We start from the raw sequence: 72,089 nt of genomic DNA on the forward strand, positions 1-72,089 counted from the left end.
GCATCACCGACTCAATAGACATGAGTTTGAGTTGGCTCTAGGAGTTGGTGATGAACAGGGAAGCCTGGCGTGCTGCAGTCCATGGGGTCGCAAAGAGTTGGACACAACTGAGCAACTGAACTGAACTGAATATCATGTTTAACTAGTTATTTGCAATGCAAATGCTAACAATACAAAGCTTTTACTCTGGTCACACTAGGCTCTGTAGTATTGCCAGCTGGCACACATTATGCGATGCCTAGGTACTGCATTTTCTCAAGCCATCTCCATGTTCTGGAACGATCTCTCCTCTCCTCCTGCACAAATCCTATCTACCCTAAGAGTCTAGTTCAAGTCCTCCATCTTTATAATCAGAGTAACTCACAATGATGCCTTCTTTCCTGAGTTTAGAAAAACACTATCTCATTTAATCCATGCTTAACTCATGTGACAGTTATGCTATATAGACCACACTTTTAAAGCAGCACTTTAACACTTTTATGAACATGAATAATACCAATTACTACCATAGACCCTTTCCTAATAAAGATTTTGACCCATTTACCTTGGCTTTGAAAAGTCTAAGGGATTTAGAATTAGCTAGTGTGGGATATTTTAGGTTTTCCTTTGAACTTCTTTCTTCTTTTTATTCCACAGATTTTCTATCATTTGTCCAAATGTATATTTGCTCAATATACTGAAAACAAAATTCAAGTTGTCTTCTATACCTCTACCATCCTATGATGCTTTTGTATAGTATGACACACAGCAATACACAATGCAATACACAAAATGCATTTGTTTATTGAACACCAAAATTAGACTTCAATTTTATAAGTGTTTACATCACAAAAACAATATGGGGCTTTATGGGGAAATAAAAATATAAAAATAAATAAATGTGTGGTTTTCTGAAAATACAGGCCTTATGTGAGCTACATCACCTTACACCACATCATTCAGCTCCAGTGTGGTGTCTGGAGATGGGTTTATCACCATGTAGGACAGGGTATTTTGATGATCATTCATTTCATCTAGAAGATAAATAAATGCCAAGTTAGTTATACCACTTACAGAAAATTATGGGAATTATTGCAGAGCATCTTACCTTCAAATCACATAGCTGTCAATAAAAACTTGCTATAGTTTTGCGCACAGTATGACTGTTTATATAACTTTGACTATTTTTAAATTACTGCTATTGGAAATATCTGACAAGTAGTCATTTTTTGTTCCAACAGATGTTAAAAAATAAAGTATCTAATTCTGTTCAAAACAACCACAGTTATAAGCTACCTTGTAAGCTATTATGCTAACACTTTTTGTAAGTCTAAAAAAGTATTTCTATTACAGAAATGGCTGGACAGGATGTTTACTTGATTTGCTATGCTTTAATAATGGCTTCAGCAATACGTGAACCGTGAACTTCCAGATGTTTAAGTTGGTTTTAGAAAAGGCAGAGGAACCAGAGATCAAATTGCCAACATCTGCTGGATCATGGAAAAAGCAAGAGAGTTCCAGAAAAACATCTATTTCTGCTTTCTTGACTATGACAAAGCCTTTGACTGTGTGGATCACAATAAACTGAAAAATTCTGAAAAAGATGGGTATACCAGACCACCTGACCTGCCTCTTGAGAAATCTGTATGCAGGTCAGGAAGCAACAGTTAGAACTGGACATGGAACAACAGACTGGTTCCAAATAGGAAAAGGAGTACGTCAAGGCTGTATATTGTCACTCTGCTTATTTAACTTCTATGCAGAGCACATCATGAGAAACGCTGGGCTGGAAGAAGCACAAGCTGGAATCAAGATTGCCGGGAGAAATATCAGTAACCTCAGATATGCAGATGACACCACTCTTATGGCAAAAAGTGAAGAGGAACTAAAAAGCCTCTTAATGAAAGTGAAAGAGGAGAGTAAAAAAGTTGGCTTAAAGCTCAACATTCAGAAAACTAAGATCATGGCGTGCATCCCATCACTTCATGGGGAATAGATGGGGAAACAGTGGAAACAGTGTCAGACTTTATTATTATTAACTTTACAATATTGTATTGATTTTGCCATACATCAACATGCATATATTTTTGGGCTCCAAAATCACTGCAGATGGTGATTGCAGCCATGAAATTAAAAGATGCTCACTCCTTGGAAAGAAAGTTTTGACCAACCTAGACAGCATATTCAAAAGCAGAGACATTACTTTGCCAACAAAGTTTTGTCTAGTCAAGGCTAGGGTTTTTCCAGTAGTCATGTATGAATGTGAGAGTTGGACTGTGAAAAAAACTGAGCACTGAAGAATTGATGCTTTTGAACTGTGGTGTTGGAGATGACTCTTGAGAGTCCCTTGGACTGCAAGGAGGTCCCACCAGTCCATCCTAAAGACCAGTCTTGGGTGTTCATTGGAAGGACTGATGCTAAAGCTGAAACTCCAAAACTTTGGCCACCTCATGCGAAGAACTGACTCACTGGAAAAGACCCTGATGCTGGGAGAGATTGGAGGCAAGAGAAGAAGGGGACAACAGAAGATGAGATGGCTCGATGGCATCACTGACTCGATGGACATGCATCTGGGTAAACTCCGGGAGTTGGTGATGGACAGGGAGGCCTGGCGTGCTGCGTTTCATGGGGTCACAAAGAGTCGGACACAACTGAGTGACTGAACTGAACTGAATAATTATAAGAAATTGTGGTTATAGATGGTCATCCAGACATTCATATGGAAATACTGTGAAAAAAAATCATCTAATGGCATTGTGTTTTAAAAAACACAACAGATATGCATCTAAATAGCATGAAAACCCTAAGTACATTTGACTTCCTTACATAATACATCTGATATAAAACATGGTAGTATTCTGGAAGAATGCAGAGTCCTGTGGATCAGATCTACCTGTAAGTTTCAAGGGAAGTGTGCCACTGAATCATTTGTTTTTTTATCAAAAACATACATATTCTAAAAATAAACAGCTGTGCCCTTTAAGTTTTGTCAATTCACTCTGAAGACATCATCAGACTTCAAGTTTGGAGAGTTGACGTGGCATTGGAAAGGAAAAGAAAACAGCTTTAGAATTGAGTTTTTTAGTTTCCAAGGCTATGAGAAGGTGTAAATACAGAGGCTTGCGGACACACAGTCAATAAATATTAATCCTCCCAAGGGTAAAGTTTTTAAGCTGGAAGGGCACTGTTTCAAAACCTGCTCTGGAGACATAGTCCTCTCTAGCTATTTCAGTTAAGATTAACTTGACTCCTAAAGTGGTACTAAATTTTCCAGTTTGACCCAAAAATCTAAAACTATGTTTCATACCAATAGAGATACATCAACATGAAAATAACTTAATAAAATTAAATATAATTTTAGGCCAATACAGATGATTCTAATAATTTTCTACACTGGAAAATATATTATTTTTGTAAAATAGTATCTACCACAATGTGCTTCTAACTAGAAACCTGTCACTGGACTGTGAAAGATAGTACTTTCAGTTACGGTCTTTCAAGTTGATATGCAGATGTGACATTTTTAAGTCTATAAATAAAAATCATTATCTTACAAAGCAATTAAACTGCAGTATAATTGAAGCTTCCAGTAAGTTTTCCAGTAAAATTATTATAAGATTATCAAGTTAATATTCAAATAAAGGCATATACTCAGTTGCATAACCCCAGGGCAGACACAAGGAATTGTATCCTGCCATGGGGATAAGGTTGCCAGGCAAAATAGAGAATGCCCTGTGAAATCTGAAATTCAGACTAAAAATGAACAAGTTTAAGCATATTTATATACCATATATTGAATGTAACATGCTTGTACTAAAAATCATTTGTTGTTTATTTGAAATTCAAATTTAACTAGGCATCCTATAATTCTTTTTGCTAAATCTGCCAATAGTACTAGGGGTGTGTAATTATGACTAATTCAGAAAACTGGAGCTTGGAATTCCAATGAGTATATAAAAAGCTTACTCCAAATAAGGTGCGATTTCACCTCAAGGCATATTGTACTGGCAGGAGATCACCAGAATCCTATTTTTATACAGAAAGCAATTTTGACGTATGTAGAAGGAAATGGCAACCCACTCCAGTATTCTTGCGTGGAGAATCCTAGGGACAGAGGAGCCTGGTGGGTTGCCATCTATGGGGTCGCACAGAGTCGGACATGACTGAAGTGACTTAGCAGCAGCAGCATTGTTCTTGAAAAATTTCTCCATTGTATGAATTTCCACATAGGCTAAACAAAATCACAGCAGTTGATACTGCATCCTGGAGACTGAAGCATGATGCCCTGAAACGTAACAGGTCATTAGAAAATCTCCATCTCATTTGGCTCTCAAATACCATCTAGTTGATAACATGAAAAAGTAAAATAAATACATTTCTGTACAAATTCCAAAAGATTTTGAAAAGACCTTATTTATGTATTTTCATTTTAATAGTTGAATTTACTACTTTAAGAGCTTCCCAGGTGGTTCAGTGGTAAGGAACCCGTCTGTCCACGCAGGAGACAGTCGGGAAATCCCGTAGAGGAGGGAATGGCAACCCACTCCAGTAGTCTTGTTTGGGAAATCCCATGGACAGAGGAGCCTGGCGGACTACAGTCCAGTCCATGGGGTCACAAAGAGTCAGACATGACTTAGCAACTGAGAACGCATACTACTTTAAGCTTAAAGGTATTTCACCTGAAGTAATATCTGAGATTGAAGAAAAATGTATTGAAAATATTATCTGATTTAAAAATAAGTATGGTTTTCAATTTTGTTGCCATCTTTTAGTACCCCCAAATGACTTACAGGAGGCATTTTTATCATTAGTTGATAATCATAATTTATGACATGATTTTTGTTATTTTTTTCTCCAGTTTGGTCATTTAATAATGTTAACTAGGCATGACTGTGCTTCCCTGGTGGCTCAGATGGTAAAGAATCTGCCTGCAATGTGGGAAACTTGGGTTCAGTCCCTGGGTTGGGAAGAAGCCCTGGAGAAGGGAATAGCTACCCACTCCACTATTCTTGCCTGGAGAATTCCATGGACAGAGGAGGTTGGCGGGCAACAGTCCATGAGGTCGCAAAGAGACATGACTGAGAGACTTTCACTTTCAGGTATGATTAGTCACAAATAATCCTAAATCTGGAGACAACAATGAACAGGACAGGCCAAGTCTACAGATTCACCTATAACAAGTTAGCTGTAAACATTCTATATGATTTTAGCATGTTATTTATCTTAGAATATTCATTAATATTCTGTTGAAATTCACTAATTCCAAATGCACATGCAATCAGTTTTGACACTACATAACATAGTGCAACCTCTACCATAATTATGACATACAATATTTCTATAATGACAAAAAGTACCCTCCTGGCCTTTTGCAGTTTATTCCTTCCTCTCATGCCCCATCCTTAGAATCACTGATTTCTAGAACCATTCACTCAGCTAGGATCTTATAGTGTGTGTGTGATTTTTTTTAAAACTTTTTATTTTGAAATGATTGCATGTTAACATGTAGGAAATAATACAAAATGATGATGTGATGATGTGTTACTCCATTGGTAAAACTTGTAATAGTATGATATCAAAACCAAGCTATTGATATTGATAAAACCCACCAGTCTTACTCAAATTTCCCAAGTTTTACTTACATTCATTTTATGTGTGTTTTATATCTATAGTTCTTTACAGTTTATTTTATTTTTTAACTTTACAATATTGTATTGGTTTTGCCATATATAAACTTAAATCTGCCACAGGTATACACGTGTTCCCCATCCTGAACCCTCCTCCCTCCTCCCTCCGCATACCATCCCTCTGGGTCGTCTCAGTGCACCAGCCCCAAGCATCCAGTATCGTGCATTGAACCTGGACTGGCGACTCGTTTCATATATGATGTTATACATGTTTCAATGCCATTTTCCCAAAGCATCCCACCCTCTCCCTCTCCCACAGAGTCCAAAAGACTGTTCTATACATCTGTGTCTCTTTTGCTGTCTCGTATACAGGGTTATTGTTACCATCTTTCTAAATTCCATATGTATGTGTTATTATACTGTATTGGTGTTTTTCTTTCTGGCTTACTTCACTCTATATAATAGGCTCCAGTTTCATCCACCTCATTAGAACTGATTCAAATGTATTCTTTTAAATGGCTGAGTAATACTCCATTGTGTATATGTACCACAGCTTTCTTATCCATTCATCTGCTGATGGACATCTAGGTTGCTTCCATGTCCTGGCTATTATAAATAGTGCTGAAATGAACATTTGGGTACTCCCATTGCTGGGCATACACACCGAGGAAACCAGAATTGAAAGAGACACATGTACCCCAATGTTCATTACAGTGTGTTTTTTTTAAGGCTTTTATCCCCTTCGTGAAATCTTTTTGTTGAGTATCCAAGTTGTTGCCTGGATCTACTTTAATATTAATACAGTCATTCAAGTTTTCTTTAGAATTGTGATTACATACAATTTAATTATATCCTTTTGCTTTTAATCTATTTCTTTCTTTACATTTTAAGTGTTACTTTTAGACAACATAAAGCTGGGTATTGCTTCTTTTAATCCCATCTGATGACTTCTGCCTCTTAATTGAAATGTTTAATTCATTTATATGTAATATAAATATTAATATTGTTGCTGTTGTGTCCAATTCTCTGATACTCCGTGGACTGCAGCACGACAGGCTCCCCTGGTATCAAGTACCAATACTGCTACTGCTAAGTCACTTCAGTAGTGTCCGACTCTGTGCGACCCCATAGACTGCAGCCCACCAGGCTCCCCCGTCCCTGGGGTTCTCCAGGCAAGAACACTGGAGTGGGTTGCCATTTCCTTCTCCAATGCATTAAAGTGAAAAGTGAAAGTGAAGTTGCTCAGTCGTGTCCGACCCTCAGCGACCCCATGGACTGCAGCCTTCCAGGCTCCTCCATCCATGGGATTTTCCAGGTAAGAATACTGGAGTGGGGTGCCATTGCCTTCTCCGCAAGTATCAATACAATAGGATTTAAATCTACCATCTTGCAGTTATATTTCACTTGTTCCAGATGTTCTCTGCACCTCTCTTTTTTCTCTGCCTTCTTTGGATTAATTGAGGATTTATACAGTTATTCTTATAATCATTCCATTTTATTTGCAATATTGGTTATTAGTTATATGTCTTTGATTTTCTTTTTTTTTTTTTTTATAGCTTCTCTAGGTCATTGGTTGGCAATTGTTTTTTGAAGAACTAAACAGTTAATATTTCAGACTTTTCAGGCCATATGAGCTCTGCTGCTCCTGCTACTAAGTCGCTTCAGTCATGTCTTACTCTGTGAGACCCCACAGATGGCAGCCCACCAGGCTCCCCGTCCCTGGGATTCTCCAGGCAAGAACACTGGAGTGGGTTGCCATTTCCTTCTCCAATGCATGAAAGGGAAAAGTGAAAGTGAACTTGCTCAGTCGTGTCCGACTCTTAGCGACCCCATGGACTGCAGCCTACCAGGCTCCTCCGTCCATGGGATTTTCCAGGCAAGAATACTGGAGTGGGTTGCCATTGCCTTTTCCCATATGAACTCTGCTGTACTTACTAAACTTTTTCAACTGGAAAGTGGAAGCAGCCATAGAAAATGCAAAAATCACTAAGAATGATTGCTTTTATTTTATCCCAAAACTGGCATGCTACCATTTGCTGTCCCTTACTCTAGGGTTTAAAATATACAGCTTTCATTTTTCAGTGTCTACTCTTAAATAGCACATCACTTTGCATGTAATTTAACAAACTTTCGTGTGTGCTAAGTCACTTCAGTCATATTTTATTCTTTGAAACCCTATAAACTGTGCCTTCGGGCTCCTCTGTCCACGTGATTCTCCAAGCAAGTATACTGGAGTGAGTTGCATGTGCTCCTCCAGGGGATCTTCCCCAACCAGGGACTGAACTCACATCTCATGTCTCCTGCATTGGCACACAGGTTCTTTACCAATAGTACCACTGGGAAGCCCTTAACAAACTTACTATATTCTATTGAGATAGAATTATGTATTATATATTATTATTAATATATAATATTATCAACAATACATCAATATAAATATTATATTAATATATAATATTATATATTATTATTCTTCCTTAATTATGTATTACTGCCATACTTTTCTGCTTCTATATATTATAAACCTTACAATGTTTGTCATAAATGGCAAATTATTTTTGAACAAAATTTTTAAATAGAAATGTAACTTTTACATTTGCCCATATGCTTACTTATTTTGTTTAGACCTAAAGTTCCACCTGGCATTATTTTTCTTCTATCTTAAGAATTTCCTTTAACAATTTCTTTCATACTGCAGAGCTGTTGTTGACAAATTTTCTCAGCTTTTGTTTTTTAAACCTCGTGCTTATTTGCTTTTAGTTCAGAAAGATAGTTTTACTATGTATAGTGTATTAGGTAGACTATTTTATTTGTTATATTTATATTCCTTGAGCTTCACTGAGCTTCTGAGATTCTGAATAGAGTTCCCACCAAATTTGGACAAAAAAATGTTGATCATTATTTCTTCAAATATCCATTCTCTTCCTCCTGTTTCTCCAATTATGAAATTACTCAATATTATCTCACAAGTAGCTTGCACCAAATTTTCAAGGCTTTTACTTTTTCTTTTCTTCTTTATTCTGCATATTGGATAGTCTATTTCTGGGACTTTATGTTCATTGATGTTTTGATTCTGCAGCAGCTATTTTTATGTAAATCCCATGCAACATATATATTTTTTCCCCAAGTAAAATATGGAATAGTAAAGTATTACAAATTCTAACCTATATGAGCTTCATGTCTTCAAATTTTCTCCTTATCATTCTATTTTCTTCTACCATCTTGAACATATGGATCATATTGTATTATATAACTACTGTAATATTATTTTTTTTAATCTGTTTCTGTTGATTGAATTGTTTCTACTGGTACTGGTCATATTTTCTTGTTTGGGGTCCACTTACATGACTTCCAGCCTGTAAAAGGCCTAAATCACTTGTTAAACTTTTCTTGGGTAACAAAGTTATGTGCTGATTTTTTCCAACACCTGTACACGATTGGTTTATGTTTTTTCTAGTTATTTAAATTGAGACTATAGACAATCATCATAATTGGTAACTTCTTGTTGTTGTTTCAGTGCATTTGGAAAGCTCATTTTTGCTTTCATTGACTATTTAAACAAATTCATAATAAAATGTTGAACTCATAAAATGTTCATTCAACTAATGAAATTTTTTCTCAATGACAAAAATATTTTATTTTACTCAAATGTCCACATTTTTCTTAGACATATGCCAAAACACAGTATTTGATTTCCAGGTGTAAAGATAAAATACATAGATTATTAAGTGCAATTAAGTTAATGGTAGAGTTAAATTATGTAAAAATTTGACATAATGGAGAAATTAATGAAACAAAGCTTTATAGTTTTACTTTAGGGAGACACAGAAAATTCATTGCAGAAATAATTGCATTTACCATAAATCATTAGCAGCTCAGCAAATATCTCTCTTAAAAGCTTCATTACTTTATCTATTAAGGAAACTGATGAATTGTTTCTATTAACATTCCATATACAGAATGAGGTTAACATAAAATCCATGGATTTATCCTCCTGTGTCTGCCTCCTTGTGAGAATGGGTTAGTTCTGGAAATGCAGAATAACATAAAATCACCTATTTTCTGAAATTCTATACTGGCAGTATACTGATTGTACATATCAATACTATTTTACTCATACTGGGAAATGGAAAATGATACATTTCAAAAAACAGTAAAAATTCAGTATCAGTTTCTTTTGAAATACTAAATTATTATTGAAGTCATTACAGTGATCTCAGATACTTATATTATTCCTCCCATGTGCTAAATGTTGTAAAATATTTCCGAAAAATATCTAACTTTGGTGCCTTTCCCTCTTTGGTAATATGTTTCAGGACAAATTTATAACCTTTTACTAGAAAATGTACTTGACCTATTGATTAGAATTTGGGGGAATTTTAAATTAAAACTTACATGAAAATAATCAATGATTTATAAAAGAGTCTGAAAATAGAAGTTGATGATATTACTATTGCTATTACTGCTACCACCACCACAATATATATCATAAGTTTGGGTGGGAGTAACAATCCTTTCTTATTAATTTTGGTTGTTTCTATCCCATAAAAAAGAGAATGACTAAGAATTAAGTCGCCATGTTAACTATAAAACCAGGTCTTGGTTAATCTGTTGATTATTTCAGGCAAATTACAAACTTATTTAACAAAGAAACTAAGACTTCCTGATAGATGTAATGAAAGCCATGTCTAATTAGTAAGTAGTTACCTCTGTCACTTAAAAGGATGTCTTTTTTTCCCCCATTGATGTTCCCTTTCTTACTAACACTATGAAACAAAGGGATCCATGTCAAAATCAGAACTTGCAGCACTGGTCATACCAGGAACGCTTACTTGCCAATTTATAATGGCAAATATATTTATATAATATATAAAATATATAATTATACATATGTAATATATAATTATATATATATGATGTATAATATAAATATCAAATATTTAAAATGTGTGTCATACTAATAGTTAAGAATACATATGTCAATAGTTATTAAGAATAATTTTAGTGAGTATGAGAGCCAAATAAATTGTTGAAGAATGATGCCAGGTATTAACACAAACTAATGATTGTATATGTATATCTACAGTACAGCTTATAGATTGAAGAATCTTTTGTCCCTTGTGTTCTATTATTTTATATCCGATCTCTTTGGGAAAACCTGATTACCTCATTTGTTGGTTAAAAAACATGATGCTCAGGGAGACAGTGACTTATCCAAGGACACATGGCCAGTTAGTATATAATGCCATGAAGTTTGAGGTAAGTTTTTAAAATTATATTGAAGATATTTTCCAAAAAAATTAAATAAAAGACAAGCAGAATTTGTAGGTCATCACATTAGTTAATTTCTCAAGACATGCAGGTTCTCATTCTGTCTCCCAAACCCTTGAGGCCAGATGTGCTCCACTAGTAAATTTTTTAGATTTAGAAAGTAATATAAGGCACATAATGTATTTGATGTAATATTCTCAGTTGGGTCTGAAGCAGCAATGTTCATATTTCTGCAGCAAACATATGAATATTTACAATAAATTTGATCAAATATCCAAATAGTTTCAAGCAATTTGGATCAACTTCTGTGTTTAAACAAGTTTTGGTGTCAAACCTACTTAAAAACTCAGTCTCCAGAAATTTTGGATTTTAAAAGTACAAGTGAAAGATTATATACCTGTAATCTCACTAATGTCCCTTGAAGGATAGGTATATGTTTATCTTAGACAACAACATGCACAAGCATTTACATTATTTCAACCTAACATGTAGAAACAGGCTGTATCAGGAAATATTAAAAATTTATCCTCTGGTTTTAAAGAATTATCTTTCTTTTGGAATTGAATATGATTTAAAAAAAATAAGTGAGAGGTAACCTTTAGGGAGTTACTTGTCAAAAATTAACAATTTAGTGACCTTTTAGATGTTAAGCATTTCTCAGTGTTTATGATTTTTTATTATTTGAGATATAATTAAGTTTTTCTTTAAACAGTACAAAAATAACTTTTCTAATATATCATTTATAATGCAGCATTGTTCTGCAGGTTTCGTAATTTTTCAGAAAGAGAAAGAAGATCTGGGAAAGGATACTGCTGAAGACAGATGAAGGAAAGTAAGAATCCTTTCTATCTGGTAGTGTCTCAGCAAAGGGGTAGAGAAGAAGTGAACTGAGAGCAAACATGAGGTGATGATGCAAAGACATGGAATGTAATTAGTAGATAAAAGAAAACACAGGAGACAAATTGAGGAGTAAGGAGTGTGTGTGCACATATGTGGACTTGTGTTTGTTTTAGGATTAAGGGAAGAGGCCTGATTTCCTTAGAAGAGGAACTAAGAAAAAAAAGGGAGAAATATGACATATTAGGAGAGGGGGGTTAGAAAATAGAATTTGGATTTGAAAGAACTAGGCAGAAGGACTAAAAGTAGAAGGAAATAATCCTTTCATCTGAAACAAACAAGTTAATTATAAAATTAATTCAGAAGAAGAAATATCTAAATATAGTTAGGCAAATACTGACAAAGAAGAGTGAAATGTCCCTAGCCTTATCAGATATTAAAATATAGAATAAAGACTGCAATTAAAACAGTGGGTGATTTTTGTCAGAACAGGCAGACAAAAATCTGCCTGTTGTCTCTATTGTAACACAAGAGAAAGTCTAGAAATAGACACCAATAACATGTATGAATTTAAAATCTGCTAAAAGCAGGATCTAAAAATCGATGGAATGGGGTGTGCATTTTAGTAAATGGTATCACATAACTAAGGGCGTCTCTGGTGGCTCAGGTGGTAAAGAATTCGCCAGCAATTTGGGAGACCTGGGTTTGATCCCTGAGTCAAGAAGATCTGCTGGAGGCGGGCATGGCAACCCACTCCAGTATTCTTGCCTGGAGAATCCCCATGGACAGAGGAGCCTGGTGTGCTACAGCCCATGAGGTCACAAAGAGTCAGACACAACTGAGCTACTAAGCACAGCACAGCACATTATATAACTCAATGTAGAAAACTATCTTCAGTTCAGTTCAGTCGCTCAGTCGTGTCCGACTCTTTGCGACCCCATGAATCGCGGCACGCCAGGCCTCCCTGTGCATCACCAACTCCCAGAGTTCACTCAGACTCACGTCCATCGAGTCAGTGATGCCATTCAGCCATCTCATCTTCTGTTGTCCCCTTCTCCTCCTGCCCCCAATCCCTTCCAGCATCAGAGTCTTTTCCAATGAGTCAACTCTTCGCATGAAAATTATCTTAGAAAATACAAAAATGTGTTCCCTTGCCTACCAAATATACCAGGGTAATTTCCAAATAAATCATATATTTGAATACAAAAGGTGAAACCAAATAAGTAATGAAAAATGTGGAAGAATTCCCCTCTAAACTGGAAGAAAGACAGCCAAAGCCACCATGATATCTCATCTGGATTACCATAATAGTCTCCTAATTCACTGATGTGTGTCTGCCCATGCTCTCTTATTCTTAAATTCTACAACTAGACTGATTCTTTTGAAGTCTAAATTAAACTATACAACTCCTCTCCTCAAAATCCTGTAATATGTCTGTATTCAACAAAAGGTAAAGTCAAAAGAGTTGGACATCTTAGTGACTAAACAACAAGAAAAGGAGAAAACATCTGTATGATGGTCTACAAAGCCTCATATAATCTGATCACCTTGTTACTTCCCTAATTCCATTTCCTCTTTCTCAGTCATTGTTCACAAGTTCACAACTCAACAAGTTCACAAGTTCAACAAGCTCACAACTTGTTACACTAGCCTCTTGCCTGATTTTGAAATACGCTAGGGCTTTAGCATTAGTTATAAAGCCAAATCCAGTCTCTGTACCCTGACACTAAATTAAATCTCAGAGACAGAGTTTGGACTTGGGTTCTGTTTTGGGTTCTGAGGGTGGGGTGTCTAGGACTTTGTGGGCTTACTCTTTATTGGTGACTTTAAAGCTTAAGGCTGGGTAAGGAACAGGGTAACCCTTAAAGGGACATTACCCTTAATGAGGGTAAGGAACAGGAAAAGCTGCTGGTTATCTAGATTATCCAGGACTTTTTTTTTTTTTTTTTTAATTGAAATACAGTATAGTTGACTTGCAATTCTGATTTATATATACATATATAGCCACTCTTTTTTAGATTCTTTTTCATGTAGGTCATTACAGAATAACGAGTTCCCTGTGCTATACAGTTGGTTCTTATAAGTAATGTATTTTATATATAGTAGAGTGTATATGTCAGTCCCAATCTCCCAACGTATCTTTTCCCTCCTCCGCTTGCTTCCCCCTTGGTAACTGTAAGTTGGTTTTTCGCATCTGTGACTCTTTCTGTTTTGTTAATAAGTTCATTTGTACCATATTTTTTAGATTCCACATATAAGTGATATTATATGGCATTTGTCTTCCTTTGTCCGATTTACTTCACTCATCATGGTTATCTCTAGGTCCAGGGCATTTTTTAAAGGGACTTTCTTGGGTGGCACAGCCTGGCTCCTTATCTAAGGGTTCTGCCAGTAGCTATGTCATGCAGTTGGCTATATGATTATTCAAAATAGATGCCATGAAAATGGATGCCTTGGCAATCAAAAACTTAACTGCAAGTTACAATTAAATGGTTAATGCTAGGCACTTATACCACGTTGCCAATAACATGATTCAATTTTTAAACAAAAATTAGCACTTTGGAAAACTTGTATCAGCATTCTAGTTTTACTGAAAAAACTGATGAAACTGATTGTGACTTTTTATACTGTAGAATGAAATAGGTCAGTATCAGACATAATCACCACCTTCTTAATGGTCAATACATGAAGGTGCAAAATCATGCATATGTGAGAGACCAATTCAAAGTGAATGGATCACCAGTGGGCTTTAACATAAGAGAAAATAATGAATCCACTGACATAGTTACAGCTTCTACTTTGTAAGCAAACTTTACAAAATTAATAGTTATTTAGTTTTTGTGTCATACCTGAGAAACATATCCATCATCATCTGAAAAGATGGTTAAAACATTCTTTTCTTCCAACTGGACTACAGAATGAAGTGAGCAAATCTTCATTTTCTTCAAGGAAAATAATATATTTCAATAGACTGAATAAAGAACCTCATAAATAAAGTGGCATTGTTTCATATTTTTGAAAATCTATTTTTTGCATATCTCACTGATGTGGAAAGTACAGGTCTTTATATAAAAAATATGCTAACCCATAATAGGTTACTTATTTGCACTTTTAACTAAACACATTCATTCTATCATTTTTAGAATAAATAAATATTTATTCTGTAAGTCAGTGTCAGACTTTATTTTTTGGGGCTCCAAAATCACTGCAGATGATGACTGCAGCCATGAAATTAAAAGACATTTGTTTCTTGGAAGAAAAGGTATGACCAACATAGACATCATATTAAAGAGCAGAGGCATTACTTTGCCAACAAAGGTCCATCTAGTCAAGGCTATGGTTTTTCCAGTGGTCATGTATGGATGTGAGAGTTGGACCATAAAGAAAGCTGAGCACCGAAGAATTGATGCTTTTGAATTGTGGTGTTGGAGAAGACTCTTGAGAGTCCCTTGGACTGCAAGGAGATCCAACCAGTCCATCCTAAAGGAAATCAGTCCTGAATATTCATTGGAAGGACTGATGCTGAAGCTGAAACTCCAATACTTTGGGCACCTGATGCAAAGAACTCACTCATTTGAAAAGACCCTGATGCTGGGAAAGAGCGAAGGCAGGAGAAGGAGATGACAGAGGATGAGATGTTTGGATGACATTACTGACTCAACGGACATGAGGTTGAGTAAACTCTGGGAGTTAGTGATACACAGGGAGACCTGGCGTGCTTGCAGTCCAAGAGGTTGCAAAGAGTCAGACACTACTGAGCGACTGACCTGAATGAGTATTGACTTTTGTAGCTATTCTTTGTTCAGTTTCTGAACAAAAATAATATTCCCAAGATAAATTTTTATCTTGACCTCAAAAAAATTATGCTTAATACATCCATATGTGGGAGGAAACATTTTGTCAAATTCTGAAAAGCTGCTAATGTGAGGCAATAATCATTTTTCTTATTGAAAATAAATAAGTTTTCTGGTTTCATATGGAGTTTATGTCTGTAACAGCTGCCTCTGGACTCATGAATCATGAAAGGTAAAAACAAGAGAACATATGGTGGCTTTTGTATATTTTCTCCAGAGAGTTCATTTTGAAGTTTTTCAGAATTTGTCTTAAAATCTGACAGTATTATTAATCTAATTTCCATGGAGAAAGAAAAACATCCTCTTTTATACTTCTTTTTAGAAATTAGAGAGGAAAATTGCAAGTAAATTTTGGTGTTGTATATATGTATACATCAGTTCACTTCAGTTCAGTCGCTCAGTTGCGTCTGACTCTTAGCGACCCCATGGACCACAGCCTACCAGGCTCCTCCGTCCATGGGATCCTCCAGGCAAGAGTACTTGAGTGGGGTGCCATTGCCTTCTTCTAAGAGGAAAGCAAGCATGGAGTAAGTGTGTAAGGGGCTTCCCAAGTGGCTCAGTGGTAAAGAATCTGCCTGCCGATGCAGGAGATGTGGGTTCCATCCATCTGGAAGACCACTGGGTGAAGGAAATTCCAACCACTCTAGTATTCTTTCCTGGGGAATCCCATGGACAGAGGGCTACAAGAAGATATGACTTAGAGACTAAAAGTCAGATATGACTTAGAGACTAAATGAAACTAAATGACATCACAAGTGGATAAGAACACTATTTTCTGTTGGGTAGCCTACAAAGGCCTTTCTGCTCAGGTATCTTCTTTCACCTATTTATGGACTTATCACATACTTGTCACACAGTATTTATGGTTAATATTTCTTTATACAACCTACAGAGTTCCAGCTCTTCCGTGGATTGCCTGTACCTGTTCACACACATCTGCAATGTTTCCTTCCATAGAGAGGAAACAGCACTGCTGGGTTCTCTTTATTCCAGCTTAGGATAATTATCCTGCTTAAGGCATATATTCAGCTTAGGATAATTATCCTGCTTAAGCTTAGCTCAGGGCTTCCTGGCTCAGCTATTAAAGAATCTTCCTGCAATGCAGGAGACCCCAGTTTGATTCCTGAGTTAGGAAGATTCCCTGGAGAATCCATAGTATACTCACTCAAGTATTCATGAGCTTCCCTGGTGGCCCAGATGGTAACAAATCCTTCTGCAATGAATGCAGGAGACCTCAGTTAGATCCCTGGATTGGGAAGATCCCCTGGAGGAGGGCGTGGCACCCATTCCAGTATTCTTGCCTGGAAAATCCCCACAGCCAGAGGAGTTTAGCAGGCTACATTCCATGGGATCACAAAGAGTCAGACAGGATTGTGCCACTAAGCATACCACAACACAAGCTTAGCTCTGTTCTTTCCTCCCCTCTTTTTCTTGGGAGCCAGCTTCCAAAGGAGCCGGGGAGGTAGAAAGGCTCTAAACTGTTACTGAGTGACTCGGTCCATATCTAGGATCTGTTACTGGGAAGACCATCAGCCCACATATAGAAGCCACAGAAACGTTGACTTCCTCATTAAAAATGCAATATTTTATTCCCATTTGCTTAACTCACTTCTTTTATTTATTTATTTGAAATCCAATGAGGAAAAGGGAGGTTATTTGAAGCACCATATTTAAGAATTATGAAGAAAGGATAGGGGAAAAAAATTATCTAGAAGAAGACACAGAGATGAATGAGGAAACCATCAAGGAATTTAAACAGCAGTAGCTCATTTGACAAAAGGAGAATCAACCATTGAATTAAACATCTCTGAAATACCGAGTAAAGTGAGGAGATTAAAACTACATACCTGTGGAGCGGCCAACACAGAGTTCCTTTGTAACAGTGGAAGAAATGGTTTTAGTGGATGTGAGAAGCACAAGTGGCTGGTACGAGATGAGGAGTGAAAGGCTGTGAAGCCTGTGCTGATGGCACGTGAGGACAACTGCCCCGTAACCACGCAAACACGGAAAGCGTCTGTGAAAAGAAAGTGTAAGGGCGCAGGCGCGAGGCTGTTATCGCGAGACCATTGGCGTTGGGGTTAAAGGTCGGGAGACTGTTAGCCTGGTATTTAACGGTCTTCCTGCTCTGCTGATGATCAGCCTAACGGTGGTCCTCTTGGCAGAGTGCAGCAAGACGTGGACCTAGGTCTTATTCTGTGGCCCTCCAGGCCCTTTGGCCTCAGGACCATCGGGTGAGCTGGAGACCCAGAACAGGCTGAGAGGACTGTCTCACAGAACTCTGGAGCCCCCATAAATGCCGGAGCCCCCCTCACCACCACCCACCACCCAGGTCCAGACCTGGAAGCAGCCGGGAACCTCACCCCCATCCCTGCTCTGGTTCTGGGAGTCCTCAGCAGCTGGAGGATATCACAGGACCATTAAGGTAAGAGCTTCAACCAACTTCTGTGTCTCCATCCAAGTTTCCAAACTTGGTCCAGCTTTCATCAGTTGGCCACCCCCAGGAGATAGCCAGAGGTCAAGGTTCAGGTGCAAGGACCTTGTACATCATTACTTCAGACCCACCTCTATGGTTGGGACCTCTCTCAAAGAAGGGTGAGTGTTGTGAGATGGAGATTAACCTGATTGCTATTTGCTGCAAATGATACTCTCCAGTTTAAATGAAAAGCCGAAGGACCAGCCAGCTATGAAGCTCCTCTCTGTCTAATATCTTAAAAAAATGTGTGTAAGACCCTTTGCTGAAAACAGGGAAACAAACCTAAAAGAGCAAACCAGAAAAACAGAGTAGAATCACTGGGTGTGGATCAGGACCTATTTGAATTTCCTGTTATTTCGCTGTAATACTCCTCATCTCTGTAGTTTTTGCCAAGGATTCTTCTTAACTCAATGACCTGTCTTCCTGGACTCACATCCTCCATGAATTATCCTCCGCTTCTCGCTAGTTTTACATTTTGCCCTTCATTGTTGTTGTTCAGTTGCTAAGTTGTGTCCAACTGTTTGCAACCCAATGGACTGCAGCATGCCAGGTTCCCCTGTCCTTCACTGTTTCCCCAAGTTTGCTCAAATTCACATCCATGGAGTCAGTGATGCTATCTAACCATCATCCTCTGTCACCCCCTTCTTCTCCTGCCCTCAGTCTTTCCCAGCATCAAGGTTTTTTTTTTTTTTTTTTAATAAGTCGGCTCTTGGCATCAGGTGGCTAAAGTATTGGAGCTTCAGCTTTAGCATAGTTCTTCCAATGAATATTCAGGGTTGATTTACTTTAGGATGGACTGGTTTGATCTCCTTGCTGTCTGAGGGACTCTCAAGATTCTTTTCCAGCACCACAATTTAGGAAGCATCAATTCTTTGGTGCTCAGCCTCCTTTTTAACTTCTCCTTTATCCAGCCCTTCCTTAGAGAAACAGCCTTACTACCAATGACACCATTTAATTAGCTACTATATGTGAAAATATTTAGCAGTGTTCCTGACAATCAATTGCTTAATTCTAGTTAAATATTGGGTTGTTTTTCTTTTTTCCTAGAGACAGTTGAGTATACAGTTCATATGAAGGACAGCATCCTTCATACTAATGAAGGACAAATTCTTCAGTAAGTGCTGTGATGCTTTTTAGATATTATACAGAGAGACAGCTGCTAATGATTTATATAGAAATCTATTTAGACTGACATCTGCCATATTCCCAATAAAAGCAAAGCACTTACCTAAACCTATGCAATGTTTTAGTAAATGCTTTCTTTGAAATTCTAGAGTACTAAATCAGAAGCCTTTTGCTAAATTAATAACAAGTTGTTGAATCAAAGTAGGACTAACTCAATAATAAATAAGAGAAGAATTTTATTGATTACCACTTAAAAAAGTAAAATTACACTCCAGTTGGCATAAATTTTGTAGCTGCTCAGTGAGCACATTTCTTCTCCTGCACATGGCCACGCATTCTGGAGACTGGATGTGATGGAAATGATCCATGCCACTTCTGCATTCCATTAGTAATTCCTGAATTGCTCCTTCATGATCATTCCCCCCTCAACAAGCTGGAGGAAGACAAGCAGGACTAGCCTGGAATTCACATGTTGAAAATAATGATTTTCAACGTAATTTAAGTATGTTAAAACAATTAACTTATATTTGAACATTATCTGTTAATCTAGAATAAGAAGCAAGCTAAAAAGGAAAGAAGTTACTTGATTTGTACTTGTATGTGTTCAGATTTATTCACTGATTACTCTTTCCTTTGCACAACAAAGTGAGCAAAATACTGTTTGCAAACATGGCAAATCAAAGTATCCAAATGAAAACATTTACTCCAAAGGGAATGGTTTTGCCTTACAGACAAATTAAAAACCAGCTGTTCCAGCCTTCATGGAAAACATTATACAGCAACCAGTTTGTCCACAAATGAGTCATTTCAACGAATGTAATACATAATACTGCTGGTGGCATTATTTTGATGGGCTAGGTTTATTAAGGTCATTGAGTTAAAAAAAATAAAACATTATGTGTACAATAATTGCAAATTGCTCTACAAAGTATCTTTTAAGTTCAAAAGGAAGGGTTCTTCCTACACTAAGTTGAGTTTCTTGCATTTGCTATTGTAACACAGACATAACACATAGACAATACAGAATAGGCATATTAATTTAGGTAAGAGTTTTATAGTTCAAAGCAGAAAATCCAACAGGAGTGCTATTGGCAACAAGCTACCATTATATAAGATAAATTAATGGAAATATAGCCATGTACTCAACAGTTCTGAGTGAACTCCAGGAATGAATAAAGCAGTGTCCAGACTGCTAAAACTTCAGTACTGAATAATTCATTGCTTCATAGAGCTAACCATCTAATAAAGAAGAACAGGTACTAAACAACAAATTATGTTACTGACACTCAGTCCTAATTTTAATAATTTAATTCTGTATTTCCTAAGGTGACTTAAATTACTTCATTTTAATTTGATTCAATTTAAAAGTATGCATTTTTAATTGTGTCATACATGACTATAGTAGTTGGGAATGTAACAGTAAACTGAAAAAAAAGTAAATCTCTGCTCTAATAAAGTTTCAGTTTTCATGAGAGGCTGAGAATCCTAAAATTTCAGGTTACATAGACTATTACTAGGTGACTCTCCATGGTTCACAGCTTTGTCATGGTGAGGGGTTTTGCATAGCTGAATGAAGCTATGAGCCAGGCCATGCAGGGTCACTGGTGATTAGTGCTATGAAAGAAAAGAAATGAACTTAGGAGAATGAGAGTGTTATGATATTCAAGAGCAGAATTAGGTAATTATTTACTGATATGAGTCAAATATTGAAGGAGCTGCAGGATGTAGAAAATGGGAAGATACTTGGAATGTATTTCCAGACAGACGAAACAAGAAGTATTAAAGTTCATGAGGCAGAAGTGTGTTCAGTGAAAAGCAAGTTCAGTAGGGTGAAGAAAGGTATCAGGGGAAGATGAATAGAAGATAGGGAGATAAAGTGTTATGGACTGAATGTGTCCCCACAAATTGATATATTAAACTCCTAACTCCCAATATGATGATACTTAGATATGGGACTTTGAGGAAGTAATTAGGGTTCAGTTCAGTTCAGTTGCTCAGTTGTGTCCTGTAGTCTCTGTGACCCCAAGCACATACCAGACTTCCCTGCCAGTCACCATCTGACACTATATAAGTAAGATGAAGGAAGCAGATGTGATGTAAATTACTGTAGAAAACCCTAACGATGACAAACTCTAAAAAACATGATTTTAAAAACAGAATCTGAAGATAATAAATTGGGACGTGTTGCTAATGCAGTCAAGAACAAGACCAAGAAGATGAATGAGAGGATTTCAAGAGCAAAGAAATGTTTACTTCCTTTTTTAAACCCAAAGTTGGGAACAGAAAGTCTATTTGCAAAATGTACAATGCCCATACATTTCAAAAGAACGATTTTTGACCCATTTTCTATACCTAGAAAAGCATCATTATGTTTTTTTTTTTCTTTTTAAAGGACACTCTTAGAAAAACTGGAAAAATCAAGGTATGGTGTTTTGTATTAAATTCTGCTTAAAGTCAGTTTTAAGCAGTTTGCTATTATATAGTAATTTATTTAATTTCTTTCCATTCAGTTCAGTCACTCAGTAATGTCTGACTCTGCAACCCCATGGACTGTAGCACTCCAAGGCTTCCCTGTTCATCACCAACTCCTGGAACTTGCTCAAACCCATGTCCATTGAGTCAGTGATGCCCTCCAAGCATCTCATCCTCTGTCATCCTCTGCTCTCCTGCCTTTAGTCTTTCAGAATCAGGGTCTTTTCTAATGAGTCACTTCTTCACATCAGGTAGCCACAGTATTGGAGGTTCAGCTTCAGCATCAGTCCTTCCAATGAATATTCAGGAATGATTTCCTTTAGGATTGACTGGGTTGATCTCCTTACTGTCCAAGGGACTCTCAAGGGTCTTCTCCAACACTGTAGTTCAATAGCATCAATTCTTTGGTGCTCAGCTTTAAAGTCCAACTCTCGCATCCATACATGCCTACTGGAAGGACCATAGCTTTGACTATACAGTCCCTTGTCAGCAAAGTAATGTCTCAGCTTTTTAATTTGCTGTCTAGGTCTGTCTGACTAATTAGAGTTAGATGATGTCATTAGTCACTCAGTTGTGTCCAACTCTTTGTGACCCTGTGGCCTGTAACCTCTGTCCATGGAAATCTCCAGGCAAGGATATTGGAGTGGGTAGCCTCTCCCTTCAGGGGGTATTCCTGACCCAGGGATCGAACCCGGGTCTTCCGCATTGTAGACAGACACTTTACTGTCTGAGCCACAAGGGAAGTCCTATATAAGATTGCAGTACTCACCAAATTTGTCTAAAGATTGAACACAGTCTCTATCAGAGGCCCAACTGGTTCCACTGCAGAAATTGACAAACACAGTCTAAAATTCATGTAGAGTGGCAGGGGACTTAAAAAGCCAAAACAGCCTTAAAAAATAAAAGTTGTTAGACTCATAGCTCCCAGTTTCAGATCTTATTACAAACCATAGTATTCAAAACAGTGTGGTACTTGCATAAAGATAGACACATAGACCAGTGGAATAGGACTGAGAGTCTGGAAATAAAACTTTATATCTGTAGTCAATTGGTTTTTAGCAAAGGAATCAACACTGTTCAACTGGGAAAGAATAGTCTTTTCAACAACTGATGCTGGGACAACTGGATAGCCACATGCAATATAATAAAATTGGACTCTTACCTCATGCTATTACACAATCTATCTAGAAGTAGATGTAACATGTAAAAATAAAAACAAACTACAAAACTTTTAGAAGAAAACACAGGGATAAATTTCTGTGACCTCAGATTTCACAGATAATTCTTAGATATGATACCAAAAGTATAAGCAACAAAATAAAAATTTTTTATTAGATTTCATCAAAAATAAAAACACTTCTGCTTCATGAGAAACTATCAAGGGAAGTGAAAAGATAAAAAGAAATTATTTGAAAATTAAATTTATGATAAGGTACTTTCTTTCTAGGATATGCGGAAACATTACAGTTCAATTAGAAGAAGACAACCCAATTAAAGAATGAGTGAGGAACCTGAATAGATATTTCTATAAAGAAGTTATATGAATGACCAATAAGCACATGAAAAGATGCTCAGCATCATTAACTACCTGGGAAATCCAGACTGAAACCACAATGAGTTTTCTTTCACCTTATACTCACTAATATGGCTATAATCAAAAAGTCAGATTATAAGTGTTAGCAAGGATGTGAGAGTTGGACTGTGAAGAAAGCTGAACACCAAAGAATTGATGCTTTTGAACTGTGGTGTTGGAGAAGACTCTTGAGAGTCCCTTGGACTGCAAGGAGATCCAACCTGTCCATTCTAAAGGAAATCAGTCCTGGGTGTTCATTGGAAGGACTGATGCTAAAGCTGAAACTCCCAATACTTTGGCCACTTCATGCCAAAGTTGGAAAAGACTCTGATGTTGGGAGGGATTGGGGGCAGGAGGAGAAGGGAACGACAGAGGATGAGGTGGCTGGATGGCATCACTGGCTTGATGGACATGAGTTTGAGTGAACTGCAGGAGTTGGTGATGGACAGGGAGGCCTGGAGTGCTGCAATTCATGGGGTCGCAAAGAGTCGAACACGACTGTGCGACTGAACTGGACTGAACTGAAGGATGAGAAGTATCAAACTCCTTATAGACTGCTGGTGGGAATATAAAATGGTATAGCCATACTTGAAAACAATCTGGTGATTTGTGAAACTTTTCCATATGTTACCTTTTTATCCATAAATTCCACACCCTAGTAGATACCTCAGAGAAACTAAAATGCATGTCCACACAGAAATTAGTAGAAAAATATTTATACCAACCTTATTAATAATAGCCAAAAGATGGAAATAACCTGAATTCTATCAGCTTACAAATGGATAAATGAAATGTAGTATATCCACACACTGGAATATCATTTAGTCATAAAAAGTGATGGGTTAGTGATACATGCTACAATATTTATGAATTTTGAAACCATGATGTTAAGTGAAAGCAGCTAGTCACAGAATGCCACATAGTATGTGAATTGTCCAGAATGGGTAAATCTATAGAGACAAGAGGGGTTTCCCTGGTGGCTCAGTGGTAAAGAATTCACCTGTAATGCAGGAGACCCAGTTTCGATCCCTGAGTCAGGAAGATCCCCTGGAGAAGAGGACATTGCAACCCACTCCAATATTATTGCCTGGCAAATCCCATGGACAGAAGAGCCTGGCAGCTTTAGTCCATAAGGTCACAAAGAGTCAGGGAAGCCAAAATGACTAAGCAGAGACATATTCATAGAGACAGAAAGCAGGTTAAGGGTTACTTAGGTTTGAGTTGAGGGCTTAATGTGAATATAAGATGGTAATACCTAAAGAGTTCATGGTTTCTTTTTATGGAGACTATAAAATTGAGAATAATGATGGTTGTATATTTCTGCCTATATAGTAAAACAGTGAGTTATACCCACTCGGTAAACTGTATGTTATGAGAATTATATTTAAATAAAACCACTATAAAGAAAAATAAAACATTTGGTGAAGAATTGAAGATAGGAAAAATTTTTTTTGAGAAGTTCTATAATAAAAAGGAATTTAATGGGGCCAGAATTAGATGAAATAACATGGTCAGGGGAAGTTTTGGGTTTTTTTATTTATTTTTTAAATAAGGAAGCACAACGTGGAGAAAAAGGAGCAAGAAATTTATGGAGGATGTTTAGGTGCTGAAAAGAGCATGTGAGACAATTTAACAAAGACAATGGCTTTATGACAAATATTCTATTAGAAAACTTAGTTACTTCTAATTAAATAAACATTGATTTTGACCCTAAATAACTTGAGCTAATCAAGCCAAGTTTACTACCACTTATTTATGAAACTGGATTTTTTATCTTTTTAGTCCTAAAATCAGTTCCCATTCTATTCCATAATCTGAGATTTGGATAATGCTATTTAGATTATTTTTACAAATTCTGATCACTCTTCTGGGTCCCCAATTTCAAATATATATATATATATATATATATATATATATATGTATATTTGGGAGAAGGCAATGGCACCCCACTCCAGTGCTCGTGCCTGGAAAATCCCATGGACAGAGGAGCCTGTTAGGCTGCAATCCTTGGGGTCGCTGGGAGTTGGACTCGACTGAGCGACTTCACTTTCACTTTTCACTTTCATGCATTGGAGAAGGAAATGGCAACCCACTCCGGTGTTCTTGCCTGGAGAATCCCAGAGACAGGGGAGCCTGGTGGGCTGCCGTCTGTGGGGTCGCACAGAGTCAGACACGACTGAAGTGACTTAGCATAGCATAGCATATATACATATTTATAAATATATAAATATATATATTTATATATATAGTGTTATATATAGATATATAAAACACTCTAGAGTGTTATAAACTCTATATATGTGTGTGTGTGTGTGCATATATGTATGTACATATATATTCTTTATATCATACAACTCTGTTGTGACTGTGTTTGTTGTTTTGGTTATAATTATTTCAGTTAGCTATAGCATAGGTTTAGGCTTTAAATAATAACTCCAGGTTTTCTGCTGCTATCATCTTATTTACTTCATTAATCTCAGTCTCATTTTTCATACCAATATTTAATTATAATCATACTAACCTGTATCTTGATTGTCTGTAATGATATTAAAATGATACATAGAAAGAACCTCTGCCCTTTGCCCACTGTTCAATATGCTTTACAATTTTGATCACTTTTGTCACATTTTGTGCTTAATATCACATGAAAAATTTTTCTTAGCATGTGTCTACTCAGTAATTTCAGTCAAAATCAATAATTATCTGATAAAAATACACTAAGGTAGATATGGTAACCCTCATTTTAAATCAAAATATAGCTTTGAACTTATCAGTGGAGAAAAATAAAAGAACTCATTATCAGTTCCATAAGTCATTCAGTATCTTTACATATTACTTTTGGTTGAGAAAGAAAACTTTAAGTAGTTTGTCATTCCCTGAGAGGTGTAATTATTTAACTCATTAGCAGGAGTCAAACTGACTGCTAAATTTTGGTGAGTCATATCAAATAAGCAAAATCTGAATGTTTTTCTAGTAATTTCTTTCATAATGTCAACTTTGAAAACCAAGAAATAATACAAAACAATGTTTGTAACACTAATGAATGTTCTTCTTGATGCAAAAAGGGTAACCTAAAACACTTCTTATTAAAAAAATTCAGTTCACCCCAGCAGGCTTGAAAACCTGGTGCAATCTGAGTTTTACAAAAACAGTAATATTAAAGTTGTTATTAATCTCTCATCTAGATGACAGAAATTCAGAAGTCCTTGAAATGTTTTCACCTTTAAAAGTGCTACTTTTAAAGCTACTCCTTTTTTTTTCTTCAAAATGTACTTCATGTTTCCAAAATCAAATGAAAACCTCAGTTCACTTTTTTCAAGTCTAAAGGCTAATTAAAGGTATGTCAAATATATATTAATACTCAATATTGAGTGCAATTTTGGACATAAAGAATCAGTTAATAATAAATACTTATGTTTGCACTTACAGGAATATGTAAGTTGTTAATATTTACTTTAACTCTTCCTTTTAGTTTCTGAGAATATACACTATACATACATACACATATACATTCATTTGTACACTGAATGTATTATATCATTTTGATTGACCATAAGACACATAATTTCCCACATTATCTCCTTTCTGATATTTTAATGCTTTAGTAGTAAAGAACCCACCTTGCAGGGAGCGAGCTCCGCCCCTGGCAAAGGTCATGAGGAAGGAGGCTTGGCATACGCAAAGGCGGGATCAAGCCTCAGGAGTCTCCCTGGAAATTCTCGAGCAATCTATCCCCAAAACCAGAGTCTGCCTACTTTCTGCTTTGTGCTTTCACCTACACCTCTGACTTTACGGGGGGCTGTCCCCCACTACCTCTCTCTGAAAAAAGAGTTAGCTTACAGCTCCAGTTAATAATTCCTGGGTGTGACAGTGTTTCAACCTACAAACTCCTTTGGAAGTCCTCTAGCCTGCCTGAATAGGTTTTTTCCGGCAACATGTGATTGTTCAGAGCCTCCCAACTGTGAGAGGCAGGAAATGTTCTAAACTGTCTAAACACAGATTCCTTTGAGTAGTTAAAAGATTGATTAGAAATTGTATTGGTGAAGGGTTTTTCACTTGTTGGGCCAATGTTTGCTGCTAAGTCTCCATATCCCTTACCTACTGTGTCCTTGGCGGTGTATTGATTGATATAATGGGTGTATAGAAATGTAAGCAGTTGCCTCAATGTTTGTAACCTTGGACCCTTGAGTTAATTCTTTTCTTGATTGAGCCCACCTCACCTTTGCCCTATAGGAATGCAACTTTCTCCAATGCTTTTTGGAGGCTGGCGCCTGACTTTAGAATAATCACCTTTAGAGAAAAATAAGTTTCTTAAAATGTTAACAGGCTTCCTGGCCAGAAGATGATGTAAATCACCTAAACTTTTGCATATGATATGTTTGAAAGCCTGGCTATAAGGATCAGGAACTGCTGTCTTTGCATGACTCTACCCCCTTCCCCCATTATCCTCTATGCACAACTTAAGGTATAAAACTACTTTGGAAAATAAAGTATGCCCTTTTGTTCACCGAAATTTGGTCTCCCCATGTCGTTCTTTCTTTCACCTTCTAGCTGAACTTTTCCTCTGAGGCAGGGAAGCTCGTCAAGCCTACTAATTTTGCCTGGGCTTCTAAGATCTGACCGGGGAGGCCTTAGTGTCTCCTCTCCTTCGGGAGAACGGGAGGATGCCTGCGACCTTCGTAGGTGACGTAAATTCCCTGCTTTGGAATTTTATTCAGCCTCTTTTCTTCACTGAATTTCTTCGCTGAGCTATCCTTATTTCACCACTCTTTATATCCTTAATAAACGTTTAATTAAGCAGTTGTTTCCTGATCCTCGCCGACGCCGTCCCCGCTTCGAATTCCCTGTATCAGCCGGGGCTGGTCCCCGGCACCACCTGCCAATGCAGGAGACATAGGTTCAATCCTTAGGTTGAGGAGATCCCCTGGAGGAGGGCGTGGCAACCACTACAGTATTCTTGGCTGGAGAATCCCATGGACAGAGGAGCCTGGTGGGCTACGGTCCATGGGGTTGCAAAGAATCGGACACGACTAAAGTGACTTTGCATGCACACATGCATCATTGATGGAGTCTTACATTGCTGGTGGATAGTTAGGCAGTAATAATAATGCACAATAGTTGTCATTGCTTGGCATTTGGCTTATATTTTCTTCTTTGTATACATACCACAGTGATATAAATATTTAATAATGCTGTGTTATAAAACAATATTGTATTATAGTTTCAAGGTATTTTTTTTTTCTTTTTTGTTGATACATAAGATAATGGTGGAGAAGGCAATGGCACCCCACTCCAGTACTCTTGCCTGGAAAATCCCACAGATGGAGGAGCCTGGTAGGCTGTAGTCCATGGGATCGCTAAGAGTCAGTCATGACTGAGCGAGTTCACTTTCACTTTTCACTTTCCTGCATTGGAGAAGGAAATGGCAACCCACTCCAGTGTTCTTGCCTGGAGAATCCCAGGGATGGGGGAGCCTGGTGGGCTGCTGTCTATGGTGTCGCACAGAGTCGGACACGACTGAAGCGACTTAGCAGCAAGATAATGGTGACTTAGATTCAAACAGTGATACCTTAGGTTTGATAATATACACAATAAATACATGTACACATTGACTTGAATTCATTTCCAAGCATATCTCCCTTCAACCCAATATTGTTGAAAAGCAGTTTGTACTCATTCTATTTCCTCCCTGCCTGTCCACTGTTTAATTTATTGTTTGACTTTTGTTCTCATCACTGAATAACCCTTTCTGGAAAAACGTAATCGATGACTTCTGAATATTTAGTTATCACCCTTGGCATCCTTGCTGAAATTCACATCTTTGACTGATTTTTTTTTTTTCTTGAAATATTTTTCTCCCTTATCCCTTTGGGATTTTCCTTAATTTTATACAGTATTAGTTGCCATTATTTCTTAGTCTTATACATTGGGATTTCTTCCTTAAGACACTTAAGTCTTGCTATTTCCAACAGTTTTATGTTCAGTTTTCTTCTCACTCAAGAAATGGTATTAACTTCATTTTAATTTTATCTAAGAATATGGTTTCAAACATTGTGTTTGCCAATAATTCCCAAATCAATACAGTTTTCCCAGACATCTCTTTGAGAGTCAAAATGTATCCAACATTTTATTATGTTCCCTTGATGATTTCATACTCATATCAAACTCCAAATATCCAATAATGAATTATAACTATTTACATGTTATTTAAAATTTTTATCTAGGAAATATTCTTTGATCTTCATATTTAAACTGTATCTCATCCTGGTTTCTATACGTTTATCTACACCATAATCTGCATTGTTTCTTGCATTAAGAATCAGGAACACAAGCAGGAACACAACACTTTATTTCTTTATATCTTCACATTAAATTAACAAAAATCCCTTCTACCAATCAGAATGGCCATCATCAAAAAGTCCTCAAGCAATGAATGCTGGAGAGGGTGTGGTGAGAAAGGACTCCTTCTACACTCTTGGTGGGAATGTAAATTGGTACAGCCACTATGCAGAAGAGTAAGGAGGTTCTTTTAAAAACTAAAAATAGAGTTACCACGTGATCCAGCAATCTCACTTCTTGGCATATATCCAGAGAAAAACATGGTCTGAAAGGATACATGCACCCCAATATTCATTGGAGCACTATTTACAGTAGCCAAGACATGGAAGCAACCTAAATGTCCATAAACAGAGGCATGGATAAAGAAGATGTGATACATATATACAATGGAATATTACTCAGATATTAAAAAGAATGAAATAATGCCTTTTGCATCATGGATGGACCTAGAGATTGTCTTACTGACTGAAGTAAGTTAGAGAAGTAGAAATATCATATGATATCCCTTATATGTAGAATCTTAAATGATACAGATGAACTAATTTACAAAGCAGATACAGACTCACAGACTTACAGAAAGAATTTATGGTTGCCAGGGAGGGAAGGATGGGGGAAAGGTATAGTCAGGGAGTTTGGAATTGACACATGCACACTACTATATTTAAAATGAGTAAGCTGCAAGGACCTACTGTATAACACAATGAATTCTACCCAATGCTCTGTAATAACCTATAGAGGAAAACACTGACAAAGAATAAATGTATGTATAACTGAATCACTGCTGTACACCTGAAACTAACACAACATTGTTCATCAGCTATACTCCAAAGTAAAATAAAATTTTAAAAAGCTATGTTTAGGATCAGCAAATTCTGCCTTCTAAATACATCTCTGAACCTCTCGCCTTTCATTCCTTCTGCTACTTTATTAATTTAGGTCTCTTCCAAAATAGTTCACTATTAGAAAGACCCCTGTCATAGTGTTCCTTCTGAAATTTATTCTTTAATCCTTCCTTAATATTGCTTCAAAAGTGATCATTTGGAGGAAAAATAAATCCTGATTATTTTTCTCTCTTAATGAAACCCCCTTAATAGCTCCCTCTTCCCTTCCAGAACAAGTCTAAACAACCTAGCATGTTTCTTGATAAGTTTGATGATTATAATACAATATTGTTGCCTCTATTCACCATATTATGCATGACATCTCTAGGACTTATTTACTACTCATTGCAAGTTTGTATCCTTAAACAACATTTGTCCTATCCCCACCAACGCCATCCCCTAGTAACCATCATTTTACTCTCTTTTTATTTTCCACATATAAGTGGTATCATACATCATTTGTCTTTCTCTATCTGAGTAGGTCTTAATTATTCCAGCCACTAAAAACAAATGAAAATTTTATGACATGATAAAGAAGCTAATTATTGCTATGTTGTCAATCATAGTAAATATGTATCAAATCAATGTGTTTTACAGCTTGAATTTACGTAATGTTATATGTCAAATACATTTCAGTTTTAAACAATAAATGAACATCCTAACATGCTATAACCTGGCCTTGATTACATCACCAGGGTTATCTCCAGCTATACCTTACATTCAGATTGAATTATTCAACAGTTCTAATCTTTTCTAACTGCCAGCTGCTCTCTCCTATCCTTTTCTAATGGTCATTACCTTTTATTTCCTTCCTAGAAAATTCCCATTTATCTTTAAAATGTAGGTCATAAATGACAAAAGATGTTCTCTGACGCTCTTACTGTTGTACTAAAGAAATTGTACTGTTTGTTTGTGTATCTGTCTTTGCAGCTAGCCTGTGGGTGTCTACAAATGTTTCCTCATTCATCTCTATGTCTGCATTTCTGTGCACAAGTCCCAGAACTTAATTGGAGCTTCATCCATGTTTACTAAATGACTAGTGAGAAAACAGTGAATAAATATACAAATAAACTAAAAACTGAATAGATAAACAGCTTTTCAAAATTAAAATTAAGAATAATTCTATTCCTTGTAAGCCTGACTTTGTTATGTAATGGATAAGATACATCCTAGGTGTTAGCGTCACTGATGTTTTCAGCCTGTAAAACGTACCTTTATCTGTCTCTTTCCTGTTCTGTGCTAAGTTGTACTGTTATTAGAGAAACATGATTGAAAGTATCAAAAAGAGGAGGACATTAGAAAGCAAGTTAAGGGTGCTCCCTGGCTGTCCAGTGATTAAGACTTTGCCTTCTAATACAAGGAGTGCAGGTTTGATCCCTGGTTGGGGAGCTAATATCCACATGCCTGGAGGCCAAAAAACCAAAACATAAAACAGAAGTAATGTTGTTACAAATTCAATAAAGACTTAAAAAAAAAAGTTAAATGTTCTGAAACAGAAGATTTTAAGGTAAAGTTTGTAGTTGCCTAGAAAGATTTATTAATGAATGAGATTTAGAGGGGTCTGTGGACTTTCTGAAATTGTACACAGAAGGTGAACTGCATGTGAAAGGAAAGAATCCAAAGACAAAATAAGGAATTGTTTGACAAATGATGCTTGCTTATAAGTATGGCTCTAGAAATTCTGCTACTAAAATGAATCAATACACTAAAACAGAAAACTTCACCAAAATCTGCTCTAATTATTTGATACTACAGAGGCAAACACTCCAAAACTTACTTTCATATAATTGATTTTCGCGTTGCTGTGTGAATTAATAGGACTCCCGTGGACATCTCTTGCCTTGAGGCCTTAATGCAGTTGCCATTCAACACTGGAAGGTTAGAATCTGTTGAATCCTCACCTGGTCTGCTCATCCAGTGAGAATTATTCCCGTTGCTAGGACACTGGAAGATCAGCTGTTGATCATTGCATCAAAGAGAGGAGGACATTACTGCATGATGACTGGGTTAAGAATATGATAAAAGCACCCCATGTGCAAATGTCTCAGGACAGGATACAGAAGTTGCCAATCCAGTCAAGGATACACCTGAAATAAGCAAAGCATCCTTCTCCACTCTATTCTATTTATCAAGGCAGTCACAGGACCCTCCTAATGGTTGTTGTTGTTGTTTTAAATAAGAAGACAGCTTCTTATCTCTTGATCGAGGAGGGGCAACATCACATTGCAGAGCTGTACATTATATAGTATATTCAATGTGTATACTATACATTCTCTAAGGTGGTCCTGTTTCATTGTTCTTACATAATTTATCCTGTTTAATTATTACAAATATTCACCAACTTTTATAAACAGTTGTTGAATCAACTATAGGAAAATTTTTTTAAAAATCCAATATGTTGCTTGGTCAAAGGAATGCTAATGTACTTGGCAAATTGGAGCTATATTAAAACTCAGTTAATTCTTCACCATTAAAATCATTAATAGGGCATAGCAAATGTAATCAAAAATTCTTTTAATGTTCTTTAACATTAATTGAAAGTGTCCCTCTTTTCTCAGCAAACAACCACAAGTTCATTTGGTGAATAAACACATCGTAAATGATGTCTGTTAAAATGACTTAATCATTGATGTACCATCATCATCACTTCCAAAATGTTCTAAGGTTTTTGAGACATAAATTACCACATGTGCTTTAAAAAATACTGTGTTCCTTTTATGACTGTATCAGGATATTTCTACTCTATATCATTTCTGGGGGGAAATTTCTATCATCCTAAAAAAATAATTAGTCCATCTTGACATACATCTTTAGAAATATTCAGAATTGTTCAATAGAAAAGTTTGTCTTGAAACACCTGTAGTTGTTTTCCTATTAAAATATTTTAAAGGAATATTTAGCCCTTAATAAGAATATTAGTCATAATATCCTTCCCTCTTTTTCCTTCTCACAGCCAAAATAGCAAAAATATTTAAATCAGTGATGCTTTTAAAAATAAAATAAATGTCTTCATGATATAAGGAAAAGTAACTGTAATAAAAAGACAGTGATGGGACTTCCTTTGTGGCCCAGGGGTTCAAATCTGCCTACCAGTGCAGGGGCCATGGGTCTCATCCCTGGTCTGGGAAGATCCCACATGCTGGAGAGCAACTAGCCTGTGCACCACAGCTACTGACCCAAGCTCTAGAGCCTGCGAGTTACAGCTACTGAAGCCTGTGGGCCTAGAGCCTGTGCTCCACAACAAGAGAACAGTTCCCACTCAGGACAGCTAGAGAGAATCGAGCACAGCAATGAAGACCCAGCTCAGACAAAAATAAATAACAACAACAAAAAACTTAGTGACAAATTGAAAACATGCTTGCAGCACACGACAAAAACATTCATTTTTGTGAGCAGAATTTACAGGGCTCCAAATAAAAAGTAAAAGTGGATACATTAGGTATGAAACTTAATTTTGTTTATAAGATTAAATCTTAGGCTCTGTTTCTTCTAGGTAAGTCTGGGGACTCGCAAAGAGTAGAAATGGGTGGAGGAGACGGTACTAGGGGTGGGGTGGGTGCACAATCAATATTGTAAGACCTTTAGCGGAACCCTTAGACTAGGGTTAGAGGTCATGTTCCACCAACAGGAAACCTGTCAGCAGTCCTCGCCAGAGTGTGGTGAGTCCGGGACAGAGGCCTTCTCCATGCGCTATCCAGGCCCTCAGGGCAGGTGCGTGAGATGGGGGCCCAGGACAGTTTGGGGACAGTGTCCAACAGAGCCACAGAGCCCTCGCCACGGCTGACAGGCCAGATCCAGGCCACAAAGCAGTAGAAGTGAAAGTGAAAGTCTCAGTCGTGTCCAACTCTTTGTGATCCCATGGACTGTACAGTCCATGGTGTTCTCCAGGCCAGAATGCTAGATTGGGTAGCCTTTCCCTTCTCCAGGGGATCTTTCCAACACAAAACCATGAACCTCTCCCCAGTCCCTGCCTCCATGACCTATAAGCTGCAGAGGACGATACGAGCATGGTCCCCGGAGCCCTGGGCATCTGGAGGATATGACCCTGGCTACTAAGGGAAGAGTTTCCCAGCTCCCGTCTCTCTGTTCATGTTTCCACACTTGGTCCAGCATTGATCGGTTGTCCACCCCGAGGAGGTGGCACGAGGTTAGGTTGGTGTGCAAGAATCTTAAAATGTCATTTCAGGCTCGCCTCTGTGGTTGGGACCTCTCTCAAAGAGCGTGATTATTGTGAACCAGGGATTAACCCGATTGGAAATTGCTACAAGTGTGTCTCTGCAGCTTAAATGAACAGCCTGAGGCCTGCCTGGGTCCTGGGCACCAGGCACCCAGAGAGAAGAAAGTTGGATGGGGTCTGGGACCCGGCTCTGAGGTGCTCCCAGCTGAGACCTGCACTGTCAGCCAGGGCAGGGCACTGGATGGAGGACCCCGTCTGGGTGCCAGATACCCTGCCCCGCCGAGGACCCCCTCCTCCTGGCCTGGGCCTGGACCCCAGAGGTAGAGGGTGGTGCCTGGGACCTGATGCTTTCTTGTCAGAACTGAGAGTAGCGTTTGTTTTGGGGGGAGGTTTACAGCAACATTGGGGCTTCCCTCATAGCTCTACTGGTAAAGAACCTGTCTGCAGTGCAGGGGACCTGGGTTTGATCCTTGGCTTAGGCAGGTCCCCTGGAGAAGGAAATGGCAACCCACTCCAGTACTCTTGCCTGGAGAATCCCATGAACAGAGGATCCCGGCAGGCTACAGTCCATGGGGCCACAAAAGTCGGACTTGACTTAGTGACTAAACCACCACCACCACCACAAGAACATCATGACCTGACCATGACCTGACCTCAAGAACAAAGACTCTGACCCCAGAAGTAAGCAGGCCACTCCCTCAGCTTTCCTAGAAAAGTGCTTTGCTGAAAGTTTTCTGAGTGCTCAGCTTTGTTTGTTTGTTTGTCTTTTCTCCTTGTGTGGCCCTGCAGGAAGGCTTTCTCTGCTCCAGGCTCCTGATTCTTGGTGTTGTTTGGCCTCACTGTGTGTTAGGAGCACAGACTTGTGATCAGTACCAAGATGATATTCTAATCAAGAATAGAATCTCTTTTTATTCTCAATGTGTTAGATTTGTCCCTCCTCAGCCCGAAATGTTCACTCTCAACTATATTTGGGGACAGAACATTCTCACTCATATAAATTATTTTCTTAATCAGAGAGGAATGTGTGAGCCTGAGATTCAATCTTTGAAATAAAATGTTTACTCTGAAAAGCCAAATGTGTGCATAGAATCACAGTAGCAGTTGGACAGTTGCAGTTGGACTCATCCTGTGCAGAGTCCAGTTAATTCTGAAGGTTCTGTGATGTGTGGTCACCACAGTAATGTGGTGATACACATTACGAATTCTGAACCCAGTGCCAGTTGGTTCATGTATGGTGGCAAAGGAGAAATGGATAACTTGAACTGTTGTTTTGGAGGTAGGTTCCCACTGATCCTCTGAAGGCTGTTCCTTCAAATAGGCTGGTTAACTTTACTGATGAATTTTCCTCATCTTTTAAAAAATTTTTTTTTTCCATCACTCTAATTTATCTACAGAGTTATAAATGTGTTTTATAGTCTTGTTTTATTCCTTAAATTATATTTGGATTCTCCTGTCAGCTGGCTGCCTTAAACATCTTCCTAAATTTCCAATTTCCCAATGCTAGTTTTGTATACATTCTTACCAGAGAACAGATGTAAAGAACTAACAGAGGAGAACCATGATGTCTCCCCAACATCGGACATTATAGCAAAAGGGAATTACATCTCAACTCTTGTCAAATGTTGCTGCCCAAATCTACAAACACTAGCAGTGTAAATCGTGAGACTTAAAAAGGAAAGAAACTGGGATTTACTGGTGGGATTCTCAAGGGCTGATGTGGGCTGGATCATTGTTTGGCTGTTGCCAAGGAGTTTAGTGAGATGGCATAGCGCTGTCGGGTTAGTAGGATGAACATTTGGTCACTGAGGGAAGGAGTCTGTCTGTTGATCCTCAAGGAGAATCTAGGGTTACAGTCTCCAGGCTGTGAGGATGGAGATGATTTTCAAAAAGAATATGGGGCTCTGTTGTCTTCCACTACAGGGTCTAGAGCATGACAAGAAGTTGATAGAGTCAGAATTTTAGTGGGGGAAGATTGAACTCCTGCTCATTCTTAGCTAGCACTTGGTCCAGACTGCTCAAATAAGAGTTCAATTCAGCTGTGAGACTGAGCATCTGAGACTTAATTAAGCCACCAAAGCCCAGCTCAGATGTCCACCTCCCCAGTTAACTCACATTAACTGCTCATCCAGACTTGGTCAAGTTAAAGGGAAGCTAATTCTTGGTAGAGCCATCATGTGACCTTTGGTTTAGAAGGTTCTGGGCTCTGAGCCAACTTGTTGGCCAAACAGCCGACTGGTCACTTAGCAAGGTGAACTGGGCTTTGGGAAGGCTGCTCGTGAGATGGTTGAGTGTGTGAAGAAGCTTTGGAGGATGGACAGAGTTGGAATCCTGTGGTCTTTCTGAGGGGCTTCGCTCAGAGGAAACATATTTTGGATCAGGAACTGAAATATAGAGACGAGTGGTAGGAAGATTTGAGCTCTTTTTTAAGGCTGAGGCATTTTCTCCAGGGCATCAGCTCTCATCCACAGAAAACCAGGGGCAGGATAATTTGAGTTGGGGGTAGGGTTGAGGTCCTGATTAAGGGGGTTTAGCGCAGGTCTCAGGGGTGCAGGCATCTGTGTCTTCAGGTAACCATCTACAATCCTGTCCCAGATCCACTATATATCATTGTTTGACCCTTGGAAAGTCTCTTCACCCTCTAAATTTCAACACCTTCTAATGTAACATATGGATTACAGCCCCAACTTTGTCTGCCTTCCTCTTGAACAGGGCTGGATGTCAGAAGAGGTGATAATAGATACTCTCCATGAGCTATAAAACCTTGTTTGTGTGAAAAAGCTGAAGAATAAGCTTCCATCCCCCCTATTGGAGCCATCAAAATGCCCTCTCTGCTTTCAACTGCTACTGAAGGTCCACCTTATTCTTATTATCATTCAAGGTTGAACACTTACAGAGATATTAAGAAGCACCAGTCCTTTACTTCTCTATTTATTTATTTGTATATCTATCATTTATTTATTTGGCAGTATCGGGTCCTAGTTGTGGCACATGGGATCTTCATCACATCGTGCAGATCTTTTGTTGCAGGGTACTGACTCTCTAGTTGTGGTGCTTGAACTCAGTAGTTGCAACATGTGGGACTGGAGTTTGCCGAACAGAAATCAAATCCCATCCCCTTCTTTGCGAGACAGATTCTTACCCAATGGACTGCTGAGGAAGTCCCTCCTTTATTTTTCTAATATTTTGCCTATATTTAATCATTCCTGGCTTCATAATACTAAAAATAGGCCATGTTAACATTTCTCTCACTCAGGACAGGGAACTGAGGCAAAGAGGGATCCATATATCTTTCCCCAGTACCTGCTTCTCCTAAACGGGATTTGAATCCAGTCCATCAGGCATGGTCACCATGCTCTGCTGAGTTTCTAGCTATCAGTTTAATAGAGATATTTGCACACACAGCCAGTCTGTTGGGTGTTTTCAGTGCACATCAAACTGCAGATCTTCCTAAGTCCACCTTGGATTCAGGAGGCCCTGCTAGGCATCTGGTAAGGAAGGGGACCAGAAGATTGAATTGTGGATCAATTATTATTAGTTCCTGGGTGATCCTGTGCCGGCAAGGTGTTGACACCTCTCACCATTATAATGCATTTCACAGGAGGTTTCATCCAGAAGGCGAGAAGAAACATCCCTCAGATGCAAAGAACATCAAGAACTAGCTGGATAAAGACACTTTGTTGTTGCCCAATTAATAGGGTGAATCCTATAACTGACTCAACTGAAGGTACTGTGGAAATTTTCCCATTAGGTTCACTCAGGAATAATTATTGTAGTATGTTCAGTGCCTCTTATTTAAGAAAAAAACAAATATTAAGCAATGTTCTTCTTTTATTTCATGTGTTCAAATTGCAACTATATCAGTTGGTACTGCTTTAACTATGAAAGGAAAGATGCATTCTAAATTCAACATTTGGTTCATGCTTAAAAGTGAAGATGGTCTCTAGCTATGGTTTGAAGATTAGCTAATTTTTTAACACTAGCTGTGATGTGTTCCCCCCTGAAGTCATGTTTCAGGATTTCTTTAAATTATTAGACTTTATTTAAAGCAGGGTTACGTTGCCATAAAAGTTGTACGGATTATACAGAAAATTCCTGTATCATATCACTTCAGTTTCAGCTATCAAATTCTACTCACAGATAACATATGTGTGGTACATTTTTTACAATTAGTAAGAAAATATATTTTTAGTAATTCAAAGTCTAACATTGTTAGTTCACCTAGTATTCACACTTTGTGTTGTTATATTCTGTGATATTTTAAATATGCACATTTAAATTATAGTACCATACAGAAATCTGCACACTAATGTTCACAGTGTATTATTAGTACTTAAATACTAGAAACAACCCAAAGACCATCATGTGATGAATGGATAAATGAAATGTGATATGTACTCAGAATGGAATACTATCCCACCATAAAATGAATTAAGGATTGAAATATGCTGTAAAATGGATGGACGATTAATACAAACATTTATTATAGTTAGTGAAATAAGGCAGGCACAGAAAGACAAATATGGTATGCTTCCACTGGTTTAAGGTACACTGACTAGGCTAACTCATGGAAGCTGGAAATAGAAATCACCAAAGCGAGGAGGCAACGGAGAAGGTGGATAATGACTTAATGGGTACAGAGGTTATATTGGATCTGATGAAAAAGATGTAGATGGTGTTGATAGATACACTAAATTGTGAATATAGAAAAATCAAGATTGCTGGGAGAAATATCAATAACCTCAGATATGCAGATGAGACCACCCTTATGGCAGAAACTGAAGAAGAACTAAAGAGCCTCTTGATGAAAGTGAAAGAGGAGAGTGAAGAACTTTGCTTAAGGCTCAACATTCAGAAAACTAAAATCATGGCATCCGGTCCTAGCACTTCATGGCAAATACATGGGGAAACAGTGGAAACAGTGGCTGACTTTATTTTTCTAAGCTCCAAAATCACTGCAGATGGTGATTGCAGCCATGAAATTAAAAGACGCTTACTCCTTGGAAGGAAAGTTATGACCAACCTAGACAGCATATTAAAAAGCAAAGGCATTACTTTGTCAACAAAGTTCCCTCTATTCGAGGCTATGGTTTTTCCAGTAGTCATGTATGGATGTGATCGTTGGACTATAAAGAAAGCTGAGCGCTGAAGAATTGATGCTTTTGAACTGTGGTGTTGGAGAAGACTCTGGAGAGTCTCTTGGACTGCAAGGAGATCCAACCAGTCCAACCTAAAGATCAGTCCTGGGTGGTCATTGGAAGGACTGATGTTGAAGCTGAAACTCTAATACTTTGGCCACCTGATGCGAAGAAATTACTCATGTGAAAAGACCCTGATGCTGGGAAAGATTGAGGGCAGGAGGAGAAGGGGATGACAGAAGATGAGATGGTTGGATGGCATCACCGACTCAGTGGACATGGGTTTGGGTGGAATCCAGGAGTTGGTGACGGACAGGGACACCTAGCGGGCTGCAGTTCATGGGGTCAAAAAGAGTCGGACACGGTTGAGCGACTAAACTGAACTGATGGAACTTTTTAATTCTTAAAAATTATGAAAAGAATAAATACAATGTATTTTTGATCACAGTGCTCAATCGCCAAGTTATGTCTGTGAGCCCATGGACAGCAGCAGGCCAGGCTTCCCTGTCTTTCACTATCTTCTGGAATTTGCTCAAATTCATGTCCATTGAGTCGATAATGCTATCCAGACATCTCATCCTCTGTTGCCCCTTCTTTTCTTCCTGCCCTCAGTCTTTTCCAGCATCAGGGACTTTTCGAGTGAGTCTGTTCTTTACATCAGGTGGCCAAAGTATTGAAGTTTCAGCATCAGTCCTTCGAATGAATATTCATGGTTGATTGCCTTTATGATTAACTAGTTTGATCTCCTTGCTGTCCAAGGAACTCTCAAGAGCTCTTCAGCACTGCTGTTCTAAAGCATTAATTCTTTGGCACTCAGCCTTCTTTATGGTCAACGTCTCGCAACTGTACATGACTACTGAAGCATAGTATGATTTTTAGTGCTTCCCTCTGTCAGACTGAGAGTTTCAAGTCTATCAGGTTCCCCTTAGCTAGAAAGCTAAGGCTCTCTGACTCATTTCTGAAACGTTCATCTCCTTTGCCTTCCTCCACCCATAAGAAAGGTTGTCCAACAGATTTCAGCCCACACTTATTAACCACCCACATCCACACACTCCCCCCCATGTGTCCACATTAACAAAGTCTTCCCGATCAGCATCACAGATGTCCTGACAATTCCTCTATGTCCTCCTAGAGCTCCCTGAGGACCAGCTTGAGGAGCTATCCATTTCAACGTTGGAGGAAGAGGCTCTGCCCAAATCCATAGTAAGTGCCTCCTATTCATTTGAGATAAAAGTGTTGCTTCATGACTTTATTTTCTAGCTGAGTTCAGATAAAGGTTCAAAATATTCAATACAGTTCATATAAACAGTTTTTAATTTAATGGATGCATTTTTCCCAGCAGATAACTTATTCAAAAGGATATTTTCCAAAAATGACAACATAAATTAAAAACTGGAATCGGGAGCAGTTTCCTCAGCAGAAACTGTTCCTTCTTGAAATGAAAGTTTTAACTACTGGTGAAAATGAGCTGGAGAGATCTTCCAGGAGGAGCTCCAGCCTTTCCCACAGGTGTCCTCTATGTGTTCTTTTGGGGCTACAGACTCAACAACACATTCCCATTTGGTTTTCTGAAAAGAAAAAGAGAACAAAGGACCTGAATGCACAGTACTCTAGATGCTGACACCCTCACACTCTTTTCTTCTTTCTAATTGCAGGCATGTGAACAAGCCAGTGAACACGGTAAATATTCAGGGATCATCCCTCTGATGAAAATAATCTAGTTGATCAAGGTGACAATCTCTTGCCAGCTCTGTTTGGAGAGTCTCCCTGATGCTGGATTCCTAAAGGGGGTGAAGACAGGGGGTACTGATAAGAGACGGATCTCACAGGAAAGAAAAATGTCCGTGCTCTATGGTACCTGGAAACAACTACATCATTTAGATGCATGGGTTTGGGTCCCATGTGTGAGCCCATGCAGTGTGATTCTAAAGCTGTCTGTGTGTGTTTCCTCAGGATATGTTTCCCTCTTATAAAGCACAAGTCAACTGTGAACTTTCTAAACACTTCTCATCACACTGTGCACTGGCTATAAATTACCTAATTCTTTCCTCATCTCAGTCATTCCTCAAGTTCGGTTAATATTCATTTTGCTCGAATGGAGATGGTGCTGAGATAAATGGACCAAGCTATTGACCTCCTAAGTGGAAAAGAATAAACTGAGCACCTCGGGGTGGTCCCACTGTGTCTGCTCTGGACCCCTGACCTGCACTTATCACTCAACCATAGGATCCTCAGTCATGGAGCAAGGGGGGTCCCTGCATCTACATTTATGCCTGGAGGTACTAGAACTCCAGAGGTCCGAGCTGTGTCCCTCATTGTAAGATGGGCTCAGTGGTCATGGAACCCAGGACAAACATAGGTGGATTATTGCCAACTTTGGCACAGTCATTATTGTGAAAAGCACATTGGCATTCTCATCCTCCTGGTCAATTCACAGATCTGAAAGTTGCATTCCCTTGTTTAGACAGTACAGGCCATATCTGTTGGTGCTAGTGTCATTGCTTAACCAAGGACAAAAGCAGATTGTCATCAGGGAGATATTTCATTGTACTGGGTGACATTACCATAAGCCTTACATTGGTTAAAGCCTTTAGCACACTCTCAAGGGAAGGTGTCAAATAGATCTCAAAGTGGAACTTGACACTCGGCTTGGGACCTTGACTCTTGTTGTAAACTTCCTGCACACCTGGATCCAAGAAGGTCAACGTTTACCCCATGCTTTCTCTCCATGCTGAACTGTCCCACGAAATGTATGGCTTCAATTAGTGTGAACAGACACTGACTCAGTGAACGTGCAAATATTGTTTGGAAAATGAAGACTAGGAAGAAACATCACATGCTTGATAAAAGCTATTTGGCAAGGTAGGGTTGAATTCAGTCCTCTAACAGAGATTGCTTTTAATCAAGAACAAAATCTCACAGAAAACTTAGTAAGTGCATCAGCTGAAACTGAATCCTGGGGAGGCAGTGATCAAGGAAGAAATCCTTCTGGATAGGGGTGGTTTTGCAGAAGATATAAACAGGCAGGAGTTTCATGAGTCTTTGTCATCGAAAGGTGGCATGCATTTCAGTGTTTCTTTTTTCCCGAACTGTTATGTTATCACTAGTTTAAATACAGAAGTTTAGTTTCATTATTTCCAGCTCCTCTGATTTGCTCTTATTTATACAACAAAGAGGATGATTCAATAGCAACTCAGTCCATAGTTACTAATGCCTTATGCATACACTCCACCCCATACTCCTCCAATAAAAAGGCTCCTCAGAGGTTAGTGAGCACCTCACCTGTGTCCCTGTGCTGTTTGTTCTGTGTCCCTCCAGCTCCCCAGGAGGACATGGTGGTGGATCTGCCCCAAGGCTGGGCTGCGGACGAGCCTCTCAGAACTGCGGACGTAAGTGCACCTTTAATCGGGGCAACGCTGCTGCTTCACTTCTTTATTTTCCTTTCAGTCGAATACAGTTGTAGTAATCTGACAATTTACGTTACCACTGAGGCATGCGAATCCTTGGCTTGGAAAGTAGAGAGGATAAATCTATTATCAACACAGTCCTGATTCAAAAGGACATCTAAATAAGACAGCATCATTTATGACTGTAGGTACTTTGCTCAGCTGAAAGTTTTATTTCTTGAAAAACAGTTTGTAAATGTTGGTCAAATTAAAACTGAGAGATCTTATGTGAAGGAGACCAGTCTTTCCAACAGGAGACTGTCTGTTTTATTTTGGAGCCACTGAAGTAAAGAGTGCTAGTTACCTGAGGACAAAAACCAAATAACAGAAGACTTAGTGCATAAAATTCAAGATGCTGACACACACTCTCTGTTTTCTTCTCTGCAATCACAGCAATCCGGGAAAGCCTATGAACACGGTAAATATTCAGGGATCATCATTCTGCTGAGGGACAATCCAACTGATAAAGGTGGGGTTCTCTGAATGGCTCTGGTTGGAGAGTGGCCCTGATGCTAGATTCCTACTTGGGGTGTGGGCTGTAGGTGAAGAGAAGAGACTGATCTCCCAGGAAAGAACAGTGTCTTTGTTCTATGGTACCTGGGAGCAACTACATCATTTAGATGTTGTGGGTTTGTGTGAATCATGGTTGGGGGCCTATGTGTGAGCCCAAGTGTTGTGATTCTGAAGCTCTGTGTCTGTGTGTGTTTCCTCTGGAGAAGTTTCCTTGTTACACAGCACTAGTCAACTGTGAACTTTCTAAACACTTCTCATCACCACTGCACATTGACTATACATTACCTGATTCTTTGCTCAACTCAGTCTTTCCTCAAAAATGAAAGTGAAAGTTATGCAGTTTGTATTCAAATCTTTGCAGCCCCATGTGCTATAGTCCATGGAATTCTCCAGGCCAGAATACTAGAGTGGGTAGCCTTTCCCTTCTCCAGGGGATCTTCCAGAGCCAGAGATCGAACACAGGTCTCCAGCATTGCAGGTGGACTCTTTAAGAACTGAGCTATCAGGGAATCCATTCCCCCAAATAGCTTAGTATTAATTGCCCTAAGATGAAGATGGCAATTGGACAAATGGCCCAAAATCTTAACCTCCTAATGGAAAAGCCAAACTTAGTACCTAGGGTTGATCCCAATTTGGCTCCTCTGGATGAGTAACCTGCTCCTACCAGTCAGCCACGTGATCCTCAATTATGTGGAAAGGGGGTCCCTGCATCTATATCCATCCCTGGAGGTACTAGCAGGCCCAGGGGTCCAGATCCTGCCCATCATTATAAGGTGGGCATAGTGGTCAAAGAACCCAGGGTAACTATAGGTGGATTAACGCCAACTTTGGCACAGTCATTATTGGGAAAAGTATCTCAGGACTCACATCCTCCTGGTAAACTCACAGATTCTGAGTGTTGTGTAGCCTTTTGTAGAGTGTAAGTCATATGTGTTGGTGTTCCTGTCTTTGTTTACACCAGGACAAAAGCATGTTATCAAAAGAGATGTATTTCATTGTACTGGGTAACATTACCATAACCTCACATTGATTAAACCCTGTAGTACACACTCAAGGGAAATTGTCAAATAAAGCTCACAGTGGGACATGATAATCTAGTGACCATGACTCTTGTAAATCTCATGCATAGCTGGGTCAGCAACACTCACGTTCACTCCATGCTTCCTCTCCATAGTGAACTGTCCCACTAAAAGCGTGACTTCTGTGAGTGTGAACCGCCACTGACTCAGTGGACGTGCAAACATTGTTTGGAAAATCAAGCCTGGGAAATAACACCACGTGATTGATAATAGCTATTTGGAAAGGTAGTCTTGAATTTAGTCCTCTAACAAGAGTTTACTTTTAATCGAGAATAAAGTCTCACAGACTTGGTAAGTACAATGGCTGAAACAGCACATCCTGAGGATGCAGTGATCCAGGAAGAAATCCAGAAGATAGGTGTGATTTACCAGAAGCTCTAAACAGGCAGGAGGGTCATGGGTCTCTGTCTTTGAAAACTGGCGTGCATTGTATTGTTTCACTTTTCCCCATTGGTTTGGTTATCACCAGTTAAATGCAGGCACTCTCTTTCATTGCCTTCCTGCTTGTCCCCTTTCTTGTACTTCATCCAGCAAAGAGGAGGATTCAAGAGCAGCTGAGTCCATAGTTACTAACCTCTCTCATGTACACATTCCACCCCATGTCCCATCAAACAAACAAACAAAAACCCTGAGATTTTTGTAAGCAGCCTCTCCTCTGTCCTGATGGCCTTCTGTTTCCCTCCAGCTCCCCAGGAGGACCTGGTGTTGGAACTGCCCCAGGCCAGGGCTGAGGAACCGCCTCTCCGACCCCTGGAGGTAAGCTCAACTGTCTGTGTCTCACATAGATGCTGTTTCGCTTCTTTCTGTTTCATTCAGTTATAGTAATCTGACAATGCATTTTAACACTTATGTATGCAATTCCTTGCTGGTGAAATATTGAGGTTAAATCTGTTATCAACACAGACCTGATTCAAAAGGAGACTAAAAAATACCGTCAACTACTACTGTAGGACTTTCATCAACAGAACTTTTTCCTCCTGGAAACTGAAATATCTTAAGTGAAAGAGCCCAGCCTTTTCAACAGGAGTCCTCTCTGTTTTTTGGGAGATGGGGGAGCATTGACCAAAGAGTTTTAGTTATCTGAGGACCAAATTCAGATTACAAAGACTTACTGAAGAGAAGCTGACACCCTCACAGTGTTTTCTTCTCTCTAATTACAGGAATCCAGAGCAGCCTATGAACACGGTAAATATTCAGGGATCATCTCTCTGCCGAGAAACAGTCTAATTAATGAAGACGGGGCTATCTTGCTTGCTCTGGTTGGAGAGGCGCCCTGATGCTGGATTCCTTCCTACAGGGAGTGTGGGCTTGGCATGCAGAGAGGAGACTGATCTCCCAGGAAAGAACAATGTCTGTGTTCTATGGTCTCTGGAAACAGCTACATCATTTAGATGCTGTAGGTTTGTGTGAGGAGAAGGCAATGGCACCCCACTCCAGTACTCTTGCCTGGAAAATCCCATGGATGGAGGAGCCTGGTAGGCTGCAGTCCATTGGGTCGCTAGGAGTCGGACACGACTGAGTGACTTCACTTTCACTTTTCACTTTCATGCATTGGAGACGGAAATGGCAACCCACTCCAGTGTTCTTGCCTGGAGAATCCAAGGGACAGGGGAGCCTGGTGGGCTGCCGTCTATGGGGTCGCACAGAGTCGGACACGACTGAAGCGACTTAGCAGCAGCAGCAGCAGGTTTATGTGAATCAGGTTTGGGGGACCAGGTGTGGGCCCATGTGGTGTGATTCTGAGGCTCTGTGTGTTTCTGTGTGTCTGTGTGTTTCCTCAGATGTTTCCCTCTTACACAGCAGTTGACTATAAGCTTCCTAAACACTTCACATCACCACTGCACATTGATGATACACTACCTGATTCTTTCGTCAGCTCAGCCATTCCTTAAGTTTGCTTAATATTCATTTTCCTCAGATGGAGATGGTGCTGAGAAAAATGGCCCCAGCCCTTGACCTCCTAAGTGGACAAGCCAAACAGGGAACCTAGGGGTGGTCCCAGAGTGACTACTCTGGACCCCTGACCTGCACTTACCACTCAGCCTTGAAATCCTAGTCATGGAACAAGGAGGTCCCTGCATCTATGTTTATGCCTGGAGGTACTAGCTTCTAGAAGTCCAGACCATGCCAATCATTATAAGGTGGGCTCAGTGATCACAGAACCCAGTGCAAGCAAAGGTGGATTAGTAGACAACTTAATTAGCACAGTCATTAGTGTGAAAGGTACCTCAGGACTCACATCCTCCTGGTCAGCTCACAGATTCTGAGAGTTGCATGGCCTTGTGTAAACACTGTAGGTCATATCTTTTAGTGAGTGTCATTGGTTAAAGATGGAAAAAATCGGATTATCATCAGGGTGAAATTTCATTGCACTGGGTGACATTACCATAAGCCTTACAGTAACTAAACCCTGTAGAACACACTCAAGGAAAGGTTTCAAATAGATCTCACAGTGGAACTTGATAGTTAGCCTACTCACTGTGACTCTTGTTGTAAATCTCCTGCAGAGCTGGGTCAGAGAGTGTCAGTGTTCACCCCATGCTTCCTCACCATAATGAAATGTCCCAGTAAATGTATGACTTCTGTGAGTGTGGACAGCCACTAACTGAGTTGATGTGCAAGCATTCTTTGGAAAATGAAGATTGGAAAAAATATCACATGATTGACAATAGATATTTGGAAACATAGGATTGAATTCAGTCCTAACAGCTTGCTTTTAATAAAAAACATAGTCTCATAGAACACTTGGTAAGTACAGTAGCTGCAACTGTGGATCCTGGGGAGCCTTTGATCTAGGAAGAAATTCAGAAGACAGGGGTGATTTACCAGAAGCTCTAAATAGGCAGGAGTGTCATGGGTCTCTGTCATTGAAAGCTAGCATGTACTTTAGTGTTTTTTCCCCCCATTGGTTAGGATATCACTAGTTAAATGCAGAATTCTCTCCTTCATCCAGCAAAGAGGATAATTCAACCACGTCTCAGTCCACAGCTACTAACTGCCCTCATGCATACACTCCACCCCATGTTCCTATCAAACAAAAAAATGAAACGCTGAGTGATTAGTGAGCAGCCTCACCTGTGTCCTGATGTCTCTTCTGTATCCCTCTAGCTCTCCAGGAGGACCTGGTGGTGAAATCGCGTGAGGCCTGGGCTAAGAAGCAGCCTCGGAGGACCCTGAAGGTAAGCTCACCTGGCTTTATCTGGGATAAGATTATTGCTTCATTTCTTTATTTTTTATTCAGTTGAATATAGTTATAGTAATCTGACAACATTCATTACCACTGATGTATGCAAGTCTTTGGCTGGGGAAATATTGAGGATGATTCTATTATCAACACAGACTTGATTCAAAAGGACATTAAAAAAAGACAGCATCAGTTACTAGTCTAGGTACTTTCCTCATTCCAAAAATAAATTTGTAATTGCTGTTCAAATTAAACTGAGACATCTTATGTGAAATACTCCAGGCTTCTGGGTCATCCCAGTGCACCAGCCCCAAGCTTGGGCAAAACCAAAAAAATATTGTAAAGTAAAAGTAAATAAATAAACAAAATAAAAATAAAAGAAGAGATTATAAGAAAAAAAGAATACTACAGGCTTTTCAACAGGGATCCTCTCTGTTCTTTTTTTTTTTTTTTTGCAGGGGGTTGGTGCATTGACTTAAAGAGTTTTAGTTATCTGAGGACCAGAGTCAGAAAACAAGAGACTTACTGCAGAGAAAACATGATGCTGACACCTTCACAGTGTTTTCTTCTCTCTAATCACAGGCATATGGAGCAGCCTATGAACACGGTAAATATTCAGGGATCATCCCTCTTCTGAGAAAAAACCTAGTTGATCAAGGTGGGGCTCTCTTGCTGGCTCTGGTTGGAGAGGTACCCTGATGCTGGATTCCTACAGGGAGTGTGGGCTTGGGGTGCAGAGAAGAGACTGATCTCCCAGGAAAGAACGATGTCTGTGTTCTATGGTACTTGGAAACAGCTACATCATTTAGATACTGTGGGTTTCTGTGAATCAGGTTTGGGGGCCCATGTGTGGGCCCATGTGTTGTGATTCTGAAGCTCTATATGTGTGTGTTTCCTCAGGCTATGTTTCCCTCTTACACAGCGCAAGTCAACTGTGAACTGTCTCATCACTTCTCATCACCACTGGACATTGTCTATATATTACCTGACTCTTTCCTCAACTCAACCATTCCTCAAGTTTGGTTAATAATTATTTTCCTCAAATAGAGATGGTGCTGAGAAAAACAGCCCAAGCTCTTGACCTCCTAAGTGGACAAGCCAAACTGGGAACCTATGGGTGGTCCCAGTGTGTCTGCTCTGGACCCCTGACCTGCACTTATTGCTCAGCCATGGTCCTCAGTCATGGAGCAAGGGGGTCCCTGCATCTGTGTCCACGCCTAGAGGTACTAGCAGCTCCAGAGTTCTAGATTCATTTTAAGGTGGGCTCACTTGTGATGAAACCCACAGCAACCAAAGGTGGATTAACAGCCAACTTTGGCACAGTCATTAGGGTAAAAGGCACCATGTGGTCGTATCTTCCTGGTCAGCTCTCAGATCTTGAGAGTTGTGTGGCCTTGTGTAGACAATGTTGGTCGTATGTGTTGATGCTAGTGTCATTGCTTAAACAAGAACAAGAGCAGATTCTATCAGGGAAACATTTCATTGTACTGGGTGACATTACCATAAACCTTACATTAATTAGACCCTGTAGCACCCAGTCAATGGAAAGTGTCAAATAGATCTCACAGTGGAACTTGGTAGTTAGTCTAATGACCATTACTTTTGTTGTAATCTCCTGAACAGCTGGGTTAGACAAAGTCAGTGTTCAGCCTATGTTTCCTCTCTGTAATGAACTGTCCCATTAAGTGTATTACTTCTGTGAGTGTGAACAGCCACTGATTCAGTGGACATACAAACATTGTTCGGAAAATGAAGACTGGGAAAAAATATCACATGATTAATAGTAGCTATTTGGAAATGTAAGATTGAATTCAGTCCTCTAATGGAGTTTGCTTTTAATCAAGAACAAAATCTGACAGAAAGCATAATAAATTGAGTAGCTACAAATGTGGATCCTGGGGAGGCGATGATCTGAGAAAAAGTCCAGAAGACAGGGACCATTTAACAGATGCTCTAAACAGGCAGGAGGGTCATGAGTCTCTGTCATTGAACGTTGCCATGCATTTTAGTGTTACTTTTCCCCCCATTATTTAGGTTATCCCTAGTCAAAATGCAAAAACTCTGTTTAATTTCCTTCCTTCTCCTCTCCTTTGCTCTCCTTCATCCAGCAAAAAGGATGATTCAACAGCAGCTTGGTCCATAGCTACTAACCTCCCTCATGCATACACTCGACCCTATGTCCCTGTCAAATATAAGGAAAAAAAAAAAAAAGAAGAAAGAAACACTGAGTGATTGATAAGCATCCTCACCCATGTCCTGACTGCAACTCTGTGTTCATCTAGCTCCCCAGGAAGACCTGGTGGAGGAACTGTGCTTTCTATAATCAACTTTCCCACTGTACATATTGCCCTTGTGAAGGTGGACAGGAACTGACTCAGTGGACATGCGCACTATAGAAAACAAATATGGATAGAAAAATATGATATCATTCATAGTGGCTCTTATTAAATGGCAGGAATTCAGTATTGCCAAATATTGTATATTTGATTTCATTTAGGAAAATTGATTTGTGAATTAAGAGAATAGCATATTTTGCCCAATATTGAATTCAGTTCTCTAACAGAGATCACTTTTAATCAAGTACAAATCTCATAAAAAACATGATGATTAGAATATTGGCAACTGTAGATCCTGGAGAAGAGTGATCTAGGAAAAATCAAGGGACGGTGGTAATTTAGCAGGAGCTCACAATAAGCAGGAGGAGTCATGGGTCTCTTTCATTGAACAATACACACATTTTAGAGCTTTCCTTTTTTTAGATTGAATATTTCGTGTTGATTAGGTTCCTCTTGCTAGAAAGCCAAAGTTCTATTTTCATTTCCTTCTTCCTCTCCTTTACTTTCCTTCCTCTCCTTTACTTTCCTTCCTCCTCCAAAGAAGATAGATGAACACAAGTTCACTTCATGCTTATTAACCTCCCACATCCGTACACACCACCCCATGTCCACACAAAGAGAAAACCTCCTGCATGATTCCTGAACAGCCTCACCAGTGTTCTAAAAGCTACTCTGTGTCCCTCTAGACTTCACTGAGGACCTGCCAGTCAACCCACCATGTGACAACACAGAAGACATTGAGTATTTCTCCAAGGCAAGCTGTTTTTGTTTTTTTCTGGTCTGAGATAGAAATATTGTTCCATTTCTCTTTCAGTAGAATTAAGTTGTGAGTCTGAACATTTTTGTTTCAGATAGAGACAATTCCCTTGGTTGGGATAATGTAGACGAGAGTCTTATTACCAACTCATGATTCCTCAGTCCACAAGACACTAAAATTGTTAGCATCCATTACACTCTGTAGAATACAGATTTATCTCTCCTGCAGCAACATTTCTTCTAGGAAAAGAATTGTGCAATTTCCAGCCTAAATGGACTTGGAATTCCATCCTCCAGGCACAGGTCTTGCCTTTCATCCTGAGTATGTGTGGGCTGACCTTGCTGGGTTCCCTGGGCTCCACCACTGCTCCTCATCAGGTTTTCTACTGTCCCCAAGTGAACCAAAGACTGTGCATCTATGTGATCTTATCCTCATTGCATCTTCTCTTCTGTACTTTCAGGTGGCCCTTTCAGGATGTGAAACTGGTATGTTTTCCAGAATCATTCCCTTTGGGAGAAAAAACTTTGTAGATGAGAAAGTTGGGGCTTTCTCGCTGGTTTTAGTGTAGAGGCCAAACTGATTCCAAATTCCTGCTGGGAATGAGTATAGGGGCCCTGGTGATAGAAAGTAATTTACAAGAGACCTATGTGGATGATTACTGTACTTCCAGGAAGAAGCTGTATTATGGTTAATAGTGTAGGTTTGTGTTCATGGGACTGGGTGTGTTTTTATGTATAATGAATAGTGTGATTCTTTGTGTGTTTGAATTTTTGGGTTGTGTTTTCCTCAATGTCTGTCACCTGAACATCACTGTTAGTGGTGTCAGCCCCAAAATATTTCCCATCACAATGTACCATGAATGTTTATGTGTATAAAAAGAAAACACAGTATATACATTCACTGTATCCATTGATTTTATACCAAGTGAACATCCTTTTCCCAGAAAGACAAATCCCATCACTACCGAGGAAGATATTTACAGGATTCTTTTTAATTTTTATTAAAATTTTTATTGGCTGTTCTTGGCCTTCGTTGCTGCCCAGGCTTCTTTCTACTTATGTAGAGCAAGGGCAACTCTCTAGTTGTGGTGTGTAGGCCTCTCACTCTAGTGGCTTGTTTGTTGCAGAGCATGGCTTCCAGGGCTCTTGGGCTTCCATAGTTTGGCACATGGGCTCAATAGTTGTGGTACATGGTTTAGTTGCTCCACAGCGTGTGGAATCTTTTTAGACCAGGGGTTGAACTCCTGTATCCTGCATTGTCAGGTAGATTCTTAACCACTGAGCCACCATGGAAGTCCTATAAGATTCTTAATGAGCAAAACTGTGTTTCAGAATCCCCTTTACTGGGTCAACCACACCTTCATTTAATAGGAAATCTCATCACTTAGTAGGTCTTGTAGGATTTTCATTGCTCATGATTCACCACTCTGCCACTTCCCTCATTCAAACTCTTTCTATTGGAGCCTGAGAATGAATCTCTCCCCCTCATCCAAGGCCCCCAGTACTGGGGAGGCTCCTTCTTTCTGCAGGGAGCCGCTGGTACCCAAAAGCAACACCCAGTTTCAGAGGAATCTGAGAAAGGAGGAGGCTCCAGGCATAAATGGAGGAAGTTCATTCCAGCTTTGCCTCTTACCCTTTGAAGTGTCCAGTCTGTCCTGTTAACTCAATGCACCATGTTGTTTAGCACGTCTCTAGAACTTTTCCATCCTGCCACTAAAATCCTGTAACCATTGATAGACACTCCCTGTGTCAACCTCTTCCCAGGTCTTGGATCCACCCTTTTATTCTCTGCTTCCCTGAACTTTCCTTTCGATACGGCAGGTAAATGGAATTGTTCAGTATTTGTCCTCCTGCGACTAGCTTATTTCAACCTTACCAATAGCTTCCCACTTTGCTTCAAATGACAGAATTGTCTTCATTTTTAAAGACTCAATCACATTCCAGTGTATGTATGCACCACATTTTCTTTCTTGATTTATCTGCCCTTGGACACTGAGCAGTTTTTCTATCTTGATTGTTGTGTACGATGCAACAATGGATATGAGATTATAGACATCTGGAACATTCTAGTTTTATCTCCTTTGGACATAAACTCAAATAAATGATTGCTGGATCTTATGATAATCTTCTTAATAATTTTTTGAGGGACCTCCAGAGTGTTCCATAATGGCTATGCCATTTATCATTCCTACCAACAGGCATGGAAGTTCCACTTCTCTACATCCTTGCCAATATCTGTTGTTTTCTTCATATAATACACCTCCTGAAAGGTGATATCTACTTTTGACTTGGTTTCCATTTCCACTAAGTACCCCATTTGCTACTTAGTGATGCTAAGCATATTTCCTATGTATATTGATCACTTCTATGTCTTCTATGAAGAAATGTCTATGAAAGCTTTTGAACATGTTTTAAAGTCAGTTATTTGCCTGCTTTTATTGTGAAGTTGTATTTTAGCAGTTGCTTTTATATTCTGGATATTGGCCCTTTATTCAGATACAAAGTTTGCAGATAACTTCTTTGATTCTATAGGTTGCCTGTCTACTGATTTTTGAGGAAACAATCCTTTCTTCACTTGATAATTTTAGAACCTTAGCAAATATCATTTGGCCACAGGGGTCAGTGTATTCAAGATTCCCTCCTTACGATTCATTGGTCTCTCTGCCTATTTAGCTGCAGGTAGAACACAGTTTTGACTGCTGTGGCATTCTTGCCTGTTTTGAATTCAGGAAGCCTGAAGGCCCCATTGTTGTTCTTTGCTCTCAAGAATGTTTTTGCTCTTTGGGTTTCTTCTGGGTTCCATAAGTTTTAGTTTGGGAGATTTTTTTTTTTCCATTTTATTAAAATGACGTGGGATTTTGTAAGTGGTTTCAATATATATGTACATCACTTTTAGGAGTATAGGAAGGTCAACAACACTAAATATTCCAGTGTATGAATATGTTACGGTATTCCGATTACTTGTCTCTTCTTTTTTTCAACAGTATTCTATGGATTTCAGTGCACAAAACTTTCACTTCCTAATAAGCCTTTTCCACTGCCTTGCTTGGGTCCTCTAGAATCAGGGATGGGAAAGATGGGCTCAGGAAGAGAGTGAATATTCCTCCCTTCCCTCCATACCTACTTTCTGGTTACTTGTAGTACACGAGTGCTGGGCCATGCCCTTTACCTCTGCCCACAAATGAGCTCCCTCCTGAGAATTTTCTTTGAATCTGAGTGTTCACCTTACTAGGGCTTCACTGGTAGCTCATTTGTTGAAGAATCTGCCTGCAATGCAGGAGATCCTGGTTCGATTCCTGAGTCAGGGCTATCTGCTAGAGAAGGGATAGTCTACCCACTCCAGTATTCTCGAGCTTCACTTGTGGCTCAGCTGGTAAAGAATCCGCCTGAAATGTAGGAGACCTGAGTTCAATTCCTGGGCTGGGAAGATGCCCTGGAGAAGGGAACAGCTACCCACTCCAGCACTATTGGGATGTTCACAAGCACTCTCCCAGTGCCTGGACTGGGTTCAAGAGCCCCAGATATACCTACATATGATCTTATCAGGCCATCATATCATCTGGAATAAACAAAAACCAGAACAGGCAATTAGTTGCCTTTTCCTTGTCTGTGGAGCCCTTAGAGCTGAACTTTCCAGTGTAGTAGCCATTAGCTAGAGCTGCCTATCAATAATTAACATATTTCAACAATACTTAACTTGTTATATTGAAACAATCACGAAAAGCACACATAGCTTGGTCACACTAGCCATATTTCAAAAGTGTCCATAAGCATTGGCATTTCAGCTTTGTAAGCTGGAATGTAAGAGCTGTATTGGGCCTGTAGAAGTGTAAGGTTAAAAGGTAATTTTCTCAGCCTCTTTCTCATGTGAATATGTTCAACTGTGATCACCGTCTTGTTGAAGGGCTCTGACTCCACAAGGCACAGGGGAGATTTGAGCCTAGAAGGAAGACCGGGGAGATGCTGTGTGAGCCAAGTGGAGGAGGAGAAATGGGTAGCTCAACTTGTGTAATAACTGTATTATTGCTCATGGTTATCTTTCTACAGACTGTTTTCTGGAAAGTCTTAGCATCAGTGATGCGGAAGACTATGCAGGTAGGGAACAACTCTCAGGTGGGATTTAGAGGGAGAGGGTTCCTGGACCATTTGAGTTACACCTGCTTCTTCAGAGATGAATATAAACTGAGGAAGAAGAAGGAAATATGTCTAGAGTTGTAGTTTGTTCTTTTCATATTTTAACAATATAATAGAGCTATGTGTCCATGTAGTTTATTCTGTTGTGCTTATAGTCATTTCTTCTTGCTTTTCCATTTAGAAATATCCTTTCTCACAAGACTCCTTGTTCCTTGCCCTTTCACCTGCCAAATATGAAAGCTTGGCTTCTGGTTATTACCTGCAGTGTAGTATACACGAAGAACTTTGGCTTCATGTTTAAATTCTCCTATGATGGCCATATCCTAGTGGCACAAAAGTCTCATAGTCACTTGACACTGGAGACCAAGTTCTGGCAGTGAGTGTCAGGTGGTGGGTGAGACATGAACTCTCTCCCTGTGCATTTTCAGGACGTGTGGCTTGCCCTGATGTTTGTCCTCACTGTTTATTCCTCATGTAAAGGGTGCTCTCAGGGTTGAATGAGTCAGAGCACACGTGCTCCTGAGTCCCTGCCTGGGCTGAGTCTGCTGGAGTTCCTCTCAGAACCACACCTCCCCAAGGATGCTGTGCTGAAGGTGCTTCCACGTGAGAGCAGCCCATGTGCCCCTAGAGACCAGCATGGCTGCAGATTCTAGAAACTGTGAAGGGGCCACTGGCTTTCTTTACACATATTCTCGGAGCTCTACTGACCTGGTCTTCTGAGACTGACCAGACCTAGGTCAGAGACTCAGAGCAGCAGAACTCGGGGTGATTGCTCATCTTAGAACCCAATACTGCCTCCAGACAGAAGCTCTTGGTGGTTTTGTTCATGATCTTTGCACACTCCTCAACTCGTTGATTTACCTTTCATTTTTTTTAATTGTTTTACATTTGAGTTGTGGTATTTTCTTATATACTTTGAGTATGATCTCCATTTCTGATATATTATTTGTGATTTTTCTGTAGGTTATCTTTTCATCCTACTGATTGTTGAAGAGACTACGCTTTCACTCTTTTCTTGTCTTAGAAACTTGGTGAATTTCATTTAACCCTATATCCATGAGTTTACTTGGAGCTCTTTATTCTTGTCTTTAGGGCTATGCATGTGTTTCTATGTCACTATCATACAGCTTTGATCCCTATATGTTTGTAATGTATTTTGAAATCAGGAGGTGAGGAACTTTGAAATTAGTTCTCCAGATTATCGTGTCTATTTGGAGTCCTTAGGGGTTCCATATATATTTTTGGATTTCTTTTTTCCATTTCTGGCTAAATGAACATGAAAGTGTTTGCCTCTATCCTCTCTTAGGGTCTGGGAAACTTAAGGTGTTGCTGAGAGCATTAAGTATCTCCCAGGCCACTGAGGTCACGTCAGGCAACGGGATAGTCTCTGTTATGTGAACTTTCCTCCTTCCCTCCCCTAGGGCTCAGAAGATTATCATTTCCATGCCAGGCCCTTCCTGGGAGTGGTGGATTGTTTAATTAAATAATGGACTGATTAGAGACAGTGGCCATACACCCATCATCCTTCTAATATTTCCATGTTGGAGAACTCTAGGGTTGGTAGAGGCTCAAGGAGGAAGGAAAAGAACAGTGACTAGAGGAGAGAAATGATGAAGGAAGTAGAGGGGAAACAGTGGTAGAAGAAGGCAAGCAAGGTCGTGGGCAGAGATGCATGGAGACAGTGACCACCTGGAGGAGGAACACGTGGAAATGGTGTCATTCCTCGTCACTCGTAGACAAGCTGAGGGTGGCAACAGGATGTTGGATGTCAAAGACCCACTTTTTCATTGCAGAAGTAAAACACTGAGGCCCTGGGAGGTCCCTGGAGAAAAGGGCACCAGGGGTCCCAAGGCCAGGTTGTGAGGAGCACAGGGTCCCCTGGTCACATCCTGACTCTAAATCTCCCCTTTGCTTTCCCACAGCCACTCCAGTTGAGTGCTGCCCTCAGACACCAGGTAACTTCATGCCACATATTGAGGATTTGGAGGAGAGCAAGACTATAGAGTTCATTTATTTCTTCTTTCATATCTTTTAGAAATGTTCTCTCTTATCCTGATCAATAGACTCTTCTTTGCAACCCTTCCCTTTCTCCTCTTTCCCTCTTTTTCTGATTAGCCTTCTGCAGGACCTGGTCTCTTGTAGACCCTTGGGGACCTGGGAGCTTATGAAAAATCTACGAATCTATCTTCAGCCCTATTCCCGCATTTTCTTAGCCTTTCCCTACTCCTGACCTCACGTCTGTACCCTTGAACCTGGCTTTGTCACCATGAGTGGCCTGAGCAGGAGTTGAGGCTGGAGTCAGCAGGTCTGGACCCACACAGCTGAAGGGCCCCCATGAAGTCTGCACTGCCCTGCGCTACCCCATATGGTTACTTTCCTGCCCTGGGAGGGATTGGACCTGCTTGACTGATCTCTTCCTTCCAGATACCAAAAAGATCTCTGGTCATCTTTTTTAAGATTCGTTCTACAGAAGTCAGTGGTGATGATGAGGAAGACTGGAAGAGCAAGAGTGAACATGGGACCTGGGGTGAAAGGTGAGGCAGACGAGGGCCCACGTCTCCATCATGACACTCGCTTGTTGGTGCTTCAGAATCACCAGCAGAAACCATGGGGTCTGCTGCTGAGTGTCACCACAAACGTAGAGACAAGAGGGTGGTAACAATCTGTGCAGACGAGTGGAGAATGCCCTGAGCACGTCTCCCCAGGCAGAGAGTGCTGTCCACAGATGCCTCCGAGGTTGCTGGACTAGCTCCTCTGGCAGCTGTTACATATGCAGGGAGTCTGGGGGGGCACTGTGGGGCCACTGGATGCAGGAGTCCAGGAGCTGCTGTTCCAGAGTGCTCTCTTTAAAGATCTCCCCGTGGGGGTTTCCTCATCTCCCTCTGCAGGATCCAGCTCTGCCCTCCCATCCCTGCTAAAAGCTGCAGGGGGAATCCCTAGTCCATCATCAGCTGCAGAGAGAGGTTGGGGTGGCCCTGCCCTCCCCAGTCCTGGGCTCTGGGAACAGAGTGAAGGAGACACAGGTGCCCAGAGGTCATGCAGGCAGGGCATCACCTGGCAGCTCTGCATCCCTGTGGGTGCTCCCTGGTCCTGAGGGTCCCAGCCAGCCTGAGGGGTGCCTGAGTCTGGGGTCTCTCAGGATCTGGAACCCAGGGGTCCTATGCTTCACCTCAGGGAAGCATATCTCAACCTGAATTTGGAGGTTCTGTAGATTCTTCTGTGTATGTGTCCAACTGAAGACACACCAGAAAGCAATTTAGTCCTTTGTGCACTTGGGATGGTGGTGCTAGTGGTAAAGAACCCTCCTGCCAATGCAGGAGACACAAGAAAAGGGTTTGATCCCTGGAGATTCACTGGAGAAGTAAATGGCAACCCACTCCAGTGTTCTTGCCTGAACAATCCCAGTGACTGAGGAACCTGGTGGGCTATCATCCACAGGGTTGCGCAGACTCAGACATGACTCAAGCGACTGAGCAGCCCACTTGGGATGAGTGGCAGGATTCAAGTTACTCATGTTCCTTTTATTTTGTTTCCAAGTTTGTCGTTAATAACATCTTGTTTAATTATAGTTTGAAAGAAATGTCTTCTCTCAAATTTTAATGTTGCAATATGCTAAACAGATAAAATGTACTTTTTTATAATATAAAAACAGTTTAAACTCATAAACTTCAGGAGAGTTTGGTTGGGGGTTAGAAATGATTATTCAGGAAAACAGACTCAGGTGTCTGTCCATTTCCAATGCTTAGGTCTTAGGAGCAGTTGTACTGAGTGTAGGATGGGTGGGCAGGTTCTCCTACCCTCTGTGTCATCTGACCTCCTGCTCCTCCCAGGGCCTAGAGGGAAGGGGGGACCCAAGCTTTCAATCCTGATTCCCAAGTCCCCTGTTCCTCTGCCTGAGTCTCACTGTCCAGGGGACCCATCAGTTGAGGTTTGCCAGCCAAACCTCACCCAGGTGTACTTGCTCCTGTGGGACATTTCTAGACACTCCTTACTAACAGACAACACCCTCAGCAAAGAGCAGCAAACAGACCCAGTGCCCTGCAGATCTGAGCCCCAAAGCCAAGTCTAGATCCTGGGACATCTTCTGGGTCCTGCACACCCTCCCCAGGGAGCCCTCCTCTGTCTGACGCTGCACCTCCCAGAACTCCATCACCTGTGTTGGTGTTGCAGGCTCTGCTCTGAATCCCTGAAGACCTGGACCTGGACATCATCCTGGACCCCAGAGGGGATGGAGCCCCCACAGCACTAGGAGCTTCATCTGGACCAGATAAGGGGAGGCCTCATTGCCTCTCTCCTGAGAGTCCGCATTTAGTACAGCTTCAGTTGTTTTGCTGCGTTGATGTAGTATTAGTTTTATCTACAGTTTTATCTTTATGTTCTGTATATATCTATATGTTCCATATTTATAAGTAAGTTTTTTCATTAAATGTTTTTATCTATTTCAAAATAACTTTTTGTAAGAACACATATGTATAAAGTAACCCCCTCAACAGAGGTAGAACTTAAGAAATTGTCATAAGCCAGTCACCTTAGTGTCCACCACCAGGATTATTTCCCCCTTCACGCAACTCGGTCTTTGTTGTTTAAGGAACTGCAAATTTAGTTCTAACATCTATCCTTCTGTCATTGTCTTTAAGAATTCTGTTTTCTCACATCTGCTCATTCCAGTGGTCATAGGAGGTCAATATTACCCTAGATCTTTCAAGACTTGCATGTCAGGATTTTTCAAAACTCAGTCTGCTTTCAGGGTAAAAAGTTCATGATCCATCATTGATCTCCATTTGTAGCTTAAGCATGTTTCTCTCTTTTCTTCTAACACAGAGGATTTCTCTCCAAAAAGGCTCTTTAAATTTTAGTTGTCATTCCTTATATTTCTCCTGCTCTTTTATTCCAGCTGCCCAAAGGATTATTCTCATTGACTATATTCTCATGGTGTACATTTTGTCTCCCAAACTCATTTATTTTATAAGGTATTTTTGTAAGTATTAATCTCTGTCATGCAGCTCTCTCATCACCATATCCCTCTCCTCTCTGGAAAAAACATCTTTGTTCTCTGTTTCGATGACTACATTACTGTTTGGTTATTTTGGTTCACTGGTTTTGATTTTCAGTTTCCACATTCAAGTGACATCATACTGTATTTGTCACTCTGTCTGACTTATTTTCCTTAGCATAAAACCCTCTAGGTCCATCCATTTTCTCACAAATGACAAGATTTCATTCTTCTTTTTGGCTGAGTAATAATCCATGCATACCACAGCTTATTCATTTATCTCTTGATACACACTTTGAAAAGATACCCATAAATGGAATTGCTCAATCATATGGTATTTCTGTTTTTTAATTTTTGGGAAAACTCCATAATTAGAGTATATACCTTAAGATATTACCGGAAAACTGACCCTAATATCTAAAGTGGGTATTTTCTAAATAACTGAATTATTTAGACTGACAATTCAGTTCACTTCAGTTCAGTCACTCAGTCGTGTCCAGTTCTTTGGGACCCCATGGACTGCAGCACACCAGGCCTCCCTGTCCATCACCACTCCTGGAGTTTACTCAAACTCATGTCCATTGAGTGGGTGATGCCGTCCAACCAACTCATTCTCTGTCATCCCCTTGTCCTCCTGCCTTCAGTCTTGCCCAGCATCAGGGTCTTTTCAGTGAGTCAGTTCTTCCCATCAGGTGGCCAAAGTATTGGAGTTTCAGCTTCAGCATCACTTCTTCCAATGAATATTCAGGGCTGATTTCCTTTAGGATGGACTGGTTCGATCTCCATTCAGTCCAAGGGACCCCCAAGAGTCTTCTCCAACACCACAGTTCAAAAGCATCACTCAAGGGTGCTCAGCATTCTTTATGATCTGACTCTCGCATGCATACATAACTACTGGAAAAACCATAGCTTTGACTAGACACACTTTTGTTGGCAAAGTAACGTCTCTGCTTTTTAATATGCTGTCTATTTTGGTCATAATTTTTCTTCTAAGGAGTAAGTGTCTTAAATTTATGGCTACAGTCACCATCTACAGTGATTTTGAACCCAAATAAAGTCTGACCTGTTTCGTCTGTTTCCCCATCTATTTCACATGAAGTGATGGGACCAGATGCCATGATCTTAGTTTTCTGAATGTGGACCTTTAAGCCAACTTTTTTACTCTCCTCTTTGACTTTCCTCAAGAGGCTTTTTAGTTCCTCTTCACTTTCTGCCATCAGGGTGGTGTCATCTACATATCTGAGGTTTTTGATATTTCTCCCGGCAATCTTGAGTCCAGCTTGTGCTTCTTCCAGCCCAGCGTTTCTCATGATGTACTCTGCATATAAGTTAAATAAGCAGGGTGACAACATACAGCGTTGACGTACTCCTTTTCCTATTTGGAACCAGTCTGTTCCATGTCCAGTTCTAACTGTGGCTTCCTGACCTGCATATAGTTTTCTCAAGAGGCAGGTCAGGTGCTCTGGTATTCCCATCGCTTTCAGGATTTTCCAGTTTATTGTGATCCACACAGTAAAAGGTTTTGGCATAGTCAATAATGCAGAAATATATATTTTTCTGGAACTTTCTTGCTTTTTCCATGATCCAGCAGATATTGGCAATTTGATCTCTGGTTCCTCTGCCTTTTCTAAAACCAGCTTGAACATCTGGAAGTTCACGGTTAACATTGCTGAAGCCTGGCTTGGAGAATTTTGAGCATTACTTTAGTAGCGTGTGAGATGAGTGCAATTGTGTAGTAGTTTGAGCATTCTTTGGCATTACCTTTCTTTAAGATTGGAATGAAAACTGACCTTTACCAGTCCTGTGGCCACTGCTGAGTTTTCCAAATTTGCTGGCGTATTGAGGACAGCAGTTTCACAGCGTCATCTTTCAGGATTTGAAATAGCTCATCACCTCCACTAGCTTTGTGTGCAGTGATGCTTTCTAAGGCCCCCTTGATTTCACATTCTAGGATGTCTGGCTCTAGGTCAGTGATCATCTTGGTCATGAAGATGTTTTTTGTATAGTTCTTATGTGTATTCTTGCCAACTCTTCTTAATATCTTCTGCTTCTGTTAGGTTCATACAATTTCTCTCCTTTATCGAACCCATCTTTGCATGAAATATTCCCTTGGTATCTCTAATTTTCTTGAAGAGATCTCTAGTCTTTCTCATTCTATTTTTTTCCTCTATTTCTTTGCATTGATCACTGAGGAAGGCTTTCTTATCTCTCCTGACTATTCTTTGGAACTCTGCATTCAGCTGCTTATATCTTTCCTTTTCTCTTTTGTTTTTTGCCTCTCTTCTTTTCAGAGCTATTTGTAAGGCCTCTTCAGACAGCCATTTTTACTTTTTTGCATTTCTTTTCCATGGGGATGGTCTTGATCCCTGTCTCCTATACAATGTCACAAACCCCCATCCATAGTTCATCAGGAACTCTATCTATCAGATCTAGACTCTTAAATCTATTTCTCACTTCCACTGTATAATCATAAGGGATTTGATTTAGGTCATACCTGAATGGTCTAGTGGTTTTCCCTATTTTCTTCAATTTAAGTCTGAATTTGGCAATAAGGAGTTCATGATCTGAGCCACAGTCAGTTCCTGGTCTTTTTTTTTTTTTTTTTTTTTTTTGCTGACTGTATAGAACTTCTCCATCTTTGGCTGCAAAGAATATAATCAGTCTGATTTTGGTGTTGACCATCTGGTGATGTCCATGTATAGAGTGTTCTTTTGTGATGTTGGAAGAGTGTGTTTGCTATGACTGGTGTGTTCTCTTGGCAAAACTCTATTAGACTTTGCCCTGCTTCATTCCATATTCCAAGGCCAAATTTGTCTGTTACTCCAGGTGTTTCTTGACTTCCTACTTTTGCATTCCAGTCCCCTATAAGGAAAAGGACATCTTCTTTGGGTGTTAGTTCTCAAAGGTTTTGTAGGTCTTCATAGAGCCATTCAATTTCAGCTTCTTCAGCATTACTGGTTGGGGCATAGACTTGGATTACTGTGATATTGAATGGTTTGCCTTGGAAACAAACAGAGATCATTCTGGTGTTTTTGAGATTGCATCCAAGTACTGCATTTTGGACTCTTTCGTTGCCTCTGATGGCTATTTTATTTCTTATAAGGGATTCCTCCCTGCAGTAATAGATATAATGGTCACCTAAGTTAAATCCACCCATTTCTGTCCATTTTAGTTCGCTGATTCCTAGAATGTCTACATTCACTCTTGCCATCTCCTGTTTGACCACTTCCAATTTGCCTTGTTTCATGAACCTAACATTGCAGGTTCCTATGCAATAGTGCTCTTTATAGCATCGGACATTGCTTCTATCACCAGACACATCCACAAGTGGGTATTGTTTTTGCTTTGGCTCCATCCCTTCATTCTTTCTGGAGAGGAGATACCCCTCATCCAAGGTAAAGCGCAACAGCTGCACTTTGCTGGAGCTGCCGTGAAGAGATACCACACATCCAAGGTAAGAGAAACTCAAGTAAGACGGTAGGTGTTGCGAGAGCACATCAGAGGGCAGACACACTGAAACCATAATAACAGAAAACTTGTCCTTCTAATCACACGGTCCACAGCCTTGTCTAACTCAATAAAACTAAGCCACTCCATGAAACTCAATGATACTAAGCCATGCTGTGTGGGGCCACCCAAGACGGGCGGGTCATGTTGGAGAGGTCTGACAGAATGTGGTCCACTGGAGAAGGGAATGGCAAACCACTTCAGTATTCTTGCCTTGAGAACCCTATGAACAGTATGAAAAGGCAAACTGATAGGATACTGAAAGAGGAACTCCCCAGATCGTTAGGTGCCCAATATGCTACTGGAGATCTTTCCAAGCCAGGGATCAAATCTGCAATTCTTAGGTCTCCTGCATTGGCAGATGGGTTCTTTAAGATTAGATATTTAACATATTGAAGATGTCTTATTATTCAGTAGTTTGCATTAGGCTCATTTAGAGTATAACAAAGTCACTGAGTCATCAAATACACTGAACCCCTCGACCCAATGGGTAGACATTTCCAGAATCTCTAGTGACAGCATTTATTGAGAAGCTGTCCTGATGCAGCCTAGCACTTCCCTGACACATCACAATAGCCCTGCAACATAGACAGGATTTTCCCAGTTTTAGAGATGAAGATCTATGAATTAAAAGACATTAAGGAGTCTGCCTTTAGTAAGCAATCAACAAGTAACACTGTTGAAATTTTTATCCAGCTGCATATTTGAGTTTGCCAGAAGGTAAAGAATCTGCCTTTAATGTAGGAGACCCAGGTTCAATCCCTGGGTCAGGGAGATACCCTGGAAAAGGGAATGGCAACCCACTCCAGTATTCTTCCCTAGAGAATCCCATGGACAGAGGAGCCTGGCAGCCTCCAGTGCATGCGGTCGCAGAGTCAGACAGGACTGAGTGACTAGCACTTTCCTTTTTTGAGTTTGTCATTGTATCAGACTGATAGTTTGAAGTTGTTTTAAACTGATTGAATATTACTGAAAATAAGTTCTCAGCAGGAATAAGAATGTCATTGGCATATCAGCTGTCTTTCATCTGCATGCGATGGTATTTAAATGAACTCTTGCAAGAAAGTTCAATGAAAAGCACATGAAGGTATTTCCTTTCTCTTTTTCATACAACTTAAAATTTAAATATTTTTTTCTTGAAAGAAATGTGATAAAGTATTTTAGTAAATATGCCATTGATTTTATTGTAAACTCTATACTTCTTATATTCTCCATATATCCATTTAAATTCATGTTCTCGTATGCTTATGATCTGTTCTTATTTCATCCTTCAGACATAAGCCATGATTCTTAAAGTAATAATTGTTAAAAACTGGTCTCAAGTTATAATAAAATAAGAACTGCAAAACACTGTGCCCTTGATCTTTAGGAAAAGTTAAAAAGCTTTGAGAATAAATCTGAATGCCCGTATCATAGGGTTGCAATTTTGATAAAAAATTTATACCAGTGTGCTTAACCTACTATTAAGGTAGTCTTGATTCCTTCTTTAAATATAATGTTTCTAATTATCAGTAATTAAAACACATTTTGGGATATAATTCTTATTAAACAAGACAAATGCTGCATGAAAAGTAGTGTGACCTTTTTATTACTGCTTTGTCAGGACATTTCTCCAGAGACATTTATTCCTTTTCAAAGCTTTCTATGTCTTTAAAGAACTTAGTAAGGTATAGTTTGTTTCTGGTGTGACTCTCAGATTGTACATTCAAAAAGAGGATTTATAATTTATTATGGACTACAAGATATTGCAGTGTGAGTTAAATAACAAAAAGGAGAATTTTTATTATAGAAAGATAAATCATACCCACTTGAGAAGACTAGTATAAATGCAGGAAGAATTTTATGTGTGGTAATAATTTGGGATTTTATTTCATTAAATATGCTCAGAATGTTTATATATTGATATTTCAGAACTCATCTGATATAAAATCTCCTAGTAGAATATTCAAATTAGACAAGAATTGAACACTTAACACAGTATGGGATGGGGAAAGTATGTTTGAATTTCATCATTGCATTCCTAGGAATAATGTTTAATTTGGGGTTCCTGCTTAAACCTCAGACCAACAGAAGTAGCTAGTGTGTCCAGCAGCATATTCAGGCCTTTCTCCTACTTCTTTCCTTTAAGTCATTGTCACCTAATTAGTGACGATAATTTAATAAATGAAAAACAATAATGAAAACAGAGTGAATTACCTTAATCAGAAATGGCATAAAGGATTATAAAAGAACATTTGTATAATACCCAGGATGGGCTTTCAACTCCAGAATCTTATAGAAATTATGTAATGATTGATGTTCTTGAATGGGAGGAAATAGATCTGGGAAGAAGAATAAACTTTAGCATCCTGTGCTTATTTGTATATATTATTTCCTTGATATAGTTCGGCAAAACAGAAAATTAAACATAATTAGCAAAAACAAAAATAAGAATTCAGTACCTAGAACCTTGTAAAAGACTTTCAAATCGATGCACCATGTATAGGAAGACAGCATTCACTGCATAAATTTGAAAAGGTGTGAGGCCCAACTTGTTTCCCTTGCCACTGATTTCAATCACAAGAATTTGTTTTTCCAGTGATGGAATGTGGTGGGCCAGCACACCTAGCCTCCAAGCCAGCCCTGAGCTCTGAATCTCCAACACACCTGAGAGATGTAATATTTCCTCCATATCATTAGGCAAGGATGTCACAGTCACCAGCAATTGTAGCCACAATAGATGGTGACCTGGTGAGCCCTAACAGCACTTAGGAAGGAGAAGAATGCCAGCTATCAGACTGTAGCCACTCCCTACAGTGAGCACCATGTCAGTTCAGGATGTGAAAAACAGGATTCTGGCCCCAGAATAGCTGAGATGCATATCAAAGAAATGATTTCAGTGACCCCAGTCTCTTACATCTACTCATACACAGAAAAAGTGCTAAATTCCTTAACTTGAGATATCTGGTTTCCTTTAGCAATAATCTTTTGATGTTAAGACTACCTACCCTTTGTTACAAAACTTCTGTATCACCTGGCTCTTTCCCTCGTGTCCTGGAAGCATTTCTCTCAGGGTCACTTGAGATGCCAGCTCTTGGTCTTGAGGCCCTAAAAATTTGTACCACATAAAATAGAGCTCTCAATTTTTAGGTTGTGAATATTTTTTAAGTCTGCACCCCTTTCCTACTAGCCTTGATTACTGCATTTTTAAATACCATAATATCCTAAAGTCAGTATCTTATAGTTTTACCTTTTCCTATGAAGTGAAACATTACATAAATAATGGTATTGCCATTAGAAAGGGAACATGATGATAATAGTATGCATAGCATGATGACAGTTGTGAAAATAAAAAGAATATGCATAATTACTATGGAAACACAAGAAAATGGCTAAAAGAGCATATACAAACAAGGGCATATCCTTGGGAAGGAAGTGAAACCTAATGGGATGAAATGGAATTTCAATTTTTTTGTCTTAAATATTTTCTAGCTAAAACATATAGAGTTTTAAATTAAAATATAAAGCAATGACTTCCCTGGTCGTCCAGTTAAGACTCTGTGCTTCCAATGCTAGGGACTCAGGTTGATCCCTGGTGGGGTAACTAAAATCCCACCGGCTGTAAGGTGTGGTCAAAAAGAAAAAAAAAATGTATATAAAACAAATGGTAAGCAAAATGGAGTGCCCTAAAAGTATGAGTAATAACAAAAATTTAATTATAAAATTAGGTGTAAACATCAGAAACATTGAAAGTACACCATGTCATTTAAATATGCAGGTATGATTGCTACTTCAGTTTTTTTCTATAAATGAAATACAAGGACTTTCCATATAGTGTTTGAATTCTCTTATCTCTCAGGTGTATGTGTAGGCATTATATCTAAATGAAACAAATTCAGTGCTTGTGAACTACATCTGTTCCAAATTTCACAAATTCTTTAATATTAAAACTCAAAAACAATATGAAAAGAGCTTTAAAAATCAACCAGAACACTGATTTTAAGGCTGCCCTACTAAAAAACTTAAAAATAATGACCTGAACCTTTTTTGTAAAGTCTAGCTTTCTAGGTCTTTTGCTGAAAGAATATCCCTCTTACCTTACTACTGAGAGCATTAAAATTCCCAGGAAAATGGGAGAGATGTTATTATAATATATAATAGAATAAAGGGATTTGTATTATCTTTAGAGAAATTCTTCTGACATTTTTTCTCTTGTCCAGTATGTATGTATGTATGTATATATGTGTGTGTGTGTATATATATATATATATATATATATAATGTTAAGGGTATTTGCTTTGTTACTTGTCTGTTACTGAGTGCTATACTACTGAATGAGTCCCTGGTGTCACTTAGTTTTCTGTGTGATGAAGCTGTGCAAAAATTCTCTAAGGCCAAACTATTTATTTCTATGCACAGAAGATTCTCTGATCAACAATAGCAAGCTCTATTTTAAAATTAAATCAAATAAGGACCTTTAAAATATACAAATATATATATATAGATAGATAGATACATCTATACATCTTATGATAGATCAGAATATTCATGTATATCTCACCATTTCTATATCTACATCTAAATCTGTGTTTATATCTCCTGAAGAGGAAAAGACCACTGAATGCAGGCATTAAAAGTTATTGTTCCCTTGACATACTATCAGCAAGTTAGTAAAGGCCTCCTGTCTCTCAAAGTACCTAATTTTATCTACTGGACAAAACCAAAATTTTTTCCTTGGGTCCAAATTCATCTAATGAAAGCATTGTTTAACTCAACACAGAAATACACACACGTACATACATGCACAAACAGCTTTTTTTTTTTTTTTTTTAAGGCCAGTCTTTATCTCATACTCTTTAGTGTAAATGGTTTCACATTTTATTTAAAAGTTAAAGCAGAAAAATGAATCCAGTGTTCAGAGACATAAGAAATAGGATCATGAATATGTAAAAAGAAAAAAGTTTGGAATATCAGAGGTCCCAAGGCACAGTTTGCATTTTTTGTAAATGTTTATTCTCTTACAAATTTTTAAGTTTGCTCTGAATATTTAAGATTTATATTTATGACTGAAGAGAAGTACAACATTGCTATAGCTTGATGATGATGGTCAATTTTGCAGTCTTTTACTCTACTGCTATGTTTTGCCTTTTCCCAGAAGACTAACTGGGAATTTTGCAAGAAGCATTTATATTTTAATTTAGAAATGACACACAGGTACAAAAACGAAAATACAGATCAATGGAACAAGATAGAGAGCCCAGAAATAAACACATGCACATTCAGTCAATTAATCTACAACAAAGGAGTTATGAATATACAATGAAGAAAAACAGTCTCCTCAATAAATGATGCTGGGAAGCTAGATAACTACATGTAAAAGAATGAAATTAAAACATTTTCTAATAACACACACATATACAAATAAACTCAAAAGGAATTAAAGGCCTAAATGTAAGACTGGATACTGTAAAACTAGAGGAAAACATATACAGAACCTCTTTGATATAAATCATAGCAATATCTTTATGAATTTGACTCCTAGAGTAATGGAAATAAAAATAAACAAATGGGACCTAGTTAAACTTTAAAAGTTCTGCTCAGCAAAGGAAACCAAAACCAAAGAAATGACAGCCTACAGAATGAGGGAAAATATTTGTGAATGATGTGATTAATCTCCAGGGATTAATCTCTAAAATATAAAAACAGCTTATGAAGCTTAATATAAAAAATAAAAATAAAAACAACAACCCAATCCAAAAATGGGCAGAAGATCTAAATAGGCATTTCTCTGAAGCAGACATACAGATGGCCAACAGACACATGAAAAGATGCCCAACATTTCTAATTATTAGAGAAATGTAAATCAAAACTATAGTGAAATACCACCTCACACCAGTCCAAATGACCATTATCAAAAAATGTACAAATATTAAAGGCTGGAAAGGGTGTGGAGAAAAGAGAACCCTTCTAAACTGTTGGTGGGAATGTAAACTACTACAACCAGCATGGAGAACAGTAAGGAGGTTCTTAAAAAACTAAAAATAGAGCTACCATATGACCCAGCAATACCTCTCCTGGGCATATATCCAGAGGAAACCATAATTTACAAAGATACAGGCACCCTGATGTTCGGTGCAACACTTTTACAACAACTGAGACATGGAAGCAATCTAAATGTCCATCAAAAGAGGAATGGATAAAGAAGAGGTGGGACATGTATACAAGGGTATAGTATTCAGTCATTAAAAAGAATGAAATAATGCCACTTGCAGCAACATAGATGGACCTAGACATTATCATACTAAGTGAAGTAAGACAGAGAAAGACAAACATCATATGGTATTGTGTATATGTTGATTCTTAAAAATAAAAAGAGAGAGAGAGAGATACAAACAAACTTACATACAAAACAAAACAAACCTAAAGACATGGAAAACAAATTTATGGTTACCAAAGGGGAAAAGCAAGGGGGGTAAATTAGGAGTTTGGGATTAAAATGTACACAATACTATGCATAAAATATAAAACTGACAAAGACCTACAGTATAGCACCAGGAATTATACTCAGTATTTTGCAATATCCTCTAAGGGAAAAGAATCTGAAAAAAATAGAGATGTGTGTGTGTGTGTGTGTGTGTGTGTGTGTGTGTGTGTGTGTGTGTGTTTAGTTGCTAAATTGTGTCCAATTCTTTATAAACCCATGGACTGCAGCCCTCCAAGCTCCTCTGTCCATGGATTTCCCAGGCAAGAATATTAGATCAGGTTGCCATTTTCATCTCCAGGGCACTTTCCCCACCCAGGGCTTGAACCCTCACCTCCTGCATTGGCAAACAGATTCTTTACTGTGGAGCCAACCAGGGAAGCCCAGAGATACATATGGACTACTACTATATCGACTATAGATAGATCTCAATCACTTTGCTGTACGCCTGAAATTAACACAACATTGTAAATCAACTATACTTCAATAAAAATGAAATATTAATTTAAAAAACAAATTTTTAAATGGCCTACAGGTAGTTTGACTCCAAGAAAAGTAAACAATAATTTAAGTATCAGCATTTATATATCTCCATTACATAAGACTCTTCAAGTGACCCCTGCTCCCTTCCCACTGTATGTTCCTACCTCTATCTTTAGTCTCAGGCCTCAGTCTGACATCAAACACTACATGTGCACAACTTGCATTGTGGAGTCTGGGAGAAGGAAAATCCCAGTTTTATTGTTTAATAGCCATTGGAGTGTTATGAACTTAATTTTGTCCTCCTACATTTTTCTGTTGGAGTCTTAATTCTGTATCTACACAGAAAGAAAGCCATGAGAGAACCCAGTGAGAAGGCAGTCATCTCAAAGCCAAGGACGGACTTCTCAAGAAAAACCAACTTGATCTTAACTCCTAGCCTCCAGAATATGAGAGAATAACATTCTGTCTGTGGTATTTTGTGATCGCAGCCCTAGTAAACTAAGACAAGACCCTAAAACATCTTTGAATCTAAATTACTTTAGCTATTTATATACCTTATAATGACAACAGATTGTATTGACTAACATGTGAAATAATCTAGAAACAGTGATGTACATACCCATAAATCTTATTTTCTCTCAGTATGTTTTTCCTGGGACTTCCAGTTCCATTGAACTCATTCCCAGGGCTTCCCTGGTGACTCAGAGGTAAAGAAACAACATGCCAATTCAGAAGATGTGGGTTTTATCTCTGGGTCAGGAAGACCCCCTGAAGAAGGAAAAGGCAACCTGCTCCAGTATTCTTGCCTGGGAAATCCCACAGACAGAGGAGCCTGGAGGGCTCTAGTCCATGGGGATGCAAAGAGTCAGGTACAACTTAGCAACTAAACAACAACAAACTCAATCCCATCAGTGGTTCATGTTATAAATATAAGGGCAGAAAATGAGAAGAGAAAAAGTTAATAATCAAAGGCATCTAGAGAAAGTTCACCTGCATAACATTTACAAAATATTATTCAAAAAATATCATTTTATTTTTACTTTCTCTAGTTCTGGTAATACTATTCTTCATGAATATGTCTGTTAGAATATTACCTTTATCTTTAAATGAAAAATTTTGAAATGAATAACACCCTTAGAAATTCTTCCAGATTTACAATGTAAGTAAATATAAAATGAAAATGACTTCATCTTGTTGTATAAGCAATTAATGTATTTTTGGTCTCATATTTAAATATCAATTTGTTGGGTCTCCCAAATATTCTGTCTGGAACTTGTGAGTTACATTCAAGTGTGCCAACAACTCAGGAGAAGAGATCTTTCTCTGCCCCAATATGCCTCACTTCATAATCCCATAGACTCCTTACAATTTTTTATTGACAAAAAGCTGATGATCATGATTAATCCCTCACTTTCTTTCCCTTCCCATTTCGCATCTGCTAGATCAACATTCAGA

At 39.1% G+C, this 72,089-nt stretch overlaps 1 protein-coding gene and 1 long non-coding RNA gene across 51 annotated transcripts; one reads left to right on the top strand and one right to left on the bottom strand.

The window, feature by feature from the left end:
* Positions 1-763: 763 nt before the first annotated feature.
* On the bottom strand, positions 764-17,987 carry LOC147357011 (uncharacterized). The gene is made up of 4 exons (XR_015143717.1): positions 17,416-17,987; positions 14,564-14,656; positions 4,060-4,264; positions 764-1,013 (listed from the first exon to the last, which is right to left on the bottom strand). It is a non-coding gene; the product is annotated as an uncharacterized LOC147357011 (long non-coding RNA).
* LOC147357012 (uncharacterized) lies at positions 17,691-59,641 on the top strand. Of its 50 annotated transcripts, none has more exons than XM_086345475.1 (16): positions 17,691-17,990; positions 38,207-38,332; positions 40,876-40,946; positions 41,399-41,423; positions 43,062-43,132; positions 43,583-43,607; positions 45,467-45,537; positions 45,942-45,966; positions 47,890-47,960; positions 48,424-48,572; positions 50,988-51,055; positions 51,519-51,543; positions 55,105-55,152; positions 57,114-57,146; positions 57,649-57,725; positions 59,362-59,641. In XM_086345475.1, the coding sequence occupies exons 2-10, from the start codon at positions 38,245-38,247 to the stop codon at positions 48,442-48,444; spliced, it is 468 nt and encodes a 155-aa protein (XP_086201601.1). In that variant the 5' UTR covers positions 17,691-17,990; positions 38,207-38,244; the 3' UTR covers positions 48,445-48,572; positions 50,988-51,055; positions 51,519-51,543; positions 55,105-55,152; positions 57,114-57,146; positions 57,649-57,725; positions 59,362-59,641. The 50 variants fall into 50 exon arrangements, with proteins under 50 accessions (XP_086201601.1, XP_086201597.1, XP_086201595.1 ...); XM_086345471.1 differs by having other exon boundaries at positions 17,853-17,990; positions 43,583-43,658; positions 45,919-45,966; positions 57,616-57,725; XM_086345469.1 differs by having other exon boundaries at positions 17,853-17,990; positions 43,583-43,658; positions 45,919-45,966.
* Positions 59,642-72,089: the final 12,448 nt, after the last annotated feature.

The sequence above is a fragment of the Bos grunniens genome, chromosome 16, assembly GCF_055505025.1.
Source record: "Bos grunniens cultivar Pamir isolate PY7600 chromosome 16, Bosgru_T2T1.0, whole genome shotgun sequence".
Classification (NCBI taxonomy): Eukaryota; Metazoa; Chordata; class Mammalia; order Artiodactyla; family Bovidae; genus Bos; species Bos grunniens.

What these genes read in the sequence shown, in the direction of transcription:
- LOC147357012 (XM_086345431.1), top strand. Translation starts at nt 38,245, where the DNA reads ATGCAAAGAACATCAAGAACTAGCTGGATAAAGACACTTTGTTGTTGC. An exon ending in AGCCTCTCAGAACTGCGGAC is followed by an intron (nt 43,133 to 43,582) that starts GTAAGTGCACCT and finishes CTGCAATCACAG; the next exon opens with CAATCCGGGAAAGCCTATGA. An exon ending in GGACAATCCAACTGATAAAG is followed by an intron (nt 43,659 to 45,466) that starts GTGGGGTTCTCT and finishes GTTTCCCTCCAG; the next exon opens with CTCCCCAGGAGGACCTGGTG.